This window comes from Triticum dicoccoides, chromosome 2B, assembly GCF_002162155.2.
Source record: "Triticum dicoccoides isolate Atlit2015 ecotype Zavitan chromosome 2B, WEW_v2.0, whole genome shotgun sequence".
Classification (NCBI taxonomy): domain Eukaryota; kingdom Viridiplantae; phylum Streptophyta; class Magnoliopsida; order Poales; family Poaceae; genus Triticum; species Triticum dicoccoides.
The window spans coordinates 154,161,625-154,215,458 of NC_041383.1; the positions used below are offsets into that span (position 1 = coordinate 154,161,625).

Below are 53,834 nucleotides of genomic sequence, written 5' to 3' on the forward strand. Positions count from 1 at the left end.
AGGTGTGAGGGGGGCTGTTGAAAGTTGACAAATCACATACTCTACTCACCCAATAGGCTACAGGGTGATGTCGTCGTTGTTGTTGTTGTTTTGGTGCCGGATTGCTTGTTTACTGGCCCCATTGAAAGTTGACAAGTCACATACTCTGCTCACCCAATAGGCTATAGGGTGATGCCGTTGTTGTTGTTTTTGTGCTGGATTGCTTGTTTACTGGCCTCTTCTAGTGCTTGTGTCAGACGGTTGTTCCGTGATACTGAAGGCGTCAATTTCCATGTGCTAAGACAGTTGGCATGTTGCTTTACCAGCCTCTTCTAGTATACCGAAAAAGGGTTTTCCCCGCTTTATAAATAAAGCACCAACACTTACATCCAAGTAACCGATACAAACGCATGCCACATAACCCAAGGCAAGATACAAGAATGCCAGGCACCGACACACAACTTCAACGACTACCAAGAATCAACAGAAATGAGCAAAAAGAACCGCTTGTAGCCGACGGAGACCACCATCAAGATGAGAGATCGTCCGGGAGGAAGTGCAACGGACCACGCCGGACCGAGGGTTCCAAGACGATGCCTCCAAGAAGGGCACGACCACGGACCGTCGCCATCGTCCTATCCAAAGATCAGGTTTTCACCCGGAACACGACGAGAGGAGTGAGAGCACCACGACGGAGCCTGCAGGGAGGAACACGACATCCGCGGACGCCGCCACCGTCGACCCGTGTACGGACAGGTAAGTGATGAACCCCGGTGCTCCACCCTTCCGCTGCATCCCCGGTCGGCCAACCACATGCAACCATGCCACCCAAGCGGCCGTGGTTGCATGCCCGCATCCGAGTCGCGCAGTCCGCCTACGACCCACGCGACTCCCACCGCCAGGGCCGCCGCCCCGCCACCGGACCACCCCGAGAAGCCCCAAAGGTCACGTCTTGGACAAGATCCATGAGCCCAACCACCTCAGAACCGCCGGTGACCACTGCCTCAAGGGGACCCGAGCCCAGATGGCCGGGGGAAGGGGGAGGAGGAGGAGCGGCCTATGGCCCAGATCCGCACGAGAGCGCCGGCCACCGCCCGCTGCCGAGGAGGAGGGCGCACGGATCCGCCGAGCTGCATCCATGAGAGGCCATCGAGGAGGCCTTCCCGCGCCGAGCGCCGCCGTCCAGCCGCAGGGGCCCGGCTGGACAAGGGCCGCCCACCTCCGCCGCTGCCGCGCCGCCCCTCCACCTGAGAGCCACGGCGAGAAGGGCCGCCCGCGACCCGCAGCGCCAAACGAGGCGCCGAGGCGCTGCTGCGAAGCAGCCGCCGCCGCCACCACCCGCCGGCCTGCACCACCACCATGCCGCCTGTCGCCCGACGCCACGCCGCCGTCGCTGGCCTACTCCGGAGCGCCGCCGCACCGCTACGCCTGGCACGAGCGCAGCATCCCCACCGGCGAGATCCGGCCCGCGCCGCACCCCCCACGCAAGGAGACGAGATGGCCCCGCCGCCGCCGGCGACGACCGGGCTTCGCCCGCTCGTGCCCCTTGGCGGCGGCGAGGAAGGAGAGAGAGAAGGGGAGGGTGGCGGCGGCGGCGCTAGGGTTGCCCCCCGGACGCCCGCGGGAGCGTCGCGGGAGGGGAGGGGAGGGGAGGGGCTCGCCTCTTCTAGTATAAGGCTATGCATCTCATCGATATGCCAACGGACGAATTATGTTCTCCGTGTTGCCATAATGCCCTTTGGAAGGATAATCAATGGCCTTCCTGCCGGGTATCTGGCCAGGAAGCTTTGAACAAAGCTAATTAGCATGAAAGTCTTTCCAGAACCTGATGCATGTGCTAGAGTACAACCTCCAGGGTTGTTCTTATCAGCCAAGTTGTTGATCAAGAAATTAAAACCTTCCACTTGGCGAGGTTTCATCTGTTCTGGATGCTGATGGTGGATTGATAGAGCACCAGGGACTGCTTGAAGAATTATCTCCTAAAGGATTGGTAGTTGCCTCCAGATCATTGCAGCTTCTGGGTTCTGGAAGGTACCTTCTGTATGATTGGTTGTGCTGCTGCAAGGAAGAGGAAATGAGAGATGTGGCTCCACTGTTATGGAAAATAAAGGGAATTGCTCTCTTTTTTTTTCAAAAGAAATCTACATGTTTTAACGACGGGGGCTTCAGTTAGGATTTAGTCTAAATTTGAACTGCATCCCAGTAAAGTCCTCTTTTAAAAAACAGAGAAAAGGTGGAAATTCAAACAAAAGTCAACTGTATCAGTCAAAAGTTATAAAACATGTAATGGGTGTTCGTACAGGAAATTTGATTCTTCTATCAATCATCGAGGACGAATAACCGATGAACTAAATTTGGACTATAACATCCAGAATTGATCATCAATGAGTTTGATTGACAAGATGCTATAACTAGTTGATGCTGGGATGCCAAATGAAGTTGTGTACTTTGATTCTTTTAGCAATTAACTATATAGTATCCAGGAAAGTAAACTGGACCAATTTGGATTGGAAACTCCATACCTTTTTCCACTGCAACTCAAAAATATTCTTTATGTGTTGCTGGACCAAATCACAAACACGGCATACAATGCCCAAATCATCTTTCATCAAGAAGTCATGATAACAATCATCCACTACTTCAGAACTATTCTTCTTCAACGAAACAGTAGTGTGATTAATTCCAGTGTCCTGGTTAAATAAACTATGTTGGTCAGACTCATCAAAAAACAAGTAGTGACCCCCACAAAAAAAAGTAATGATACAAGAATACAGAGGAAATGTGTAAAGGAACACAATTAAGAAAAACAGTAGTATGATGATGTTAGGGCATCAAAATATGTGTTTGAAAACGTAAAAGGATTTGATGCAAATTCAGAACTGGCTGTTTCCAGAACAACCAGTAAGACTGTGTGCCGAGTAATAAATTGAAAAATAGTGTCACATAACTGACCTCGGGCATTATATGGAGACAACATTCACATTATTTTTATTTTGATACACCAAGTAGAGGAAGAAATGGTGCTCGACTATAGGCATGTACTACAAATGTTCTAGTCTATGGGGAGTATTTGCCAAGAACCATTTCAGTACTGCAGGCATGAAAACCATTATCAAGGGAGCTAGGCACATGAGGTAATCCATCATGACATATTGAGATCTAACTTGATATAAGTAGCAAATAAAGGGAAGATATCTAAAGACAATTGCCAAGTTTACAGATACCTTCCAACATGCCAGTTCAACTGACATGTCTTTCCAAAGGTCATCCAACTCGTCAACTGGATTACCACTGTGATTATAATTTCCATTTTCCGTGGATTCACTGTGTATGAGCTCACAAGATTTATAAGAATCTACAACAAATATCTCATGTGTCCTTTACTTTGGACATCCTTGCCTTCTCCCTCCCTTGTTTATTTCTACTCGGTTTCGTCACGACTCTGTTGAAATGCAAGATAGTGAAGATCATTGGGAGAAACAACTCCATTTATCAATCCAGATATTACGATTAATAAACAATATTGTCCCCCATATAGTCATATTCTCAAAAGAAAAGAAAAGAAGTAATCAATCAGTTTTTCTTCTTTGAAACCGAGTAGGCATATTTTCCGGAAAAAAATAATAAAACTAAAATCAAATTTCTTTGTAACCAACAGAACAAAAGAAGGATTTTAAAAAAAGAACATATTCCTATAAAAAGTACATATTAGAAATTTAATTCATAGACATCGTTGAGTTGCTTCAAGCCCAATACAGACATGATATTAGAAACATATTCCATGGCCAATGACCTCTTGTGTTATTGAGCATCTAGGCATAAATGTATGCACATGCTCGATGATTACCAATAGTTATATTGATTATCATTTCCGGAGTTAACAGCGAAGCAGACCTCATTGTAAATGTTTAAGTCATCATGTCCTTGTGGCTCTGAAGTATTATGACCATCATGAAAGCAATTTCAACACAAAGCATTTTATCATGCTGGCATAAGTTTAGACAAATTCGATACTGTTAAGCGGTTGGCGGGGCTCGACTAAATAATGAGGCAATTGGGCACTAAAATGATTATCTATGGGTTTATTTCGTCCCTGCTTTGTAAGGAACCCATAAGCTATTTGTTAGCCACCATGGGAATGAACATTTCTATTGCCTCCTCCTTTACTGGATTAACTACAAGTTGAGCTTCAGAGTTGATATTCTCATTATCCCGCATGATGATGTCCTGGTATTGGCATTGGCAAGGCTGCGCAGCCAGCATGATATATTTCGCGTCCTTGAAAATATGAACATCCATGACCATGGGTGCGGTTGGGAGGGTGGAGCATCGACGGCCCGGTACGTATGCTTCTCCTGTATACTCTCTGGTTAATTGCCATTACAGGTTCGATCTTTCTGAGACATAAATTGCCTCGAAGTACACGGTCAAAAAAGCTATAGCTTACTTCATAAGGCTAAACAACAGCTCAAGCATCGCACCCTCTGGCCATCTCACAAAACCCCATACATACAAGTGCTAGCCACAAACAATATTATCGATCAAGCGACATAGTTGGCCTTCTCTTGCTGCATCGCATCCGCGATCTTGGACCATTTCGTGCGGGCGGTGATCACCACCAGCGTGATGGTTTGGCAAGTCAGCCCGCAGATCAGACCCGACCATAAACCCTGTAAAAAAATGTGCATCTGTTCAGTGCTCCGGCCAGCTCGTTATGTTTCAGAATGGAGTACGAGCTGCTTGCTACCCCACATTCCGCAATGGAAAGGGCGAGAGCTCTCGATAATTACTCTACCTTGGTGTAGAAGTTGAGCTTGAAGGCAAAGAGGATGGCCAACGACATGCCGATGAAGTAGAACGCCACAAGGTTCGTTATTGCCGCCAGGTGCTGCCATCCGCAGCCCCTCGCCACCCCTGTCGTCACAAGCCGATTTATTCGTCAATTTGCGGAATTGTTTAGCACGAGCAGCGGCATCCCGATATATGATTTCATATCCGTGGCATGAAATTATCTCTTCAGTGCACGTAAGTGATTCTTGAAGATTGGTTTAGGTAGTTAGCTGATGGATCTTTTTCTCACCTGACAGCACGCCCTGCGCGGAGTCGAGCACGATCGATACCATCACGAGCGGGGTGATGGCCGCGAATTCTGCCGCAATCACCTCACTCCCGCTGAAGAGCCTCGCCCAAAGGCCGTGGCCGAAGCCCAGCAGCAGGACGAAGGAGAAAGCGAGGAACACCGACAACTTCAGCGTCACCGCGACCGCATTCTTCGCCATGTCGACGTTCCCAGCTCCGATCTCATTCGACACCCGGGTGCTGCAAAAGGTGCAACAATGAAATGACAGGTCGTGCTTACAACAACAAAGAAATAACTTGAGATTGTACGTACCTTACAGCGGCACTGAATCCGTAGGTGATCATATAGGCAATCGCCTCCGTGCTCGCGCTGCATTAGAAGTTCAAGTCCATTCGTTCATGAATCATGGGTCATGGCCTACGGATAACATGATGGAACAATGCTTCTGAAGCCCCATCGGACGGTATTGAAGAGTGAACATACCACATGGCGATCAATGACGTGCTCACTGTGGAATTCGGTAGCAGGCCCGCGATAAGAACCAGAAGCTCAAACGCCCAGTACTCCAAGCTGCATGCACTCAACAAACTCAGAATCAATAATGGGAAATGAAAATTGTGTAGCACGTGTGGTTGACAATAATATTGTGTATAATCATATATGGACTCACCAAACCATGATGGCGGAGGGTGTGGCGAGCTTGATCGTCGGCAGCACATAGTTGAACGCGTCGGGGGAGAAGCCCTTCCACGTCTCGCTAAACTTCTTGGACCACATCACGTACCCAAGCAGCATCAGGCAGGAGAACCAGAAGGTGGTGGAGATGGCGGCAGATGCGCCGGCGAGGCCAAAGCCGAGCACGTTCACCAGAAGGTAGTTCAGCGGGACGTGGACCACGAATGGGACCACGGAGCAGACGACGAGCGGCACGACAACAGACTGCGTCTGCAGGTACCGCAGAAGGCACTGCAGGAAGGAGAAGGCAAACAGGCCGGGGATCTGGTACCGAATGAACACCGCGGCGGCGCGGGACACCTCGGGCTCCTGACGCAGGCACAGAAGCAGCGGCTCCGTGAACAGCCAGATGACGGCGATGGCCACGGACACCACCGCCGACATGATGAGCGACGACTGCAGGTACAGTCCTAGCATGCGGTATAGTTGGGCGCCATAGGCCTGCCCGCATAGCGTCTCCAGGGCGCCGCTCATACCGGTCTGAAATGTTCATCATTTTTTGCATGTGAGTTACTTTGCTGGATTTTAGGAGTTTGGACGCAATGCCACAATGTTCATCTGCAGAACAAGTTATGGACTTGTTGGGACAGTAGTCTATTCGTAAGTCGCCTGAATTTTTTTTAATGCAAGTCACCTACTTTCATTGTGTTGCACTCTAGTTTTTTCTCTATTTATTACATATGTACTCTAGTTTTTTCATCGCGGTGTCCCGGTTTTCACCTCGGAGCTTTTGAAATCAGCTGACCGAAATGTACTTTCGGCTTCAGTTTCAGGCAGCTGACTCCATCTCAAAATTTTGGCAGAATTACCAAGGCGACTAATCGAACGAGAGATGTATCGATCACACAGCATCTGAAGGGGTGCAATTAATTAATAGTACGCGATCTAATCGAACTTCGACAAACCAAGATTAACCCAACAAATCAAGAGTGTGTGGTATAGCAAATTATCAAAAGAAAAAAAGAGTGTGTGGTAGCAAATTATCAGAAGAAAAAAGAGTGTGTGGTAGCAGGCAGAGTACGTACGACGAAGGCGTAGCCGGTGACGGTGGCCCAGGAGTTGCCGAGCGTGGCGCCGGCGAGGTCGACGTTGCCGAGGTGGCCGGAGAACATCACGGACACCAGCGGGATGCCGTAGTAGGACATGTTGGTCAGGACCATCGGCACCGCGAACCGCAGCTGCGCCCATGCCTCCTCCGTGTCGATCAAGCGGCGTAACCACGCCTGCGAGCGGGGCCTCGCCTCGCCGTCCTTGCCGTCGGCGGGCTCGCGCGCACCGGGCGGCGGGGCCGAAGACATGTCGGCCCGCCGCACGAGAGAGGAGAAGAGCTCGGCTAGATCGTGGGCGTGGGGCGCCGATGGCGATGTGGATTGGAGATTAGCGGGTAGCAGCGGGTGAGCCGCCTTGAACACTGTTGTTTTTGTTGTTTTTGGTAAGCGGGTACCAGCGGATGGCGAGATAGCGGTCCAAATTGAAAACTGCTTTCCAAAAATTACGCATCTCCATTTTCTGTTGTTTTTGGTAAGTCATGATTTGCTGCCATGAAATATAGAAATTGATGGTTCCCATAATAAATACATTGAAAACTCTATTTTCGTTTTTTAAGTCTGTGATTGCTTCCAACAAACAAATACAGAAAATAAATTCATCACAACAATTACAGATTTTCTTAGGGCATCTCCAACACCAATCCTCAAACCGCCCGCATACGTCTGGACCCCGCGGTCCGGACCGCGGAAGCCATACAACGCAGTCCTGTATCGGTTCGCTCGGCGGTCCGGACGCGCTTTCTCCTGCAATGTGGAGATAAACTGGGGGTGGGTTGCCGGAGTCCGGACAACAGTTGGACTCCGACACCTCAGGCCCACTAAATCCGTCCTTCCGGTCCAATTTTCTTTCACTCCGCCACTTCTTCCCTTTGCTTTGCATCTGCACTCTCCACCTCGCCGCCGTTGTACCTCTTCGGCCGCCACACAAGCATTGTTGGACGTTCACAATCAACACCGACGCGCCCGCTCGCCTTTTACGATGGCACTATCCCCCTTGGAGCCGTTTGTACCCAGGTACACTCTGCCACCATGTCGACGACCTCCATGGCGGCCACCACGTCCGCAAGTGTTCGGTCAAATGTAATTGAGCTTATTTTCGAACGTCATGTTGATTTTTCAGAGTAAGAAGGATTGCGGGGTACTCGACCATGGGGATGAGTTGTTGTGCGATGCGTGGTTGGTCGTATCCGCGGATTTCGTAGGCAAGAGCAGAGGGATGACCTTCTGGTAGCAAGTGCATGAATTGTTTCATGCACGAAAGCACATTGCGTCCTGCGACATGCATATCACCCATGATCGCAATGTGAGGTCAATATCGTATCGATGGTACGCCATCCAGACCATCGTCACCAAGTTTTGTCATGTAGTTGCTCAGCTGGAGTCAAGGTGGTCATTGCACGCAAGTTTTGCTTCTCCTTCCACAACTTGTTGATTGAATCATTCATTCACTCAATATTCTTTTGCACGTTGTGTAGCCCGTACGTGTTGTAGTGATGTACCACAGAAATGAGGGAAGACCATTTACGTACACACACTATTGGGTGAAGATGGAGGGACAGTATGTGTGGGACGACATGATCCGCTTAAAAACTTGTTGGACATCAAATTTGAGACATGGTTGTACTAGACTTATTTGCATGCTATGTATAGATGATTTGTGCTATTTTCTTTCCGAACTTTGATGAATAGCTGGTTTGCATGAATTTCATCTGCTAAGTCAAAATCTGACTTGAGATGTATGTGGGCAGTGTTGGATGGCCGGCTCCAACATTCATGTCCGCGAACTAGTCTCTTGTCCACGGAAGGATACCGAAGCAAATTTACTAGTCAACGTTGAAGATGCCCGTACGTAGCAAAACATTTTACCATAATTATTCAAATTTGCATCCAATACAATTAATTCGTGCTTCCACTTTTCCATCCAATGCAACTAATTCATTCTTCTACCTTGTTAGTAATATTGTGTATTAGGTAGCTTCGTTTGACAACAAATTAATTTATACTTTTCTTTATTAGAGAATTTGCTTCTTTGGTGAATGATATTTATTTGAAATTCATGTCCTATGTGACATGATATTCTGTTTCACAAGCATCTCCATCTTGCTTTTCTTCTAACATGCTTTCATCAAAAAGGAAATTATTCCTCATATTTGGTGTACACAACATACTCCAGTGTCCTTAGGGCATCTCCAACGCGGACCGTCAAACCACCGGCACCCGTCCGGACCGCACGGTCCAAACATGTTTTGCCATCCAATACGCTCCTATATCGGTTCGCTCGGCGCCCCGGGTGTACTTTTCCCGTAAATTGGGAGCGGGGAAGGGGATTGCGGGAGTCTGGACCGCCGCCACCACGTGGGACTTCCAACACCCTCGGCCGACTCAAATCCTCCCTCCCAGTCCCATTCTCTTCCACTCCCCCCTGTTTTGCATCCACACCCTCCTCCTCCGATGTCGCCATTGTACCTATCTGATTGCCACCCAGACATTATCGAACGTCCTCAACTCCTGCCAACGTGCCTACTTGTCTAGTAGAACGGTGTCGTCCACTCAGGATTCATCCGCAGCCATGTACCATTTGCCCCCATGTAGACACTGTCCATGGCGGACACCACGCCCGACAGGTGTTTGGTCAAATGTCATTGAGTTCATTTTAGAACTTCATGTCATTTTTAGAGTAAGAAGGATGTCAGGGTACTCGGTGAAGGAGGAGTTGTGTGATGCGTGGTTGGTTGTATCTGTGTACTTCGTAGGCAGGAGCAGAAGTGGGTCTTTTGGCAACAGGTGCATTGCATGGGTTCGTTTCATGCGCGAAAGCGCATTGTGCCCTATGGCATGCACATCATTCTCTAAGAACGTAGTGTCAAGTCCTTAGCGTATCGATTATACACCATCCAGAGCTCCGTCGTGAAGTATTGTGGCGCGGTTGATTGCCTAGAGGCAATGCGGCCATTGCGTGCATCAACCATGAAGATCGTAAGTTTGCTTCTTCTTACTCTACATGTTGATTGATTCTTTCACTCGTTGTTGCTCTACATGTTGTGTAGTGTAGACGCGCTGTCGTGATGTATTACAAGTCAGATAACAGACCATTCACACACAAGCATTATTGGATGAAATTGAAAGGGCAATATGTTTGGGACAACATATGCCGGGACTCGAGCTAGTATTCTTGAATTTGATCTATTCATGAAAATTTTGTTGAACATCAGATTAATCTCGTTGAATTTATAACTATTGTTGTAGTAGACATATTTGCATGCTAATGGCTATTTTCTATCCGAATTTTAATGAATTCCATCATGATTGATGAAAAATTATCCGGTTAACTGAAATCCGGTTAAAAAACAATTCATTGTTGAATGGTGAAAGCGCCCAGCAATCTAGAAGGCGAAAATGGGTCAACAAATAGATTGAATATGTGATGGATGCACTACCTCTGTATGCGGATAAAGTTGGATGGTCGGCTCCCGCATCCGTGATTCTTCCTATCCACTAATACGCGATCTAATCGAGGTTCGACAAATCATGAGAGTGTGGTAGCACCTAAAAAGAGTGTGTGGTAGCAGAGTACGTACGACGAAGGCGTAGCCGGTGACGGTGGCCCAAGAGTTGCCGAGCGTGGCGCCGGCTAGTTGGACGTCGCCGAGGTGGCCGGAGAACATCACGGACACCAGCGGGATGCTGTAGTAGGACATGTTGGTCAGGACCATCGGCACCGCAAACCGCAGCTGCGCCCACGCCTCCTCCGTGTCGATCAAGCGGCGTAACCATGCCAGCGAGCAGGGCGTCGCCTCGCCGTCCTTGCCGTCGGCGGGCTCGCAGGCACCGAGCAGCGGAGCCGAAGCCGAAGACATGTCGGCCCGCCGCGCGAGAGGGGAGAAGATCTCGGTTGATTTTGTGGTGTCTGGTGCCGATGGCGATCGACGAGATATAGCGACGTGGACTGCGGGACTGGAGATTAGCAGATAGTGGCGGGTGAGCCGCCTTGACCCCTTTTTTGTGCGGTGCTTGTGGGCTGCGGCGTGCGGAACGCATGGTGGTGGAGAAAAGAAGATAGGGCGTCGTACACATTTATATTGGATTTTCCGACGAGTGGTGAACATTTAATGCTCCAGTGTTTAGGACAATGCGAAATTGTAGTACAAATCCGAACTTATTCATGACGTGCGAAATAGTAGTACGTCATACTCCCTACATCCATATATACTGGGCCTAATGTGTTTTCGAGGTTGACTTTGACTATTGATAATAAGATTAATAGTATATGAGTTGTATAATATGAAAATTATATCATTAAAATCTCGTTTCACGTAGGAATTTAACTGTATGCTTTGTGTAACTTACATGTCATATATTATTGCTCTAACATGTGGTCAATTTTTGTCCCAAAAATGCATTAGGCCCTGTATAGATGTATAGAGGGAGTATCAAACATTTGGTGGTAAAAGTGTAGAGTTGCCTTAGGGCATCTCCAGTGCCGTGCCGGCCCATCAAATTGGATACGTAAAATTCATGAGCACACACGAAATTGTCCATAAAAAAGGATAGAGGGCAGCCACATAACTCGGCGCACTAAATCTACATTATAAATGGGTATTAAGAAGAAGAAAAAGTATGCAAATCGGAACAAAACTTAAGCAATTTTTCATATACTATGTGCAAATCGGACGCTATTTAACAAGTTGGACTATTTGTTTTAAAAAAAGACTAAACTAAGTGAGATACCGGACAGTGACCTCGTAGACATGTCCTCTGAGGCAATCCGATCCGTCGTCGTCCTTCTAGTGGCAATCAATCTCCCATTTTGTCATTGGGATATAGAAATCACTGTAAAATTGAGTCAACTGCTATGCACCACTCCCTCTGAAGATCTAACAATCAATCTTGGCCAGATAAGACAAATAGATCGAAAAGCATACATAGCTACTTAATTATCTACTACCACTATAAAAGGAAGAGAGGGGCAGATCCAAACAATCTGGTCCATCCATCAGCTAAATCCAATGGTCCTTAATCCTTCGGTGTTTAACACTGCAAACCACGCATTAAGCCACTAACAAGCCATCGATTGATAACCCAGCCCCGCCGTAAAAAAAAGACAAAACCGATCGCACGACTCTCGCCCCTGCCCGCACAACCTCCCTCTTTGCACGACTCTCGCCCTACGCGCATGACCTCCCCCTCCTCCTCCCGCGCCGTTCGCCGCCCCGCAAACTCCGGCAGCCGTTAGCCGCGCTTCGCCGCGGGAGCCGCCGTAGGAGCCGCTCGCCGCTGGAGCCTCCGCCCGTGGAAGCCGCAGCGGGAGCCGCTCGCCGCTCGCTGCATGAGCCGCCGCGGGTCGCCGCTATAGCCGGAGCCGCCGTTGGTCGCCCTTCGCCGCAGGTCGCCGCCAGAGCCGCCCCGCCCCTGGATCCGCTCGCCGCCGGAGCCGCCTGTCGCGCTCCCACTCAGCTTGGCCTCCGCCGCGCCGCCCCCGGTCCTCAAGCAAGTAAGTTTGCCTTGCGTTCTAAAGCTCAACTATTCCTAATCTGTAGACTAGCTACCTTAGAGTCTGATGAACCGTCAATTGGATGGACTGATGAAGCACGAGGGAGAAAGATGTGGTTGTGTCCAGACTCCAAAGAGGGCAAAATAGTAGTTCAATAATTTCCGAAATTGATGGTATTGCCTGAGATATGATGCTTGCACACAAGAGAAGTTCATGCTTGTGATTGCAAAATCGGTGTATATGTAAAGATCTTGTCCTGGTTTCATGAACTGGCTGAGATTTTTGGAAAGTCTCACTTGGGCAGGACAACTATGGTCTTGATTATATGTATGTTGACTTTCCCACTTTTCTTTTGAGCAGGTTACTTCAATTTTAGGTGAGCTAGCAGGGATCACAAGCATCGGTGTTGCATTCCTGAATCTGACATACACAAGTAAGTAATATTCTCCCTCACATAAAGTCTTTTTAGTGCATGTATAGAGTTTTGCTCACTTTCTTTCTAGCTAGCTGCTGCATTCATTTCTTTCCGTGGCATCGTATAGTTTATACCTCAGAGAGGTCATTTTAGTGCAGGATGTTCTGGTGTAGCTACCATTAGCTTTACTGGAGCAGAGCAACATTTAATAGGAATTCCACCATAATATTTACCTAGATACAACATTCTTCTCTGGAATTTGAGTTTTTTCCAGAAGGTTTAGGATCTAAGGATGAGCTATCAGTGGTACTGATTATACAACGAGTTTGTACAAAATGTTTGCTGGTGTTGGGTGTTTACCTTTTATCACTTCTATATCCCCTTATTGTGTTTCTCTGTTTCTAGAAAGTAGGCCATTTGTTCCAGCCTTTCAAGTTTGTGCTATAACCTGAAGGAGTTCATTATTGACCAGCAGTTAAAAGCAGGTTCAGTTTTTTACCTCATTTTCCCCACAGTAGCACTTTCTGTTAGTTCGAACAATATATCAATGCATTATTTACACACCTAGCTTGTGCTCTGTGACCAGAATTGGTAAACTGTAGCCGTGATAGTACTACACTGTATTCAGAAATAGCAGGAGGAGATAAAGCTAGGTGTTGCATATAGGCCGGTGGTGGACCCTTTTAGAGCTGACCTTCCTTCAAAGTTGGATATCATCTACAGTAACCTCACTGCATCCATAGATCAACTGAACAAACAAAAGGCACTTAAGATCTTTACTGGTATCCAGGATGTGTTGTCTGACCATCTAAGCGAACTGGCCCACTATGCTAAGGAATTAGGACAGTTCAGTTACTTGATTGGACTGTTTAGCATGCAGAAATTGGAAGCAGGCTTAGAAAACACCACCAAGCTTGAAAGCAGAAAAAGATGCACACACTCACCATTATTATCTTCTTGTGATAATTTTAGGCTTGTACCAAGAAACTTGAAGAGGCAATTTTAGTTGGTGGTGTGCTTTAAAATTTCATATTGCTGTTCGGTGTTTCTCCATAATCGTGTCTTCTATTTTTTTAGAATTTTCTAGCATATGAACTATCACATGAATTTTCCTAGCTTTGGTGGTCGCGCCGCCCAGGACGCTGGCGGCGGAGACGAAGGCAATTTGTACTGGGACATCGTGGCCAAGCCGCAGGACCTCCGCCTTGACGAGCTGCTGGACCTAGGCCTCGACGAGAGGCCGGACCTCAGCCTCCCTCTGGTTTTCATGGTACGGTCCCTTCCCCTCTCCACCAAATCTTGACTTGTGTGTTGTTCTGCTCTGCACTGATTGTATTGCCATTGTTATAACTCTTCTAAATCCATTTTTGATATGGTGGCCCGCTCCAGCTGGAACAATTTTGTAGAGACAAATTGGAAGAGTGCAGCTGCCCTGGCTCATGGAATTGGAAGAATTTATGTTTTTTTCTACTCAGAAAGGAAGCTATTTTTTTTCTGGATCATAGATAGAAAGGATGCAACTTTGTCACGGGTAGTAGATACAAAGTTCAGTGTCTACAACATATAAACCGGAAGCCGTGCTTCCGGTTTCAACATATAAACATTTTTGGTCATACAATCTGAAATTTTAGCATTTCACATAGACAACCTATCATTTGTGGTTCACCACATTTACATGCTCTGATTCCCATGCTCATGTGAATAAGTATATGGCAGAAATTTCAAAGTATCATGTCAGTTAGAATTATCACATGGGTACCCATTTTTCTCCGTGAAAATACCTCATGTAATGCTACGTTCCATATTTTCTACATTATGATAAGTTCATAGTTTATATATTGTTTCAACATTATATTCTGTACTGAGACATGCAGCCATACATTCTATTTCTGCTTCAATATATTCTCCCATGTGCATTCTAATAGACAACTGGCCCTCTTTTTTTGTGATAATGAACTGCGTGATTAATGATAGTCCTTGATGAAATGCCACTAAGTTAGTCTACTATCTCAAGTCAGATTCGATAATAATTTATTTTACATTGCCATCTTTCTTGATTACGGACCGTGCCGTTCCAGATGATCTAAGGTAATCAGATCCAACACCAAAATTCAATTTGAGTTGCTTTTAAATGCTTCTGGGAGGCAGATGATGTTGATATGCTACATTGTAGTTTATGTTTGGTAGGCTATGATATTTTTGCCCTAAAATGTCACATTTCTTAATTCCAAAATTTAATTGTAGGCTGAACATGAGCATGTCTGTTTGTGGTGTTGAGGTAAAGCTCAGTTTGTTACACAGCAGAGCCAAGGGCATGTCGTGGACCAAGTACAGCAAGCTGGGCAGCGTGTGCAGGTTGACATGCTACAATAATATGCTTTTTAAACTGCTACAACGCATGGCCATTCGGCCATTCTCTAAATTAATGCTTATATTGTTAGCATAGACCTTTCAGCTAAACATGGTTATGGTTAGAAAGAAAAAGAGTACTATTAAATCTTATTGATTTATTTCATATAACCGTTTATTTTAGCGAGGACAATACTTTTGTAAAGTCTACACTGCTCATTTGCATATTTTCAACTATATACGACAAACTAAAGTTCAGATTATGTTTGGGCAACCTAATCTGAGGTTTAGATTATACGTGTCATGATATAGACTGCATTGCTCATCCTTCTATTTTTCTCTATTTTTTCTTATTCTGCAGCTAGCTTCGGGAGTGAAATGAGATAATACAGAGCATGACATGTGCCGATAGCATGTAAGTTGTTTTCTTATTTGTTACCTAACTTCCAGTCTCATTTCCTATTCCAAGATATGTTTTACTTCTCGCCACTTCTAGTATGCAAGTACTGTTAATCAGCTATTGCTCTGTCTTATTTTGATCAGTTTATCTCATAGCATTGGTCACAAATGACTTCTAACTAATTTAATAGCATGTTGTCAGTTCGTAAGGTTCCCATGACCAATTGTAATGAGCGGGCACCATTAGCATCTGCAGGTACGAGAACCATGTAACAATAATAACATGCACTTGGGTGCTCATACAGTACACACGCAGCAACAAAGGCTCCTTGAAACACACACTCAACTGCCTGCAAATTAGTTTTCTTTTGAAGAAATCAGCTTTCTGGTTTGAGTAAGCGTGAACGGCATTCCTAGCTAGGGCCAACAACAATAAGGTGAGAGCTATCACAGTGATGGATATAATGCTAGAGGAGCTAAATTGCTTACCTTATGATATTCAGGGTTCCGTAGTTTGTTTCTAGCAATCTTTGTATCATTTCCTTAACTCCATGGTCATGTAGTTATAACTACTCTCTTGTATTCCATATACGTTCGTCTAGGAAATTGGAGGAGCTGAATTCTATATTGGTTCCTTGTTGACGTCTGACCCTGTTGATGTAGTTCTGTATTGTACAGGTATAAATTCCGAATCTCAAACTTCCAACAATATTTAAATTCTTTAGTAATAACTCTGCATGAGTGTCATCTTTAAGGCTCAGAAACTGGTAATAAAAAAATTGCTTGGTCATACAATCTGAATTTTGACCATTTCACACACACAACCTATCATTTGTGGTTCCGTCAATATCACATATAATCCAATAATTGGACAATATATACTTCTACAAGACAGTGCCTTTTAGTTGGGCTGAATTATACGACATGTTATTGCTCATAGTCATTTGCCAACATTGTGCAAATGGTTTCCACCAAAGAACATGTAGTGTTATTTTTAAATTGTGATAGGTTATGTTCTTCTTTTTTACTCGCTTCCTCGTCTCATTCTTGATAACCGAAGCGCCATTGCTTTCCATTCAAGTAATGTATGTTGGCAAAAAGAAGGTTTTATAGCTCTCAAATCCTTGCCAGTTGTGTTCTTATTTTATGTCTTTAATAGCATGAACAAATATATGTTCAGGTGATTGCACTTGTGGAAGGATTAGCCCACTAGTGCTCAGAGGGAACGTGCATTCTAAGCCAGATTCAGGTGCTCTGCTCCAGCCTTCAACAAGTCAATCTTGTTAGTACTATGGAGTGCAAACTATGCAGATGATGTTTGTGTTTTGAAGTTTCTACTAAAACACATATAACTCTTTGGGTGGGTCAGGTGCCCCCTTTCTCATACAATTGAGCCGTGTTCACTTTGAGTGTAACTTGTAGCCTTGTAAATTAAAGAGAACATGTGTTGATTCCCCAGTTTATAGCTGACCTTGCATGCCAAAGTTGGACAAGATATTATTGAGCTAAAGATATTCAAATCCAAGGCTGAGGCTAATATCGTAGCTATGCCCAAGGCCTTGAATAAAATAATCCGGTGTGTTAATGGGATGGAGACATTGGAGCAATTTAGTGCGAATATACACCCCTTTTTCAATGAGAATGGAACTAGCAGTGATATGTGCTTTTGTTTGTGTGTTTAAGCATAATGCTTTTGTTTTATGTTTTCACATATAAGAATGTGTATAACCATTTTGTGAGAACAAACTTGGAATAGATGCTTGCCAGAGAATAATAATATTAGTTAAGACGTGCGTTGCATGTGTATGTTTACTAGTATAAAAAAAATCAAGAGATTCAAATAGATTTAGTGAACAATCTGATCATAAACACACAATTCATCATGTCCCAACAAACATATCGCAAAATTACATCAGATTGATTTCAATCACACAAGAAAGAAGGGGAATAGGTATTGAAGATCCAAGAGAGAGAGAGAGAGAGAGAGAGAGAGAGAGAGAGAGAGAGAGAGAGAGAGAGAGAGAGAGAGAGCACCATCTAGGCACTACAATGGATTCGTAGGTCCTGAAGAAACTACACACACATGGTCATGGAGGCAACAAAGTTGATGAAGAGGCCTCCTTCAATGGCTTCTCTCTCCGACAGGGCTCTGGAATAGTGCTCCAAATGGGATCTCTTCGGAATAGAGACTCGGCGATAAAATTCTTCTGGAGGAACGACAAATGGTTTCAACATTTGAAGGGAATTATGGCGGTGGAATCAGGTCAAGGTGGTAACCAGGGGCCCACAAGCTCAGGTGACACGGCCACCCCCTGGCCGCACCAGGTGGCCTTTGTGGGTGACTGGCGGGTCCACTCAACGCTTCCCGAAGCTTTCGGTGCTTCTTGTTGCCGAAAAAATCATGTTAAATCGAAAACGTATTTTGGCCTCTATGGATATTGAATTTTTGCGAAATTAAAAACAAGCAAGAAACATGAACTGGCATTGGACACTAAATTAATAGGTTAGTACATAAAAAAAATATAAATTTCTATTAGAAGTATATAGAAATGATAATATAGCAGCATTAAACAATCAAAAAATATAGATACATTTGATACGTATCACCCACCAGACCGCAGGAGGAGGACGACGACACCGATGATTCGGATGAATTTGATGCGGATCGAAAGAAGAAAGGCATAGGAGAAAGCTTTAACATGCGGGTGGACAAGTCGTTGTGCGATACATGGTTGGCAACTAACATCAATTTGATCCATGGGACGAAGTAAAAGTGCTACATTTTGGGCCAATTTTCACACTTGGTTTCATGAGCATTTCGAACCCTATTTTGATAGGCTCATCCACAACAAACATCGATGGTACATCATGCAAGAGGTCGTGTCCAAGTATTGCGACCACTTGAGGCAACTCTTCAACCGGTGGCCAAGTGGTGCACAAATCTCCGAGCAGGTAAGTTGTTAATATGTGTTGATCATCTGGTCAGATAAGCATTGTTCTGCTGGTCATTTCGCCGAATATGCATTGTTGTGTTGATCATTTGGCCGGACATGCATTGGTGTGTTCATCATTTGGCCGGATATGCATTGTTGTATTGGCCGTTTGTCCGGATATGAATTGTTGTGTGATTGTGTTGATTATTTAGCCGGATATGCATTGTTCTATTGGTCATTTGACAATGATTTTTTGCAGCCTTCTTGTGGATGCAATGTTTTCTTGAAGTTAGAGAAGATGAACTTGATCGTCATGCATTGTTGGTTGAAGTTGAATGTGCAACCCAAGTGGGATCTATTCATTGCCAAGACCGCCAGCATATGTGCTGAGGAAGAAACCCGTGATCCAATCGAACCAACAAAAGAGTCAACCAAGAAGGTTAGAAGAGGGTTCCGGGAAAGAAGCGGGGGAAGGAGAAGGCGAAGCGAGAATGGGTAGCGACCACGATGACGAAGAGATTCGAGGACATCTTGTCCAAGAAAGAGGTGGCATACGTCAAACGCTCCAACGTCAAGGTGGCATGGAAGACCAAGAGGTTTAACATATTGATGGCGGCGACCGACAAGAAGATAACACTCGAAGGCAAGAAGGTCATGCTCAAAAAGAAGAAGGTTGAGATTGCATGATCGGCGACAAAGTGAGCGATGAGGCTTAGATGGTCGGTCCGGCAGGGCGTTTTTTGCACGGACTGACGGACTGATATTCTTTTGTGACCGGGCATGTAAAAACTATTCATACTTGTCTCTTTTTGGTTCTGGTCGGGTACTGTGTGATCTAGCGCACGCTATGTGATCAGGAAGATTTGAATTTCGAATTGACTGTACCTGGGCCGACTCTCATATCAGTGTCTGTAGACGGTCTCCACCGGTCCATAGACGGATACATTGTCCAGCTTGGGTGTCAACAGTGGAGATGCCCTAATCTCGTTTGCTTAGAGTTTAGGTATGGGAATGATGCCTCTAGGGGAGGGGTGATGACAATGGCATCTATGTGATGTCCTGGCGAGACCCTCTTTGGAATGGTGTGCTGAGGTTTTTATGTGTGCCACTCAGCCGGTTGTTATGGTTTTCGCCTGATTTTTCATAATCAACTGAGCAATCTGAGTTCCCCTTTCTTTTCAATGAATGCAGAAATTCTGCCATTTTGGAAAAAAAAATGTTGAGAACCTAAATATCACAATTGTATGGAAGGCATGCAGGGATGTTACCTCCAAATAGTTGCTTCAGGGGTAATATGGCATGATAGTGATGAATGTTGCACTTTTTTGCCAGTGTATTCATTGCTGGATTTTAAAAATAGTTTTCATACCTCCCAAATGATTTTGATTTGGAACTTGATTTTTTTCCTGTTTCTTTCGGGGGTCTGCTGTTTTATTGAGAGGTTCTCTTTTCTGGAGAGCGGATTTCTTTTATTTATCCATGGGGGGTGACAGCCCAACAGCACATGGGAATTTAGCCTCATCCACTTGACGCAGAGCCTCCAGCCCAGTCCAGGTACAACCGCGGAAGTGGAACCGCAGACCTGGCGAGAAAATGGAGGGAAAAGGTGCAGAAGCGAGGGAAAACTCTCTTCGCGTTCCCCAAATGCGCGCACAGATGGAAACCTACGCCGACCTCGGCCCCGACGGCGGCAACCCTACTCCGGCGAAGCCGGCCATGGAGGAACCACGCGCTGCCACCGATGTCGCTGCGGACCCATACCTCGCCGGCACCGACGCGCTCCCCGCCTCCCACCTGGTACGCTCTCCCCTCCGCCCTCCGCCCTCCGGGTACCACTCGATGAGTTCTCCGCCACCGCCCGTTTTGTTCAATTCCGTGTGTCTTAATCTCGCAGGGTACTGACGCCGGCGCGAGGAAGCGGAAGGCCCCGGCTATGGCGACGGGGAAGACTCCCAGGAAGCCTCGCAAGCCGCAGGTCTGTAGTTTCACTGTACCCGTCCCCCCTCCCCCCTGCAACTGCAATCTACAGTAGGTTTGTAGTTTGATTCGTCTGAATCTGTTGCATCTGTGTTGTGCATTGTTTGGTGGTGTAGGTTGAAGAGCCGATTCAGATGCCTGTGTACTATGGACTCACAAAAGAGTTTCTCAGCGTGGAAGGCAATGATTTAGTTGAAGATTGCTCAGACCTCTTTGTAGAGAATAAGTGTGCGCATGTCATCGGCGAGCTACCGCTGCAGCCACAGTCCATGTCATTGGTGGATCTACAGCTCTGGGTCTTCAAGCTGTTCCGGCTCCATCCAGAAACACAAGATCTTGATATCAAGGGATTCTTCAAACAGCACAAAAGGGACCTCACTGACGACGAGTCCTCCGAACCAGACTGTTCTTTGGAGTACTACCCGTGGGACATACATTATTTTAGGACTGACAAATGCTGGAGTTCCTTTGCCAATAAATTGAAGAGAAAAAGGAATGTGACGCAGAAGTTCATGTTGTATGTGCAATCTTCTGAGATCAAGCACTACCACATTTTGCTCAAAGCTGTAAATGCCGATTATTCTCAACTGGCGACGGTTGTTTTGCCCGGCACGAAAAGCCTGACGGGTCGCTTCAGCTTTGGTGCCCTTGTGGAAGACCCAACAATGACAGCTGAGGAAATTGCAGATTATCTCACGCGTCACTATGGTGAGCAGATTAGTCCTGTTGAGGCGTGGAGAGCAAAACAGTTTGCTCTGGAGAGTAAATTTGGAACCTTTTATGATTCACACAACTTTGCCCCGAGGTTACTCAAGGAAATAGCACGTAAAAACCCTGGTACTTTTGTTGACATCAAGGATGCTGTGGTTGCAGGGTGTAAAGATTTTCGAGTCCTCCAGCGTATGTTTTGGGCATTTGGACCGTGCTTACAGGCCTTCTGTACCTGTCGCCCTGTGCTATGCATCAAGGGCACACCACTATGCGGGAAATATCAAGGGATGCTGTTGACTGCTGTAGCATCAGATGCTAATGATTTCTCCATTCCAGTAGCATGTGCTGTTGTCGAGAATGAGACCAAGGAAAGCTGGCTGTGGTTTCTTAGGAATTTGGAGCGAGCAGTGGTGCATCAGTCTGATGTGTGCATCATACACGACTACAAAAAGGAGTTGATTGATGCTGTGGAGGACCTTCTGAATTCCCGTGAGCGACAGTGGCGTAAAGCAGAAAGCCGGTGGTGCATGGAAGACCTTGCTGAAAATTTCTTTGCATATTTTGGCGACAAGAAGCTGGTGATGATGTTCAAGAAACTTTGCCAGCAGAAGCGACGCCATAAGTTTGGCAAAATCTGGAAGGAGCTAGACGAGCTGACATCCACATATATGGCGGAGAAAGAACATGATGGTAGTGGGGAAATGCAGCAGAAATCAGTCGAGCATGATGTGGCAGAGCTTGAGGTGCAAAGCCCGCGCAATCAACATGATTCAGTTGGGGATGTGAAGGAAGGAGATCATGCCGATGACAGCAACAGAAAGATAACAAAGTTCTCTGACTGGATCGGTCCGAAACCAAAGGAGAAGTGGTCACTGGCATACGATTGAGATGGAGCAAGGTATGGCATCATGGGCAGTGATACAACTGATGCATATAAGAACGACCCTGTATTGAAAGGGATAACATGCCTTCCGCTCAGTGCAATAGTGGAGGTGACATTCCTGCGCTTGGTAGAGTACTTCAAAAACTCAAGTGTCGCAGCAAACAAAGCGATCGGCAACCCAATAATTAACTTCCCTGAACATGTCCAGGTTGACCTGAATTCCAAAATGCAGAAATCCGAGACGCATAGACTTATGTACACATACGCCGATGAAAAGAATTATCTTGGTAAGGTGGTTGATCGAAAATTTACAGTCAAGGGAAGGAAGAGGGAGGTGACTGTTCACCTGAAGACGGACTATATCGTCGGCATTAATAAGTCTAAAGGATGCACAATTCAAAAAACTGCCACCTGTTCATGTGGCAAGCCACAGGTACTTCACAAGCCTTGCTCTCATGTCATTGCGGTCTGTTGTGAGATTGGGGTTAGCACTGCCACATACATGTCCCCATACTACAGCCTGCCCTATCTCGGTAGGACCTGGAGGCAAAAATTCAATAAGTTCTCACACGACTACAGAGATATCATACCACATTGCTTCAGAGGTATCATACCATTTGAAGGTGAAACAACAACTTGGATCCCAGACAAAAGATTGGAGTGTGGCCTTCCTGTTTGTCTGCCGCTGGACTGCGTACAAACTGCCGTGATCGAGGAAGAGCAACAGCGCAGAACTGAAGATGGATCAGTTGCAGGCAATGATGAAGCCTAGACACACTCAGAAGAACCTAGCCAGATTTGAGATTCTAATCTCACCTGTCAAACTCTCAAGTTCTTCATATTTTGGACGCTTAGCGTGCGTTAGCCGTTGTAGTTAAGCTATCCCAGGCAAACTCTGAACCTCTGTTATTATTCGTAGTGCTTCCGTGTTGCACTGGAAACCAAAGTTCTTATATCTTTGCTAGTAGTAGGTTGCAGTTTGGTTTCTGAATTTCTTGCTTGGTTTGTGCTTTCTTGAAACTCTTGTATGCTCAAGTGTCAAATCCTCCGGGAAGACACCACTTCTTTGCTGATAGTGTGACATGCATGCCATTTCAGTTTATGAAATTCTCAGTAGAAGCACTTGATAGACTCCAGTAATCTTAGTATATCAAGCAACCATTTACTGCCAGCAGTTGAAGTTTCTCTGAGCACGCACTGCTCAGGATTACAAACTACGTAAGTAGTAAGATTCTGTAAGGGTAGTGGCAACCTACGTGACATGTGAGATGGCTGAAGATGGAAGTAGAGTAGGGTGCACGTTGTTTTGGTATCTGAGAAGCTGTGCAAGACCAGTTTCAGTTTCATGTGCTGTTACAGACAGCTTGTGCTTTTTTTTTGACATCATACAGATACCTTTGCTTGTTTTCAGGTGCAGACACAGACGTTCAGGGTTCAAAATCCTTGCCTTCTTTTTGTTACCATTGGCTTCAGAATGTTTCTCTCTGGTAGTATTGTTGTGGCCAAATTATGTGTATCATGAAATTGTTTTTTCCTTTCTTACAATTTTCATATAACAAATTTATAGATACTCCCCGCGGTAGTCATTTTTTTTATTTATCTAAATTTTGCACTTTAGTTCTGTCCTGGTTGCAGTGTCTAAGAGCATCTCCAGCTGTTCGCCCCCCAGGGGCTAGAAAAAAGCGTCGCTTGGGGGCGAACCGGCGATATTTTCGGCGTGGGGGCGATCAGGTTCCCAGCCGCCGCCCCCAGACGCCCTTTTGTAAATATTTTTAAAAACATACTTGGCCAAAATTCGGCAAACACGACATAGATTTGGCGATATTTAGGCGTTCCATTGTCTTTTTGCATAATGAAAACATAATGTACTAAAAGGAAGAAAAAAAACGTTGCTGCCGCGCCTACAGGTCGAAGAACTTGCTGAAGGTGTCGTAGTCGCCACCGCCGTCCTCCTCCTTCTTCACACTGCGGTTGTCCCTGCTGGACCCCTGCCCGGGGTCGCCCTGGCGGACTGGTTTGGCCGGCGGCGGCGCATCGTCGTCGCTATCCTTGAGGACGATGACGCATCCCTTCGCGGCCACGGCGCCAAGCGGCGATCACCTCTAGGGCGCGGCACTGGCGCTCCATCTCCAGCCGGGGCCAGTCCTCCCCCGCCTACTTCATGGCGGCCTCGTTGTCGAGTGCCGCAATGTCATCGTGCTCGCTCTTCATGGGGGCGAGCCCCGGCTCCGTCTTCGGCTTGACGAGGCGGGAGGTAGGAGCCAAAGAGGCGCGACCGCCCTTGTTGATGACGAGGGCGGCGCCGCGGGTGCCGGCCGAGTGGCATTTCCACGGGCTCGGCCTTGACGTTGACGAGCGCCGGCGACCCGGGGGAGTGGGAGGAGGATCGGGAAGAGCAGGAGGAGGAGGATCCGCCCATCATGCGCCTCGGCAGCCATAGGCCGCCACTCTAGCGTGGGGCCGGGGCCGCCGGGTACTCAAGTGGCGGACCGTTGCCGCCCTCAAGGTACTTGAGGACGGCGTGGAGCGTGCGGCCTGGGCGCCCCACCACAGGCGGCGGCCGTCGCCGTTGTTGCGCCCCCTTACCACCGGCGCGTTGTTGATGGAGGCGTGCTGCTCCGCGTGCTGGCATTCGAAGTACGCCGCCCAGTTCGCGTGGTTGCCGGCGTCGTACTCCGGGAGGTCCCGCTCCTCCTCCAGCAGAGAGGCCCGAACACGCTCGATCTCAGCGTGGAAGTATGCGGGGTGGTCGACATCGGGCGGCGGGGGCGACTGGGACGCCCCCGGCGCTAAGCCTCCACTGCCCCAGCGCGCATGTCGGGGGCGCCGCGTAGTTCACCTCATGGAGGAGGTGGGCATCCCACTCGTGCAGGTGGCGGCGGCCGAAGCCGTTGGCCGCCGCTCCATCGCCGGGGAACCGTTCTCCCATCGGCGGGGTGTGCACGCGGTGGCTTGACGAGGAGAGAGGGGAAGAGAGGGCGTCAGCGGCGAGAGAGGGGGGCTGCGGGCGGGTGCGTCCACCGGCGAGGGAGGGGGCGGCTTTTATAGCGGCCGGGAGGCGCGTCGCCGCACTGCGCAGCCCGTGTGGAATCAATGGAAGGCTGATCGAGGGCAGCCTTGGCATTGATTCTCCGCCGGAAACCGAGGCGATGAGGACGGCGATGCGCGAGGGAAGCTGACTCGACGGGCCCGCTGTTCTTTCGCGTCAAAAATGATTCCCTCGGCGCCCCCTAGCACGCCGGGTTCAGCCTGGGTTCGCCGGCGCCCAATAACCCTGATAGTAGAAGCTATATTACCGCTTAGGCTGCGCCTACGGCGCTTAAGCACCGCCTAGGCACTAGGCAAAGGCCAACCGCCTCGCTTACGCCTACCGCTTTTTCCAACCTTGGCGCCGGCATGGCCGCACTGTTGCTTCTTCAAGCCGATGTCCATTACGCCGAACTGCTTCAACACTTCGGCTGACACGGCAGCTGCAATGTCTCCTTACCGACCTGCTCCGTCACCTCGGCTAGACTGGGGGCTTCGCCATCCCTTCTTCAACCTACTCCAGAGACTTCGGCATCGTCAGCCGACCAGCTTCGTCACGTTAGCTGGACCGGGGGCTTTGCCTCGGCGAGCCAACATTTACCAGCATCGCCATGCCATCGCTTCACCGCCCATCAGGCAATGGTTGTGCAGATCGATTCCCAATTTTGGGAGTCACTTTTCTTCGGACTGCTACAACAAATAAACCAGGTGCTATTAATCCTAGCAATTTTTGCTTGTCTGGGTTTATTTTTCTCAAAGAATTTTACTCTGGTTTGTTCCATCATCTGTACACAAGTCTGTCAAATGGTGGCCACATTAACGACGGTCATGTGGTGGTTCGGTCAGTTTCTGTACATAGTTCGGCGAATGCCGCATCCGGAACTCGGACCGACCTGTGAATTCAAGTTTTGCCATGCCTTTACCGCATCACGCTGACACCTTGCATCGACATTGACTTCAGGGTCAGGCCACATATTTTTAAATAAATTATCTTGCGTAAATTAATTATGTGAGGATTTTTATATATTTATATTATTATTGTCGACCTGCACTATTTTACATGTGCATGTAATCGACTTCGACTGCGTCACGTAGTCACTTCGGCAAGCCGACGCCGTCGTCCCAATCGGCATAAATCGGCTCGCGTGATCACCTTGTTGGTCGAATTGCCATACCGACATGCTCGGTTGCCTTGGGGACTTTGGCATCACTGAGAGAGCTCTACCTGATCCAGTGTTCGGCACACGGGCCATATTTCTTTTATTACTCACTTTTCATAAATTATTAATTATGCAACGATTTTTATTTATTTATTTATTATTATTATTACTATTATCTCCGGTTTGCACTATTTTCTGTGCACAGGTAAATGATCCGGGTCGGGCAGTGTTGTCTCCTCGGTGTACTGACATACCACGTCACCTCGGTTGGACTGGGGGCTTCGTCATCACTTCATTAACCCACGTCGGGGACTTCGGCGTCACTCTGCCGGCCTGCATTGGCCGAGCCGTGTCACTACCTCGGAGTGCCGAACTCCTTGCTCGGACACCTCGGGCTTGGAGGCTGGGACCTCGGCCATGCCGAGGACTGTGAACCTTGCCAGATCTGTCACAGATCAATGGGCGTCTTCGTCCCGCCACAAGCCCGAATCGCGTCATCAACACCGAGCACATTAACCAGCTAAGTCGCTATCATGCTCAAAAACTTTCAGTTTTAAATTTTGTTCGGTTCGACTAAGCATTATACTTTTTGGCAAATTGTTGTTTGTGACAAAATTCCTTGTCAAAACTTTGTTTGTGACACACAAATTCAAATACCCCGTTTATTTGGGGGCTTCCTTTATGAAGCTTTTCCTCTTGCATATGATTATACTTGTATGGTTTCGTTCCTTGTTCGTGTATTACGCCACAATATGCACCATGTTGACTTAAGTGTTCCGCAAGCTGGGTTGCCTTGCTCCTGTGTTTACCCCTATGTTCCTGATTGTTCGGCTAGGGAGTAAAGGGAGCACCTCTGCGATTGTCACGATCGGGTCATCCGAGCTCGGACTTCAGACTGGGTGAAGCCGAAAGCTAGCGTTCTTATTGTTTTTAATCATGGTTGGCACACAACGGAACTCATGAGTACAAAAAATCTATTGCACAAGTCTCATAGTAACAATGAGCAACCGAAGAAAGGTATCGGTGGGGGTACTATTTTCTTCGAAGATGCTTCTTACACTTCATCAGTAATACAACATAAGTCCCCTGAGCGTGCTTTGTCTGTTACAGCCTTATGGCCTGATTGCCTGGTTATCGGACACTGTCGATATTCTCGACAGGTGGAGTACATAACACTTTTCGGCCCTTGACTGAAGAGGGAGAAGCCGACGGTCGGTTAAGACGCGTTTAAAGTTTGGGTGAACACATATATGATATAAGTACTTCGGTACATATAATCATTATACATAAAATTCTTTTACCCAAGTCACTTGGGGGCTCTTAAAATTTATATGAGCTGTTTTATAGTAAATGTGTTTTCTTCTTGGTCGTTGCAAAGTCTTTTTCTACCGCTCTCGACTCGAGTGTATGGTCAACAGCCGAATAGCTTGTCTTCTCTCTAAAAGCCGCTCGCGTTTAGTTCGCTAAACTGGCCTCGAAGAAGTACTCCGCCTTTGGGATAAGGAGCTTGAAGCTGTAGGCTGACCCGCGTGAAGTCTTGAGATCGGATGTGTCATGTTAAAGCACGACAGAAGAATAAATTTTTTTCTAATTTTCGGATTGGCACCAAACACTTGATCTTGTTCGGACGTTAAGTTTTTACTGACGTTTTTTGGTTTTCCAAGCTTATGGCACTTTTAAACTTTTTGTGTGTTTCCAGCATAAGTCTCGCAGTGCAACGCCGGACACCTTTAGAGATTCGGCAAAAACATTCTCGGATATTGCTATATATGCATCAGTTTCAAATTGTGTCTTCGGTCAATAGTTTGGTTGACCGGCTCCTGTGCTTGCCTCCTACGTTCCGCTTTGTTCGGCTAGGTGTGCAAAGGGAGAACCACTGTGATTGTGCTTCCAGCTCGCATGGTTAAGCACCTCGGTGGAGAAAGCCGAAAACTGACTGTCATAATAAGCGTAAACTGCTCAGCAATCCGATGACTATGTTAAATGAGGGGTCGTTCATAACATTGCCTGAAGTGTTTACGGCTTGAACTCGGCTGTCGCCAAACACTAACCGGGGGCTCGTAGCTAGCTTCCCCAGTTTAAAGCTCCTATGACTAAGTGAAAGTTATAAAGCCCGCATATCTGATTGCCTCGTTTCCGCTAACACAACCGCCTTCGGGCACTAAGACGTCGGCTAAGGGTTGTCTTGTTATTGCGGAAACACCATGCGTAGTATCTACAAAGGGGTAGAAGCCGGCGATGGGCCACTTTCAACTGATAAACGGCCGCAACGGAGTCAAAATAAACATATCATCGTCATTTGTATTTAATATACAAGGGCCGCCTTCCATAATCATCGTTATAAAGCCATAAATGTGCATCAATTTGACTTCAGATTTTTTCCAAGATGGGTTGCGGGCTCCTATGCTTACCCCTACGTTCCCGATTTTTTGGCTAGGCGGTAAAGGGAGCACCTCTGTGATTGTTACTACCAGGTCATCCGAGTTAGTACCTCAGACTGGGTGAAGCCGAAAGCTAGCAATCTTAAAGGATCACATTGGTCGGCAACGACGGAAGTGAGTTTTTTGGTTCATTAATACCATAGAGTTCGGGAACTTTCCCCGAACTAAATCCTCAACATTTTTCTCCCACATTGATCAGAGGTGAGGTTTCAGGATCATGATAAGCATGACGACCCAAAGAAAGGAACCAATAGCGGGACTATTTTCCTTGGAAGATGTTTCTTACATTAAGTAATATAACATATCTCTCTGCGTACCCTTGTTTATAAAACCGTATGACCGGATTGCCTTGTTTGTCGTAAATCTTTGCTCTCATGAAGGCTTTATAAAGAAGTACAAACACTCCCCGACTGCTGGCCGAGGAGGTGGAAGCCGATGGTCGGTCAACAAAGTTTTGTACAATGCGGATCCGAGCATTAATGATGTAAAATACTTGGATACATAGGATCATAAATTGCGAGTAAAGTCGATTTATTGCAGCTCATCTTTTAAAGACCAAGTGAGCAACTTACATAAAGCTCTCCTAAATCCTAAGTGGCATCGATTTCCTATCTATTAAGCCCCTTGGGGCCAACCTTGGCGAGCCCAGCTTTCGTTGGCTCTAGCTCCTTTAAGAGATCATTATTCTCTTTTCGAGAAGTTTGTGTTAAACACAACAAAATTTTCTGTCATACGGATATCGATCCTTAATTCGGCCACCCATGTCCACATTAAGGCTCAGGGGCTACTAGGCTTCGCGCTCATTATTTATAAATATTAAAGGGGCACATCGATCCCCTGATCTGGTGTTGCCACCCGATCAGTGTCTGGGGGGCTACTGCATTGCCTGTTCAATGCAGAAAATTCAAACTGCTTAGTGTTTGGCTTGACCGAACTATGGACAAACGCGTCTTCGGACAACAATAGGTACCATCTGGACCTATCTGGCATCAAGCTAATATACTGTGGCAACTTCTCAAGACCCTCTCTCAAGGGCCCGTTCGCCGATCCACTATTATCTCTTATCTTCAGACAACAATTATCTTCGGACAACAATAGAAACGCGGTGTAATATATTAGCTTGACGCCGATCACTATTATCATGGACAACAATAGGTACCATCTGGACCTATCTGGCGTCAAGCTAATATATTGTGGCAACTTCTCAAGACCCTCTCTCAAGGGCCGCATTTCTATTCCTACGTATGCTGCCGAGCTAGGAGTTGATCCTCAGGCCGATTTTGCAAATCGACCTGAGTCTCAGGGGCTACCAGGATCAACAATTTTATGTTTTCCTTCAGGTGCACCTTGGGTTTAGACCAACACACACCTTGAGGGCTACTGGATATACATATACTGGCTATATATCTCGGCAGAGAGTAAATTGCACCAATAAAAATATTCACAAAAATCAACCTGCGGTCGGGGTGGTGCACCACCTTGGAAGCAGTCCGGCATAAAGCTCGGGCGCCAGCGGCTGGCTCCGTAGAGGGCATTTCTGGCATTAAGCTCGGTTGAATTCGTTCAATCTTTTAAAAGATTGAGGTAGTTTACGACACATCGGACGCTGACCATCGTTGGAGCTCGGAAGTGGTCCGGCATAAAGCCCGGATTTGAATGGCTCGTTCCATAGAGAACTTTTCAGCATTAAACTCGGATAACCTCCTTCAAATTTTTTCAAGCCAAGGTGATCTATGACACCTCAGATATAGTCCGGCGTTGGAGCTCGGATATAGTCTGGCGTTGGAGCTCGGATGAAGAGGACACCGCCGCACGGGAACAACTTCAAATCCGAGGTGTGGGGTAAAAAATAATCCTAAGGCATTGATAAAGGCCGAGAACTTAAAGGGGCTCCTCGGATACCCGACGTGTAAACCCTTCGGATTCACTTCGGCGATCCTCAAGATCGAAGACGAGAAGATTTGTTGAACCACTTTTCAAGACAGTCGACCGAAGATGAAGAATAGTTCGGAAGGATCGAGGAGTGTCCCCAACTTGAAGACCGGTTCAGGGGGCTACTGACGGTGTCCTGGACTAGGGGGTACTCACCACATCGTCTCCCGACCAGGTGGATCGGGCCGAGGACCCCCATGGCGCTTCACTCATGAAACACTTCGGGCAGCCCATGCTGCATACAAGGAGTATTCCACAAGACTTGGTGATCAAGACAAGGACTCCTCTCCACCAACGTATTCGGCTAGGACTCTTGTTATCCTAGGCCTCTGGTGCATTATATAAGCCAAGGCCAGGCTAGTCGATAGAGGATTATGACAATCATACAAGCTAGACTTCTAGGGTTTAGCCATTACGATCTCATGGTAGATCAAATCTTGTAATACTCATATTCATCAAGATCAATCAAGCAGGAAGTAGGGTATTACATCCATAGAGAGGGCTGATGACCCGCAAGTATACGGGGTAATTGTAGACTCTTTCGATAAGTAAGAGTGTCGAACCCAATGAGGAGCTAAAGGTAGAACAAATATTCTCTCAAGTCCTATCTGCCACTGATATGACTCTACGCACGCTTAGTGTTCTCCTTACCTAGAACAAGTATGAAACTAGAAGTACTTTGTAGGTGTTGTTGGATAGGTTTGCAAGATAATAAAGAACACGTAAATAAAAAGTAGGGGCTTTTTAGATAAAGAAGCAATAAAGTAAATATAGCGAGTGTGGAAAAGTGGTGGTAGGACTTGTGAAATTGTCCCTAGCAATTGACTACATTACTAGACCGGTAATCACTATTGCAATTCTATTTGAGGGAGAGGCATAAGCTAACATACTTTCTCTTCTTGGATCATATGCACTTATGATTGGAACTCTAGCAAGCATCCGCAACTACTAAGGATCATTAAGGTAAAACCCAACCATAGCATTAAAGTATCAAGTCCCCTTTATCCCATACGCAAACAACCTACTTACTCGGGTCTGTGCTTCTGTCACTCACGCCACCCACCATAAGCAAATCATGAACATATTGCAAACCCTACAGCGGGGATCCCTCACGCTTGCGTGACACGGAGTGCACCATAGGACAGCACCAATAATAAAACATGCAACTCAAACCAATCATAGCAATTCATCAATCATCGATAGGACAATGAAAATCTACTCAAACATCATAGGATGGCAACACATCATTGGATAATAATATGAAGCATAAAGCACCATGTTCAAGTAGAGGGTACAGCGGGTTGCGGGGGAGTGGGCCGCTGAATATAGATGGGGGAAGGTGTCGTGGAATAGTCACGTCAGATGTCCTCGTGGAAGGACTTAGTTGTGGAGCCATCGCCACTAGGAAGCTTGAAGGGGTTAAATCGGGACAAGGGACATGAGAGAGTTTATAATAGTTCGGCCCCTTACGGTGAAGGTAAGGCCTACGTCTAGTTGGGTTGGTATTGATGTTTCGATAACCAGGGAGCGAGACATGCTATGCCCGGTTCTCGATGTGTTGTTTCTTGCCCTAAGTCGCCCGCAGGTCGTCCCCTTATATACACGGGTTGATCCTTGCGGCTTACAGAGTCCCGGTCGGCTTATAAATAGAGTCCAGCTCGGTGACCAGTTAAATCTACCTTACGTTACAAGTCTTGCCATCATGGCGGTTTACTACAATGGGCTTAAGCCGCCCGTGGGCTTTAAGCTCTTTATTGAACCGCCATCTTCATGCTTGGTCTTGGGCTTCCTCTAATGAGTACTCTTTGCGTAACCCGTCCCCTCCTGGGCGGCTTACCCAAATAGTCATATCCCCAACATTAGGCCCCAGACTTTTTTGAGCCTGTTCATGTCAGTCTAAAAAACATTTTTAAAGAATTAAATATTCAGTCTTCTCACTAATAGAGGGTTTTTGTTAACCTGCCATGACGTCATCTTCTGGATCCGTCTTAACTCGGCATGACGTCATTCTTCCTTTAACTCATTTTTTATTCCATCAAATCCTTCAACGGATCTTTTCTTTACTGATCACTCCGAAGATCGAGGCGTCAGGGCCGCTGGATAATAATTGTTATCTCCTCGTTTCCCGTGCCATCTCAGTCATCTTCTTCCTATAAATAGCCACGACTTGGGTCTTTTCCTTTTTACCCTTCCAGTCGTCTTCTTCCTCTCCTCTCTGCCTCTCAAGCTCCGCCGCCGTTACCATCGACTCCCTCGTCTTCATCAACTCAGACCGCTGCATCGACCTGACTGTAACCAGAGATCGACGGTGAGCCTCCGCTGTTCATCCTCCTCCGTGAGTTCCTTTTTCCCCTTTCTTAGATCTATCTTGAAGCTCTGCCAAGTTCATCGGGTTCATCACCGCCCGATGCGAATCCTTGCTAGTCCGCACTTCCACAACCTGTTTAGATCGTAAAAACTGTGCAGAACTGCTGCGGTAGTTGTTTGCGTTGATCTTGTATAGAAATAGGTCTCATTTTTCTTGTTTGGAAACCTCCTTTGAATGCATGAACTTCTCTGCCCTATTTTTAGGTCTAGAAATTTTCTCCTTTAGAACAATAGCTTGATCCATAATAAAGGTTGTTGTCCGTGAAACTTGTTTCTATCACCCGGAAAGCTTCTTATGGAAAACTTACTTTAGCACCACTGTCTAGGTGTCCGGTTAAAAAATCCTTGAATGACTGTTGATCCTGATAGCGGTTTAAACTTTTACTGCACAATCACCCTTATATCATTAGGTCCCTTGCTTAAGCCACTATTTTAAATAAATTTGAATATTTCTCCCGGGTTAAATTTGAACCGGAACTTTTTTACTTTGTCGTAGGCCACTGCCGTTATGGCTCCTAAGGCGGCTAAGGACCCTTTGACTTGCAACTGGGTTCCATCCAAAGTCACCAAAAGCAAACTTGCCGAGTTTGTAGCATCGGGCCATCTGCCAAAAAAGGAGGTCATGTCCTATCGTGCCCCTCACCCGTCTGAGGAGATACCTCAACCCAAAGACGGGGAGGTAGTAGTTTTCACAGACCACATGAACCGTGGATTTGCCCCTCCTGGCTCAAAATTCTTCAGGGAAGTTCTGGATTTCTTTGACCTGAGGCCTCAAGACATTGGACCCAACTCCGTGTCCAATCTGTGTAACTTTCAAGTCTTCTGCGAGGTATACTTAGGAGAGGAACCGAGTCCGCTGCTGTTCAGAGAGCTTTTCTACTTGAACTGGCAGAATGAACGCGCCAATGGGCCTAGTATTGAGCTTGGCGGCATCTCAATCCAGCGGCGGAGAGACTGCCTTTTCCCTTATGTTGAGCTGCCGAGTCACCCCAAAGACTGGAACCAGACGTGGTTCTACTGTCAAGACACCTCTCCAGCCAACGAGAAGCCTCTGCCCGGCTTTCGTGCCCTACGTCTTGAGTCCAATCATCATCTGGCTGACAAGTTAACTGGTGTTCAGTGGCTGCGTCTTAACCCCACCATCAGAAAGATCAAAGCCCTTTTAGGCAACGGGTTAACTGGCATTGACTTGGTCCGGGTCTGGGTCACCTGGCGGATACTACCATTAAGCCGCCGCTCCGGCTTAATGTGTACTTACACAGGCGAAAAGGACGACTACTGCGTCATAGCCCTGAGAACTTACCAGATGATGTGGTAGATGCTACAGTCCAATCGCTATTGAAGGAAGGCACTGTAACCAGTAATACTTTCAGTTTGCTTCCCTTCTGCAAGAAGAATCCGGCTCCTGCAGTAAGTTACTAGTCTTCACAAATACTCTTTAATATGTTACCTTCTGGTACTTATGATTCTTTGTCTTTTCCCACAGGCCGATGACAACTTCTGGAAGGTCAAGTATGACCATGAGGCTGCAAAACTGGCTCGGGTGTCCAAGAAGACCGAAAGGAAAGCCGCCAGGAGTGTACCTCTAAAAAGAAGAAACCCAGCGCCTCTGATATGCTTAAATTGGACGACTCTTCGTCAGATGAGGAAGAGGTAATCTTTTTTGATTTTCTTCAACTCCTTTGCCGTTATCTTACTGACATTTGATCCTTTCAGGAGGATACTGGGAACAGTCAAGCAGCTGGCGAAGAGGTAACTATAATTTCCTCCGACTCAGAGCCTTTGCCAACACAAAGAATCCGAAGGGTGACCCGGAAAGTAAGGTTTTCACACCCTCTCGCTTACCAAGATCCTCAATTTCTTTTGAAGCAACAACAGCTTGAGAACCGGCGACAGACTCGGGCCAACCAGGACGCAGAGCTTTCCTCCGGCTTACCCGATGTAACCAGGAAGCGTCGGACCGAGGTTATCTCCGACTTACATTTTGTTTTACCCTTGATGGGTTTGATTCGCCAACCTCTCAATTCCTCTAATTCCAACTATCAGGATACCTCCCCTTCTTCTGATGAGTCGATGCAATTGAACATGCCGGCTTTCAAAACGGCTCCCGGGTAATATAACCTTTCTTATTTTGAGTTTATCCATACTTATACTTTGATACTTATCCTTCCACCTTTGATTGACAGCTTGCAAGTAAAGCCCAACAAGAGGGCCAAGAAGAATAAGCCGTCCCAAGACCCGGTGGTTACTGAACTGGTGCTTGACTCATCTGTTCCAGACAGCTCCACTCATCAGCCTCCGCCTGAACCGGCTTCGGACATTCCGGAGCCAACTTCTGACCCGCCTGCAGAAGACGTAATTCACAACTCGGATGACCCGGAAATTCCTAGCCCGGCCAAGACGGCTGACCCAGAGGTTGAAATTGTGAAGAGCCAATACGTTGAACCGGGCTGGCCTACTGCCCTTGCCCAATGCACTGCCAAGGAGGAGTTTGCCCAGCGCCGGAAGTCCAAACAAGACATCACTGATTACTCTCACCTAAGTATTGGTGATATAGTCTCGGGCTATCTGAACCAAGTACACAGTAGTCGTGACCTGGAAATTGACATGGTGAAGCAAATACAACATAAATCTGAGGTAAAATTCTAGCTTTTACTCTGAATCTTACTTACTGTACCAGCCCCCAAGTCTATTGCTTATGAATGAATATGTTGTAGACTTAATAATCTGCTTGCCATTAACTTTGTCCGGTTTAAATTGAATATATTTAACCCGGAGGTAGCATGAAACTTTGAATTTGGGTTATACATTAGCCCCCAAGTGTCAAGTACCTTTACTTGTAAAGTGCTGGAGACTTAATATGTGTGACTTGGTAAAATAGATTAAAAATTCTTTAAACATACATTAGCCCCCAAGTGCCAAGTATCTTTACTTGTAAAATGCTTGGGACTTAAATGTTATCTTACCAAGATTCTTACCATAACCTGATGTCAATGCAGGCCACCATAAGTCAATTTGAGGCGGAGATTGCTGATCTGAAGAGCCAGTTGAAAACCCAAGAAATCGAAGCTCAAAAAGCCAATTCCAAGTTTGAATTCAGTGTCTCTGAACAAGAGAAGCTGAAGAAAAATTTTGAATCGGAAAAGAAGGCTTGGGTTGATGAGAGGGCTTCACTGGTCACCCGGGCTGAAATAGCGGAGGCATCTCTTGCCGAGGCAACAAATGAGCTGTCCGACTTAAAGCGGCACATATCCCAAATGGTCTCAGCTATCTTTGGTAAGTCGCCCGTAAATATTGTAATCTTTCAAGAGTTATCATAATATTTTGCCTCCGACTTACTTGTTATACCTGTGAATATGCAGGCCCCAGGAGTACCAATCTGAAGGAAAATATGCTGGTCAAGCTTAAAGCAGTGTATACCTTGGTGGAGCAGCTATACTCTGGGTCACAGCATGCGTTGACCGCTGTGGCCTTATCCAATACCTCTCCCCGGCTTTTGCAAGACGTGTTGAGACATCTGTCGGTGCTACCTCAACGCATTCAAGACTTAAGGCGGGCATCCGTGAGAGCCGGAGCCGTGGCTGCGTTGAGTCGGGCAAAAGCATGGGTGCCAGAACTTGACCTTGCTGACCTCTCTCTTGGATATCCATGTCTTAAGGAGGACGGCACTGCTTTTGGCGAACAGGACTTCACTGCTTGTGTTGAAGTCGTACGCCCCCTGGCGACTCTCATTGGAGAGGATACTGATCTCACCAAGTATTCGCCGGGTTATGATAGCGAGAACCGGAGAATCCCAAATGTCCCATATGACCAAGTCAGCCTGATCCCTCCAACGCGTAAGCATACCTTTGCCCCTGAAGTGGACCCGGCCAGTTTAATAGATGATGAAGCTAAATTTGAAGCTTTGAGTGGCATTGACTGGGCCTCGTCCACCTTCCAGGACAAAACAACCGAAGGAGAGGCGGGGAAGGATAATCCAGAGTCATCAAGCCAGCCGGAGGAATGAGCCGCTAGCCGGGTTATAACCTTGCAAAGAACAATGCTTCACTTATTCAGACTCGAGGAGTCTTGTAATAGGATAGAAAAACTCCTTAATGCCTGTCATGCCTTATGGTACTTATTGCTTTTGTTAAGCCGCCAGTACTATTTTCATCTTGCTTATGTTAATCAGATGTTTCCTTGATATTTCACCTTGCTCCGTTTTAACCTGTACGTAAAACAGGCAAGGCTTCCTCGACGATTCACTGCGACCCTTTTGATAACCTCTCCGGCTCATATAAGTTTTTACCCGACACTTGTTAGAACCTGAAGTAACTAATATAAAACCGGAAAGATCAAGAACCATCTCCTCAAGAAGGTTTCAATGATAGTGAAAATAATCATACTTGCAAATATTCACAGGCTCCTGATTCGAATACGATCAGAAAACCGTTCCAAAGGGGTTAAGCTAAGATTTGGATACGATCATATAGCCCCCAGTGGCTTTGGCGATGCCGATCAAGTGGGTATCGACAGCTATGTTCTCTTTGGTTCGAATACGACCTATGTTTGAACAGGAAGCCCCCAAGTGAACATCAGAGTTGTTTAATGACGCTGATTCGAATACGATCCACGTCAGACCCAAAGGTGTTAAGCTATGATTCAAATTTGATCAGGAAGCCCCCAAGTGGGTTTGGCAATATGCCGATCAAGTGGGTATTGACAGCTATGTTCTCTTTGGTTCGAATACGACCTATGTTTGAACAGGAAGCCCCCAAGTGACCAAGGCTAGATTCAGATATGATCATAAGCCGGACCAAAGGGAAAGCCGGATTCAGATATGATCCGTCCCCTGTTGGTAGTGTCCATCACCTGATAAAGAAAACATGAAACATTTCTTTATGGGAAAAAAGGACAGAGGTCCTGCTTTATTGCTTTATATAATATGTACATTATAAAAAGTATCTTAAAAAAGAAACTTAAGTATAGTAAGGCCGGAGATGAGCTATGTTCCACAGTCGGCGGGTCTCTTCCTCCGATTTAAATGAGTCCTTGTGCTCTCGAATATCGATGAGATAATATGACCCGTTGTGCAGATTCTTGCTGACCACAAAGGGCCCTTCCCAAGGTGGGGATAACTTGTGCATATCAGACTGATCCTGGATGAGCCGGAGCACCAAGTTGCCTTCTTGAAAGGTTCTGCTCCTAACCCGGCGGCTGTGATAGCGGCGCAGGTCTTGCTGATAAATCTCCGAGTGGGCTATTGCTAAGTCTCGCTCCTCGTCCAACAAGTCAAGTGCATCCTGACGAGCCTTTTCGTTATCCGCCTGAACGTAAGCCGGCACTCGGGGTGAGTCGTGCCGGATGTCACTTGGCAGGACCGCCTCTGCTCCATAAACCATGAAGAAAGGTGTGTATCCCGTGGACCTGTTAGGCGTAGTGTTGATGCTCCATAACACGGAGGGTAACTCCTCCACCCAACAACCCAGAGTCCGCTGTAAAGGGACCAAGAGCCGGGGTTTGATGCCTTTCAGGATCTCTTGATTAGCTCTCTCTGCTTGACCATTGGATTGAGGATGAGCAACAGCCGAAACATCAAGCCGGATATGTTCTCTTTGACAGAACTCTTCCATGGCACCCTTAGAGAGATTAGTGCCATTATCAGTTATGATGCTATGTGGAAAACCAAAACGAAAGATCACCTTTTTCATGAACTGTACCGCCATGGCTGCATCACACTTACTGACCGGCTCTGCCTCAACCCACTTGGTAAACCTGTCCACTGCCACCAGCAGATGTGTCTTTTTGTCCTTAGACCTTTTGAAAGGTCCGACCATGTCAAGCCCCCAGACTGCAAACAGCCAGGTGTTTGGGATCATCCTTAACTCTTGAGCCGGCACATGAGCTCGTCGTGAGAACTTTTGACACCCATCACATTTACTGACCAGATCTTCCGCGTCAGCGTGAGCCGTCAACCAATAGAAACCATGACGAAAAGCCTTGGCTACAAGGGATTTTGACTCGGCATGATGGCCACAATCTCCTTCGTGGATCTCACGAAGTATTTCTTGGCCTTCGGTAGGTGACACGCAGCGTTGAAACGCCCCCGTGACACTAAGATGATGTAACTCGCCGTTAACAATCGTCATGAATTTGGAGCGCCTGACAATTTGTCTCGCCAATGTCTCATCCTCCGGCAATTCACCCCGGGTCATATAAGCCAAGTAAGGCACCGTCCAATCCGGGATAACATGAAGAGCCGCCACCAGCTGTGCCTCCGGGTCTGGCACTGCTAAGTCTTCCTCGGTAGGCACCTTGACCGAAGGGTTACGTAAGACATCAAGAAAGGTGTTGGGCGGCACCAGCTTACGTTGGGATCCCAACCGGCTTAAAGCATCAGCCGCCTCATTCTTCCTTCGATCAATGTGCTCCACTTGATAACCCGTGAAGTGACCAGCCACCGCATCTACCTCACGAGAATAAGCCGCCACGAGGGGGCCTTTGGAATCCCACTTGCCTGACACTTGTTGAGCCACCAAATCCGAGTCGCCCAAGCATCGTACTCGGCTTAAGTTCATCTCCTTAGCCATCCGGAGACCATGGAGTAATGCCTCATATTCATCTGCATTGTTAGTACATGGAAACATAAGCCGGAGTACATAACATAATTTGTCACCTCGAGGGGAAGTTAATACCACTCCAGCCCCCGAGCCTTCTAGCTGCCTAGACCCGTCAAAGTGAATTGTCCAGTATGTGCTATCCGGCTTCTCCTCAGGTGCCTGCAGCTCTGTCCAATCATTGATGAAGTCCACCAAGGCCTGAGACTTAATAGTTGTCCGAGGCATGTATTTCAAGCCATGAGGCCCGAGCTCGATAGCCCACTTGGCGACTCGTCCTGTGGCCTCTCTGTTCTGAATGATGTCTCCCAAAGGGGCAGAACTTACCACAGTTATAGGATGGCTTTGAAAATACTGCTTCAAATTCCGGTTTGCCATGAACACCCCATAAACAAGTTTTTGCCAATGCGGGTACCTTTGCTTGGATTCAATGAGCACCTCACTGATGTAGTAAACCGGCCGTTGAACCGGATGCTCCTTACCGGCTTCCTTACGCTCCACCATGATGGCAACACTGACGGCTCGTGAATTGGAAGCCACATATAACAGTAAAGGCTCTTTGTCAATTGGAGCCGCAAGAACCGGCGGCTCAGACAATTGTCTCTTTAAGTCTTCAAAAGCAGCATCAGCGGCCTCACTCCAAACAAAGGTGTCAGTTTTCTTCATCATCTGATACAATGGGAGGGCTTTCTCACCGAGCCAACTTATGAATCAACTTAAGGCGGCAACGCGACCCGCCAGTCGCTGAACATCATTGATGCACGCCGGTTTAGCCAGGGAGGTAATTGCCTTAATCTTCTCCAGGTTAGCTTCGATGCCTTTGTTGGACACCAGAAAACCCAAGAGCTTGCCCGCAGGAACGCCAAACACACATTTGGTCGGGTTAAGCATCATCTTGTAAACCCGGAGATTATCAAAGGTCTCCTGTAAGTCAGATATCAAAGTCTCCTTTTCTCTGGACTTCACCACAATGTCATCCACATAGGCATGGACATTACGCCCAATTTGGTCATGCAAGCAGTTCTGCACACACCGCTGATAAGTCGCCTGGGCACTCTTGAGCCCAAATGGCATTGATACATAGCAGAAGGCTCCAAACAGAGTGATGAAAGCCGTCTTCTCCTGGTCCTTAACTGCCATCTTAATCTGATGATAACCGGAGTAAGCATCCAAAAAACTCAAACGCTCACAACCCGCCGTAGCATCAATGATTTGATCAATACAGGGAAGAGCAAAAGGGTCAGCCGGACAAGCCTTGTTCAAGTCCGTGTAGTCCACACACATCCGCCAGGTGCCGTTCTTCTTGAGGACAAGCACCGGGTTAGCCAACCACTCCGGGTGAAAAACTTCAATGATAAACCCGGCCGCTAAGAGCCGGGCGACTTCTTCCCCAATAGCTTTCCATCGTTCTTCATTAAAACGACAAAGAAACTGCCTGACCGACTTATACTTTGGATCAATATTGAGAGTGTGCTCAGCGAGTTCCCTCGGTACACCCGGCATGTCATAAGGTTTCCATGCAAAGATGTCTCGGTTCTCACGGATGAACTTGATGAGCGCGCTTTCCTATTTGGGATCCAAGTTGTTGCTGATGCTGAACTGTTTGGAAGAATCACCCGGGGTAAAGTCAACAAGCTTTGTCTCAGCCGCCGACTTAAATTTCAACGCTGGATCATGCTCTGTAGTCGGCTTCTTCAGGGATGTCATATCCGCCGGGTCAACATTATCTTGATAAAATTTGAGCTCCTCTGCTGCACAGGCCGACTCAACATAAGCCGCGTCACCTTCTTCACACTCCAATGCCACCTTACGACTGCCATGTACAGTGATGGTGCCCTTGTAACCCGGCATCTTGAGCTGTAAATAAACTTAACATGGCCGGGCCATAAACTTAGCATAAGCCGGCCGTCCAAACAGAGTGTGGTATGGGATCCTGATCTTGACCACTTCAAACATCAACTTCTCAGCTCGGGAGTCATGTTCGTCTCCAAAAGCCACTTCCAGCTCAATCCTGCCAACTGGGTAAGCCGACTTACCAGGGACAACTCCATGGAAAACAGTGTTGGATGTTCTCAGATTTTTATCAGTCAACCCCATGCGCTAAAAGGTCTCGTAGTAAAGGATGTTGATGCTACTACCCCCATCCATGAGCACCTTGGTGAACTTATACCCACCAACTTGAGGCGCCACTACCAATGCCAACTGACTCGGGTTATCGACCCGCGGAGGATGATCCTCCCTGCTCCATATGATGGGCTGCTCTGACCACCTTAAACACAGCCCTCTTATGAACCTTCTGGTCACGTTTGCACAAGCTAGTGGTAAACACGTGATACTGTCCACCACTCAACTGCTTCGGATGGCTTTGATAACCCGACTGTTGCTGCTGTCCACCTTGACCACATTGCTGCTGACTGTTACCACCTGGATGCCCCTGAAAACCGGAATTTGAACCACCGCCCGGGCCATGAAAGCCGCCGGTCCCTGAGCCGCCACCAGTCCCTTGACCGCCATCGAAGGTGTTGGAATTTTTAAATGCCTTCATGATCGCACAATCCTTCCATAGATGTGTGGCCGGCCGTTCCCGGGTGCCGTGTCTCGCGCAGGGCTCATTGAGTAATTGCTCCAGCGATGGGCCTGACCCGCCGGATCGTGGCGGTTTACCCTTACGTCTCGGATTGTTACCTCGTACGTTGGCATTGGCCACAAACTCTGGGTTACCGTCCGCCTTACGCTTATTGCCGCCTTGACTCCTGGGGTTATGCTGCTGACCCTTTCCATTGCCGTTCCTTTTTCCCTTCCCTGTCTTCTCATCGTCAGACGCGGGATCCTTGGTACTATCAGAATCGGCGTATTTGACTAAAGCCGCCATCAGCGTACCCATATCTGTGAGGTCACGCTTGAGGCACCCCAGTTTCTGCCTTAGCGGCTCAAAACGGCAATTTTTCTCCAGCATAAGAACTGCAGACCCGGCGTCCATCTTATCGAAGGAATGAATTATCTCCTTGACCCGGCGTACCCAATGGGTGGTGGATTCACCTTCCTCTTGTTTGCAATCCGTCAAGTCCACAATCGACAGATTGTTTACAGGTGTCCTTGAAGTTCTGGATGAACCGGGCCTTTAACTCGCCCCATGAGCCAATGGAATTGGGTGGCAAGCCTTTCAACCACGACCGGGCTGTTCCATCTAACATCATGGTGAAATATTTAGCCATTGCCGCGTCATTGACTTCCAGCAACTCCATGGCCATCTCATAACTCTCGATCCACGCCTCGGGCTGTAAATCGGCCGTGTAATTTGGTACCTTTCGAGGTCCCTTGAAGTCCTTGGGCAGACGTACATCGCGCAGAGCCGGCACTAGGCAAGGGACACCGCCAGTTCTAGTGGCTACTCCTGCCTCAACAGATGTCATTGGATACTCCGGGTGATCATTCTCCTGACGTACTTGGTCCTGCGTCGGGTTATAGCCCCCGGGCTGGTTACGCCGTTGGGCGTTGCTCGACAAAGCTTCCGACTCCATGCGCCTGCTGTAACTCGGGCTCTGGTTCTGGCGAGGTGGTGCTACCCAGGGCGGGGGAGTTGAATGAATCCTGTCCCGGCTGTAAGAATAGGTCTCCTGCTGAGCTAGGGCTGTCTGGAGGAGCTCTCTGACCCTCCGGGTTTCCACCGTCATCGGGTCATCGCATTCCATAGGAAGAGCCGCTAAGCGCGCTGAAGCTGCAATTAAATTCTCCATGGGGTTGGAAAAGTGACCCGGTGGAATCGGCACATAACGCGGTGGTGGCATGCTCATGTGAGGCAGCACCATATCCCGAGGCTGAGCCGGTCCTCCTGTTCCGGTTATCACGAGCGGATCGGCATCTGGCGGGTTACTAGGGCCGACTCCGGGCGTAGCAAAGAGAACCCGGGGGTCGTAATTCGGAGGTAAACGGGACTGCGTTCTCTGATGTCTCCTCCTCATTACCTCATTGGATGCGTTTAAACTCATCGTGAGTTGGTAAGCTTCTGACTGCAAGCGCTGTGCCCGGGCGTCGAGAGCCGCCCGCTCCGTAGCTAGTCTAGTATCCTCAGCTGCCGAAGCCTCCTTGGCCTGAGCTATCTCCTCACGTACTTGCGCTACCGCTGTGTCATGCTCATCCTTATCTGCAGGAATAACCGTGGCGGTTAACAGGGCTGTAAGCTTGTCCATGAGATCCATCAGCACCTGAGCCGGTGGGCGCACGGGGCCGCCTGCCCCGGCTGCTCCTGATCCGGATGTGATCGCTGCCGCCGCTATAGAATTTGAACCGGGCTGAGTTCCAGCCATGAAGATTCCGACCCATCTTGGCAGCTCATCGAGGTCCGGAATACTGATGCCATCGGGACAGCCCCCGAGCGCGCCGTCTTGTACCTGATACAACGAATCTGTTGAGCCGGTGGACGAGTCACCGTCTGAAAGGACGGCCGTCTCACCCCCATCTTCAGATCCAGAAAGTTCCTCTCCGTGGATGCAGCCCACGAAGGCACGCCTCATGACCGGCTGAGTCCGGGTCTTCCTCGCACGCTGAGCCGTCTCGACGAGGTCGGTGCAGTTGTCCGGCTCAGGGCCCGGCTCACCGATCCGGCCGATGAAGACGTGGATTCCGCCGAAGGTTGAAGGAAATATGCCCTAGAGGCAATAATAAAGTTATTATTTATTTCCTTATATCATGATAAATGTTTATTATTCATGCTATAATTGTATTAACCGGAAACATGATACATGTGTGAATACATAGACAAACATAACGTCACTAGTATGCCTCTACTTGACTGGCTCATTAATCAAAGATGGTTATGTTTCCTAACCATAGACATGTGTTGTCATTTGATTAATGGGATCACATCATTAGGAGAATGATGTGATTGACATGACCCATTCCGTTAGCCTAGCACTTGATCGTTTAGTATATTGCTATTGCTTTCTTCATGACTTATACATGTTCCTGTAACTATGAGATTATGCAACTCCCGTTTACCGGAGGAACACTTTGGGTGCTACCAAACGTCACAACGTAACTGGGTGATTATAAAGGAGTACTACAGGTGTCTCCGAAGGTACATGTTGGGTTGGCGTATTTCGAGATTAGGTTTTGTCACTCCAATTGTCGGAGAGGTATCTCTGGGCCCTCTCGGTAATGCACATCACTACAAGCCTTGCAAGCAATGTAGCTAATGAGTTAGTTACGGAATGAAGCATTACGTAACGAGTAAAGAGACTTGCAAGTAACGAGATTGAACTAGGTATTGGATACCGACGATCGAATCTCGGGCAAGTAACATACCGATGACAAAGGGAACAACGTATGTTGTTATGCGGTTTGACCGATAAAGATCTTCGTAGAATATGTAGGAGCCAATATGGGCATCTAGGTTTCGCTATTGGTTATTGACCGAGAATAGTTGTAGGTCATGTCTACATAGTTCTCGAACCCGTAGGGTCCGCATGCTTAATGTTACGATGACAGTTTTATTATGAGTTTATAAGTTTTGATGTACCGAAGTTTGTTCGGAGTCCCAGATGTGATCACGGACATGACGAGGAGTCTCGAAATGGTCGAGACATAAAGATTGATATATTGGAAGCCTATGTTTGGACATCGGAAGTGTTCCGGGTGAATCGGCATTTTACCGGAGTACCGGGAGGTTACCGGAACCCCCCGGTGACCTAATGGGCCTTAGTGGGTGTCGGTGTCAAAACCGGCGGATCTCGGGTAGGGGGTCCCGAACTGTGCGTCTAGGCGGATGGTAACAGGAGACAAGGGACACGATGTTTTTACCCAGGTTCGGGCCCTCTCGATGGAGGTAAAACCCTACTCCTGCTTGATTGATATTGATGATATGGGTAGTACAAGAGTGGATCTACCACGAGATAAAGGAGGCTAAACCCTAGAAGCTAGCCTATGGTATGATTGTTGTTGTTGTTGTTGTTGTTGTTGTTGTTGTTGTTGTTGTTGTTGTTGTTGTTGTTGTTGTTGTTGTTGTTGTTGTTGTTGTCGTGTCCTACGGACTAAAACCCTCCGGTTTATATAGACACCGGAGAGGGCTAGGGTTACACAGAGTCGGTTACAATGGTAGGAGATCTACATATCTGTATTGCCAAGCTTGCCTTCCACGCCAAGGAAAGTCCCATCCGGACACGGGACGGAGTCTTCAATCTTGTATCTTCATAGTCTTGGAGTCCGGCCGATGATGATAGTTCGGCTATCCGGACACACCCTAGTCCAGGACTCCCTCAGTAGCCCCTGAACCAGGCTTCAATGATGACGAGTCCGGCGCGCATATTGTCTTCGGCATTGCAAGGCGGGTTCCTCCTCCGAATAATTTATAGAAGATCGTGAACACCAGGATAGTGTCCGGCTCTGTAAAATAAATTCCACATACCACCGTAGAGAGAATAATATTTACACAAATTCAATCTGCTGACGTATTTTGTGGCGTGACGTCACACCACAACCAAGCTTTTACTCAAATCGTTTTCATTATACCACCTCAGCGTGTTTAGCGAAGCGGTTTCCTTGGCACGTCTTGTCGAAGCAGAGATCGTGTTCCCCTTATTCCGGGATTCCCATCAATACGGACGTGGGTAACCCAACCGCGCCATTGATTGTGGCGCTTGGGAGATAAGCGAGTTTTACCATCAATACGGACGTGGTTAGCCCAACGTCACCTGGCTCGAGGGCGCCTTCGTGGAGTCCATCAAAGGGTGGCAATTGGGGTGGTTCTACATCACCGAGCCGCGTGACCCTAAATGGGCAGCGGCCCCCGAATTCAGATATGGCATCCCTATGCAGCTCACCTCCTGGAAAGAGTAGGGACTGCTATGGGGTAGTTTGGAAGAGCTGACCAGACTCCAGTCCTGTCTCCAAACCCTGGTGAACAAGAAGCTCAAGCTTGTCAACGTGATCCAGGTTATGCTCGTCCGCCGGATTCTCCCCTGCCAGCAACGGGACTTCAATTTATGGGAGTTTGATCCGGCACAGCACCAGACCTTGAGCGGGCTCTTCGACACTACGTACAAAGAGGCCTGGAGGGTGCTGTTCAAGGGCGCCGAAACTCCCGCATCCACTACCGAAGATCGCGGATTCAGCTCGCAGCGTCCAGCTGGCGAGGTAAGCCATGTTATCCTTTATGGGACACTTGCTTTTCATGTTTTGACCTTTTGCGGGATCTAAACTCCCAATACCTTTAACAGGCCTGGCAGACGACGTCCAGACAGGTTAACTGTCCGGCTCCCCTTCCAGAAGACCCAGGGGACGCCCGTTTGACAGGGCTGCTGGTCCCGGCACTTTACGTGGTGCCGGAGAAGAAGGCCAAGAAGAAGGCCACGGGAACCCGAAGGAGTTCACGGCGTCAGGTGGTATCGGACTCATCGTCCGATGACTCCGAGGCGGACTCCTCCCACGAAGACGAGGAGGAGAAAGAGGCCTCTCCCCAAGCGGGGGGAGAGAAGAAGAGGAAGGCCTCCCCAACGGGGGAGGCCGAAGGGTCCAAGAAGGGAAGGACCCTTCCCCCGGACTGTTCCGCCAACGTCGGCGATGGCGACGGGGAGTGGCCCTCAAGGGCCAAGCCCCTGGCGAGATCGTAAGTATCCAGACTCCTAGATGATTGATAATTTTTCTTTTTGTCACATGGTGTCTTTCTAATGCCGCATACAACCCTGTAGTCCGCCCAAGGACGATCTTCCCGCTTCGTCGAGCGGGTCCTTGGGTACGTCGGATATGGATTCTCTTCCGACCGCCTCCACCCCCCGTGATGCTGATGACGCCGAGGTGGGATCCCGGGAAGGGACCCACCAGGAGGAGGAGGCCCCGGAGGTTCCGCAGGGCAACCTCCCGGACTTTGTGCCGGACTCCGCACCGGAACCTGCAGTGGTTCCGGAGTCCGGCGGGCGGCCCCTTCGTAAGAAGGGCAAGACCGTGACACCGGCGGCCTCCGTCCAACCGGAGGCGCCGGATAACTTGCTGGAGGCGCTTAATGGCGCTTCCATCAAAGAAGAACACCGCACTGTTATGAGTGCGGTGATTCAGAAGGTTCAGCTCGCCAAGAGCGGGCTGACCGAAGCCTGCAGCAGCCTTCTAACAGGCTTTGAGGTAAGAATTTTAAGATATGTAATATAATATGGCATAGACAGTAGCCCCTGATGCTTGGTTCGATGTTCGGAAAGAAAGGCCGGACTGAGAATCTAAAAAGATATACGCAGGAGTCTTAACAAAAATATGTCAATATGGGAATGCAGGCTGCGCTGCTGACCTCTGCCGCACTGACTACGGAGGTCAATACCTTGAAGCAGAGCCTCGAGTGGTCCGAGAGCGAGCTCGGCCGTGCCAAGAAGCAGCTCGAGGACAAGGAAGGTGAGTAACACCGTATTAAAGTTGTACCTTACAGAAAAGGATTTGGTTGCAAGAGAAATAACAAGGATAACGTGAGTACTCCAGGGGCCACGAACGAGGTGGCCACCCTAAAGGAGGCGGTGTCCGCGGCCGCGGAACAAGCTGAGCGAGAGAAGCAGGAGGCGCGGGTGGCGGAGGTACGGCAAGAACTCCAGGCTCTCGTGGAAAAGCACGAGAGTTTGGAGCGTGACTCGAAGACTCGAGAGTCTGAGCTTGCGTCGGCTCTTGAGAGTGCCAAGGCCGCTAAGGCCGATGCCCATAAGGCCCTCTAGGAAATCAAGGATGTGAAGAAAATAGCGGCGGGTAAGGCATTCTTCATGCAAAGCAAGCATGTTAAAGTGAATTACCTGTTACTTACCCGAATTCGGAGCTCTCCAGGAGCGTTCGCAGATCTGCCCCGCAGCGTGTCCGATGCTGCTACTTTCTACAGAGCCGAGGAGGGGAGCTCGACGCGGAGAAGGTATTCTGGTCTCAGTATGCTGAGGCCGGACATCCGGTGCCCCTTAGCGACCAGCTGAAGCAGCTGGTCGAGCTCCACAAGGTGGCCGAACAGGCCATGAAGGGCCTTATAGTTTGGCTATGGCCCCAAGAGGCCATGCCTGGGAGCTACTTCGGCCTGGTGCGGCGGCTGGTGGATGCGTGTCCCTGGGTTGAAGTCATCAAGCACACCGCCTGCATTGAAGGTGCCCGTCGGGCCCTTGCTCGTGCTAAGGTGCACTGGGCAAGATGGATGCTGAGAAGCTTGTGACGGACGCGCCACCGCCAGGCAAGGAGTATCGCACACCCGAGATGTATTATAAGGGTGTCCTGAAGGGTGCCCGCATTATTGCGGGTGAGTGTCCAAAGATGTAATATTTGAGTAAACTCGCATTTTGTTATCCTGTGCGCCGAAAACTTTGTTCGTATGCGCTAAGCAACGCTTGTTAATTTAAAATATTACCTTCTGTGCGGCCGTTTATCAAATCTGAGGGATGGCAAGTCGTCGGCTTCAGCCCCCATGCCACGAGTGCTGGGGTGTCCGGGATAAACTTGAGCGCTCTTGTTCCCATTTTTGGGTCCATCTAGGGAGGCGTTCAACACAACGAACAAGGCAACCGGACTTACAGTGCTTGAACACTCTCACTTAGCCATAGAATTCTATAATTTTAAATTTCGGCGAAGCCCCTAGTGTTCGGAAGGCCGAATTTGGGGCGCTATCCACGCCTTGACCGGACAAAGCCAGTTCCTCGCTCTAAGCGGCATAAGTCTTTAGGGACTCGAAAAAACCTCTCGAACAGCGACCGGCTCTTGCCTCATCATGACGGTCAGTTTTAGCTTTCTCCACTGAGGCGCTCGCCCAGCTCAACTGGGGCGCAATCGCAGTGGTTCTCCCAGTGCTACCTTAGCCGATACAACGGAACGTAAGGTACCAAAACATGGGAGCCGGGAAAACCCAACTATTGACCCAAGACATGATTCAGAGCCGATGCATATAATGCTATAAGTTCGGGGTGCCGCACTTGTGAAAGTGTTCAGACTTATCACACCATAATATGGGGAACTTAAGCCCCTGGTGTATTTGGCCGTACCGAAGTGTACGGATGCAACATGTCATAAATGAACATATGTATAAGGAAGGAATGCAATTACAAGAAAAAAGGTGATGCATTGTTTATTCAAGAAGTACTGCCATGAATGCAGAACGATACAAATAGTGCGGTAAGCAAGGGATGGGACTATTAAACATGTCCCCCTCCAGGGGTAGGCTGCGGAATGGTGTATAAAACAGATCTAATGCTCGTAATGGAGACCACCTGGATACTCGTCGTAGCCTTTCTCCTTCCCTGGCTGTTGCATCATGAGTTCGGCAGGTCTACTGCCGGACAGGGCCTCTGGTGAACGGAGTCCTGTGGGTAAGAAAAAAGAAAAAAGAAAAAAAAGAAAAAGATAACACTTGGGTGCCCCTGGTGTGGTTGAGCCGCACTCTGGGCCTGTCATGGTCGTGCCCCTCCCCCTATGCCCATGGTATCTCCAGAGCGTAATGATGTACGCGAAGGACCAGTCTTGTAATTTTGCAAGGGCTGGGGCTGGGGCCGCATTGCTACGCGTGCTCGGAACGTGCCAGGTGGTCTTGTTGTAGGTTACTCCGGGTGCATTTAGCCGTGTCCGGTTGCTTAACGGCCGGACTCGAGAATTGCCTTAAGAGGCTGCACTGTACTTCTGCCGCGAGAGCCGCTGTATGTTCCTCTGTTCGGAGAGAGCGTTCCGTGTTTCCGTTGACCGTGATGACTCCTCGAGGGCCTGGCATCTTGAGCTTGAAGCATGCGTAGTGCGGTACCGCGTTGAACTTTGCAAATGCGGTCCGTCCGAGAAAAGCATGATAGCCGCTGCGGAACGGGACTATGTCGAAGATTAACTCCTCGCTTCGGAAGTTATCCGGGGATCCGAAGACCACTTCCAGTGTAACTGAGCCTGTACAATTGGCTTCTACACCTGGTATGACGCCTTTGAAGGTCGTCTTTGTGGGTTTAATCCTTGAGGGGTCTATGCCCATCTTGCGCACTGTATCCTGATAAAGCAGGTTCAGGCTGCTGCCGCCGTCCATCAGGACTCTGGTGAGGTGAAATCCATCGACGATCGGGTCTAAAACCAATGCGGCGAATCCGCCATGGCGGATGCTGGTGGGGTGGTCCCTTCGATCAAAAGTGATAGGGCAAGAGGACCATGTATTGAACTTTGGGCGACTAGCTCCATCGCGTATACGTCCCTGAGTGCACGCTTCCGCTCCCTTTTGGGTATGTGGGTTGCGTATATCATGTTCACCGTCCGCACTTGTGGGGGGAAACCCTTCTGTCCTGTATTGTTCGGCGGCCGGGTCTCTTCCTCGTCATCGCTATGCAGCCCCTTGTCATTGTTTTCGACAATTAACTTGCCTGCCTGCTTGAATACCCAACAATCCCTGTTGGTGTGATTAGCTGGCTTTTCGGGGGTGCCGTGTATCTGGCAAGAGCGGTCGAGTATTCGGTCCAAATTGGACGGACCCGGAGTAGTTCTTTTGAATGGCTTTTTCCGCTGACCGGGTTTGGAGCCTCTAAATCCGGCATTGACTGCCGTATCCTCAGTGTTATCGCCGTTAACGTGGCGTTTGCTCTTGTTGCGACGCGACCTGCCATTGCGGTCCTTGGTATCCGGACTGCCAGAATTTTTGCTGAGGTTGTTACTGCGGGCTAGCCAGCTGTCCTCTCCCGCGCAGAAGCGGGTCATCAGTGATGTGAGGGCTGCCATGGATTTCTGCCTTTCCTGTCCTAGGTGCCGGGCAAGCCACTCGTCGCGGATGTTATGTTTGAAGGCTGCGAGGGCCTCTGCATCCGAACAGTCAACGATTTGATTTTTCTTTGTTAGGAACCGTGTCCAGAATTGTCTGGCCGATTCGTCTGGCTGCTGAATTATGTGGCTTAGGTCATCGGCGTCTGGTGGTCGCACATATGTGCCCTGGAAGTTGTCGAGGAATGCGGCTTCCAGGTCCTCCCAACACCCAATTGATTCTGCTGGCAAGCTGTTAAGCCAATGTCGAGCTGGTCCTTTAAGCTTGAGTGGGAGATATTTGATGGCGTGAAGATCGTCACCGCGGGCCATGTGGATATGAAGGACATAGTCTTCGATCCAAACCGTGGGGTCTGTTGTGCCATCGTAGGATTCGATGTTCACTGGTTTGAACCCTTCGGGGATTTGACAATCCATTACTTCATCTGTGAAGCATAGTGGGTGTGCGGCGCCTCTATATTGGGCTATATCACGACGTAGCTCAAGCGAGCTTTGTCTACTGTGTTTGGCCCGACCGGAGTTGCTGTATCCGGCACGACGGTCGTCGTCGCGCATCGTGGGGCGCCCACGCGTTCCGTAGATCGATCTTGATTGTCTTGCCTTATCCTCCAATATGTCTCGCAAGTCCGGCGCATTCTCCCGTGGCTTCGTACTTTTCGAGCGATGCCGGGGTACGGTTCTAGTGGAGGGCCTAGAGGCCTCTCTGTCGCGGCCACGAGGTGGTCGGTCAGCCGTATTGTGCGCTGGTGATGCAGGTTTATATGCCTCCTCCTCTAATCGGGGGAGCAGCTTGCGTTTGGGGTAGCTTTTGGAGGGGCGTTCGAGTTCATGCTCTTCGGCCGCGAGGACTTCGGTCCATCTGTCGGCTAGCAGATTTTGATCAGCTCTAAGCTGTTGCTGCTTTTTCTTTAGGCTGTTTGCCGTGGCCATAAGCCTGCGTTTAAAACGCTCTTGTTCGAAGGGATCCTCAGGCACGACGAATTCGTCATCGTCGAGGCTTGCCTCGTCTCCCGAGGGAGGCATGTAATTATCATCCTCTACCTCTTCGTCTGCCGCTCTCTCATGAGGGCTGGCTTCTTCGTCCTCCTGTGGTGAATTTTGCTGGAGGGGGTTTTCTTCGGCACTGTCTGGGGTGTTATTGTCTCCGGTGCCGGCATCTCCATTCTTGCTGTGGCGGGATTTAGAGCGGCACCGCTAACGCCGACGTTTAGGCTGTTTCTTGGAAGGATCCTCCTCCGCTGTTCCATCGCCATTCCCATCCTTTGGGGTGTCCACCATGTATATGCCGTATGACGAGGTGGCTTTCCAGTGCGCAGTAGGCGCAGGTTCTTGGTCATCTCCGGCATTGTCATCCATACCGTCGATGTCTTCGGAGTCGTAGTCTAGCATGTCGGTTAGATCGTCGATAGTGGCTACAAAGTGGGTGGTGGGTGGGCTTTGAATTTCTTCGTCGTCTGCATCCCAACCGTCCTGACCGTGACCCGGCCAGGGCTCTCCTGAGAGATACTTTAGTGAATTCAGGATATCGTCGAAAGGCGAGTGCTGGAAGATGTCCACGGCGGTGAACTCCATGATCGGCGCCCAATCAGATTCGATTGGTAGGGGCGCGGGAGGTTCGGAGTCTGACGAGGAGTCCGGCACCTTGGAGTCACGAGCTTTACGAGGGACAAGGTAGGTATTCGGCTCCATCGCTGTAGATGTAGCAGCCCCCGAGGCGGTGTCTAGCCACCCATCCTCGGTCTGCGCAGTCGGCTCCGAATTAATGGTCGGAGCGGACTCGTGTGCGGCCTCCAGGACACTGTCCGGCAGCAGAGCTAAATCATGCCCATCGAGACAGTGCGGCGCGCTCGGCTGTGGCTCGAATCCATCGAAGATCAAGTCTCCGCGGATGTCAGCCGTGAAGTTCAAACTTCCGAATCTGACCTGGTGGCCAGGGGCGTAGCTTTCAATCTGCTCCAGATGGCCAAGCGAATGGGCCCGCAATGCAAAGCCGCCGAATACGAAGATCTGTCCGGGGAGAAAGATCTCACCCTGGACCGCGTCGTGGTTGATGATCGAAGGAGCCATCTGTCCTATATGCGACGGCACAGAGGAACTCTCAATGAAAGCACCAATGTCGGTGTCATAACCGGCGGATCTCGGGTAGGGGGTCCCGAACTGTGCGTCTAGGCGAATGGTAACAGGAGACAAGGGACACGATGTTTTTACCCAGGTTCGGGCCCTCTCGATGGAGGTAAAACCCTACTCCTGCTTGATTGATATTGATGATATGGGTAGTACAAGAGTGGATCTACCACGAGATCACGGAGGCTAAACCCTAGAAGCTAGCCTATGGTATGATTGTTGTTGTTGTTGTTGTCGTGTCCTACGGACTAACACCCTCCGGTTTATATAGACACCGGAGAGGGCTAGGGTTACACAGAGTCGGTTACAATGGTAGGAGATCTACATATCCGTATTGCCAAGCTTGCCTTCCACGCCAAGGAAAGTCCAATCCGGACACAGGACGGAGTCTTCAATCTTGTATCTTCATAGTCTTGGAGTCCGGCCGATGATGATAGTTCGGCTATCCGGACACCCCCTAGTCTAGGACTC

At 48.3% G+C, this 53,834-nt stretch overlaps 2 protein-coding genes across 3 annotated transcripts; one reads left to right on the forward strand and one right to left on the reverse strand.

Annotated features, from left to right (window-relative positions):
• Positions 1-4,267: 4,267 nt before the first annotated feature.
• Positions 4,268-10,810, reverse strand: LOC119362713 (protein DETOXIFICATION 19-like). Of its 2 annotated transcripts, none has more exons than XM_037627958.1 (7): positions 10,422-10,810; positions 5,730-6,274; positions 5,543-5,629; positions 5,372-5,428; positions 5,060-5,298; positions 4,775-4,893; positions 4,268-4,649 (listed from the first exon to the last, which is right to left on the reverse strand). In XM_037627958.1, the coding sequence occupies exons 1-7, from the start codon at positions 10,698-10,700 to the stop codon at positions 4,521-4,523; spliced, it is 1,455 nt and encodes a 484-aa protein (XP_037483855.1). In that variant the 5' UTR covers positions 10,701-10,810; the 3' UTR covers positions 4,268-4,520. The 2 variants fall into 2 exon arrangements, with proteins under 2 accessions (XP_037483855.1, XP_037483856.1); XM_037627959.1 differs by lacking the exon at positions 10,422-10,810 and adding an exon at positions 6,820-10,022.
• A 3,041-nt stretch (positions 10,811-13,851) lies between these two features.
• On the forward strand, positions 13,852-23,043 carry LOC119360709. Its single transcript, XM_037626233.1, has 7 exons — positions 13,852-14,024; positions 14,994-15,104; positions 18,335-18,449; positions 18,690-18,869; positions 20,087-20,227; positions 20,325-20,405; positions 20,524-23,043. Exons 1-7 carry the CDS (start codon positions 13,852-13,854, stop codon positions 22,003-22,005), a joined length of 2,283 nt encoding a protein of 760 aa, XP_037482130.1. The 3' UTR covers positions 22,006-23,043.
• The last annotated feature ends 30,791 nt before the right edge of the window (positions 23,044-53,834 follow it).

Bases quoted from the DNA above. Each gene is read 5' to 3' on its own strand.
- LOC119362713 (XM_037627958.1), bottom strand. From the start codon at position 10,700: ATGTCTTCGGCTTCGGCTCCGCTGCTCGGTGCCTGCGAGCCCGCCGAC. The intron at 5,299-5,371 runs GTACGTACAATC...CACCTTTTGCAG, and splicing joins GGATTCAGTGCCGCTGTAAG to CACCCGGGTGTCGAATGAGA. The intron at 4,894-5,059 runs GTGAGAAAAAGA...TTGTGACGACAG, and splicing joins CGCGCAGGGCGTGCTGTCAG to GGGTGGCGAGGGGCTGCGGA.
- LOC119360709 (XM_037626233.1), top strand. From the start codon at position 13,852: ATGAATTTTCCTAGCTTTGGTGGTCGCGCCGCCCAGGACGCTGGCGGC. The intron at 18,450-18,689 runs GTAAGTTGTTAA...GATTTTTTGCAG, and splicing joins GTGCACAAATCTCCGAGCAG to CCTTCTTGTGGATGCAATGT. The intron at 18,870-20,086 runs GTTAGAAGAGGG...ATGCGCGCACAG, and splicing joins CAAAAGAGTCAACCAAGAAG to ATGGAAACCTACGCCGACCT.